At 43.5% G+C, this 72089-nt stretch overlaps 1 protein-coding gene across 1 annotated transcript; it reads right to left on the bottom strand.

Annotated features, from left to right (window-relative positions):
* Positions 1 to 5838: 5838 nt before the first annotated feature.
* On the bottom strand, positions 5839 to 34018 carry Nampt (nicotinamide phosphoribosyltransferase). The gene is made up of 11 exons (XM_041658319.1): positions 33797 to 34018; positions 24841 to 24997; positions 22789 to 22892; positions 21439 to 21567; positions 18158 to 18316; positions 17201 to 17337; positions 15179 to 15404; positions 13220 to 13339; positions 9974 to 10114; positions 8634 to 8768; positions 5839 to 7011 (listed from the first exon to the last, which is right to left on the bottom strand). The coding sequence occupies exons 1-11, from the start codon at positions 33851 to 33853 to the stop codon at positions 6901 to 6903; spliced, it is 1476 nt and encodes a 491-aa protein (XP_041514253.1). The 5' UTR covers positions 33854 to 34018; the 3' UTR covers positions 5839 to 6900.
* Positions 34019 to 72089: the final 38071 nt, after the last annotated feature.

A 72089-nucleotide genomic window follows, 5' to 3' on the forward strand; every position in this document is an offset into this window, starting at 1 on the left:
TGCCCTTGCTCCAAAGCTGTGGCCATCAACTGTCTTGAGATGTGATTTTAGCGAGACCAATCAAGCTTTCCTATTGCCTCCTCCCAGAACAGTCCAAGTCAGCAATCCAGGGAACTAAAAATAGCTGGAAATGCTTTGGCTGGTCTGTCTCCAGGGAGTGGGTCAGCTGAGGCTCCAGAAAAAGGAAACCCGGAGCCTGACAAACAAGAAACGTAATTGCCTGTTTCCTGCAAGCTGTGTGTGACGTCAGCAGAAGAGCAATGGGCACGCGCCCATCTGCACGTCTGTGTCTGTGTGAAAATATGCACTGTGCACAGTGGCCAGGCGTTGCACACTAGGGCAGAGCCAAAGTGACGTGTGCCGACAGGTTCACAAAGATGTGACAAGAGAACCAGTGAGATGCTCTAAGCGGACAGACACAGTGAGGAGGAAGCGGTTTGGACATGGTTGGTGAATACAGTCAGGACCACGAGAAGCAGGCTAGGGGCCAAACAACGCCCCCTGCAACAGGCTCTTCTAGAAACAAAAGGAGAAATGGTTGGTCTAAAATTTCCCACAAGATGCAGAGGACTCTGATGGGCTGACCAGTTGCTACTGATTAATTCTTTTCATCTTAAAAAGCACCAGTTTTGGCTTGATGAAATGAGGACTTGGGGTGCACTGAGCAGGAGTGGACAGAGAATCATGGCTTGACAGTGTTAGTGGGGAGGCACGCTGTGAGTCAGAGTTCTAGATGTGAGCCTTCCTGGGTTCGGGGTGCAGCGGCTGAGTGTGCTCTGGAGCCCAGCCTCACTGAGACCCTAGGGCAATGCTCTAATCTAATGGGCAGAACCAGCAAGGGCTTACCAAAGAAACCGTTCCAGCCAATGGGTTAAAAGTCTCACTCAGCAAGTTATTGTCACTTGGTTTAATGGCCCCGAAATCTTCAAATATTCACGGTGTCTCAGTGTATATATAGTTTCCCACAATTTTGTGTTTTTTTTTTCCTGTCCTTAATTTCAAAACTACTGAAGAGGAGAGGGATTAGCCTACACTCTCTTTCCCTCCCTGCTCCTGCATTCTCATACATACAAATGCTATGTTCAGTGGCTGTTTAGCTCGCTGCCCCCTCTCAGCCCCGGGGAATAGAAAGCTCTGCAGCAGCAGCAGCAGCAGCAATCAGAGACACCTCATCCCAAGATGCCCCAGTCTGGCACAACCAGCACTTGCAATGGTGTAATATTGTTTTCCTTGCCTGGTAATAAAAGCAGCTCTTTTATATATGATATAAAATAAAAGGAACTCAGAGAAACTTGGAATTTCTTATGCATGTAAATTTTATATGACCTCCTTAGGGCTATTGTGTGCAAAAGGCAGGAACGGATGTGTTTGGACAGGTCAGGAGATTTGCAATCTGGATGAGGTATGAGGTGTCTTTGTCAGCTAGGTTATTTGCTCTTTACTTCCTGTAGGAAAAACACGGTGACCTTCTCATCCCCGGCAGGTTAGGGTGCCGAGCCTTGATCCCTAAGAAGGAGTGAGAACACTACTAATGCAGGGTAGATGGCGGTAACGCATTGGTCCCAGGGGTAAGGTCTCGCACCAGTGCTTGGGAAGTGGTTTATGCAGAACAGTGGTTCTCAAGCAGAGATAATGGGTGGGTATCTACACAAGCCTCTCCCACGGTCAGATTCTGGCATTTACCAGATTTTAGGGGAGTACATGTGTGTGCTTTAGAAAAACCCACAGGTAGTCTGATCATTATCTCCCCCCCCCACCATCAATGAAAGGATAACTCACCAGAACAAGTGGAGAAAGGGATGTGTCAGAGAGACATCAGAAGCCCTAGACTGGGTGGGGGGGTGGGGGGGGGTGGGAGGAGGAACGACCAGAAGCGGCAGTTTCTCAGAACGCATCTTCCCCTGCACTGACTACCCAATGTTTCCAAACACGGCTCATCTGAGAAGAGTTTCATCCGTTTCCCCAGGGCTCGGTAAGTAAGCCACAGCCTGGTGCTGGAATGCTCCGTTCCTTCTTGGTGCCACACTTTGCTCACACACTGTTCTGGGGACCGGTGACGTCAGAAGCCCTGAACACACGCCTCATCTTGTTACAAGGAAAACTGCAGCTACGACGTCCCATCAATTGTTCCTCTAGACACCTCCAACCTTGCTTTAGAGGTGACGTTTTGTAAAAGTGGCAGGTAGATCAAGTTTCTATCTCTTGAATTTGTGTTAGGATATGTATGGCTCACTGTATGTACATACAGCTCACGATTAATTTTGCTTATTTTGCTAAATGTTCCACCTGCTTTTTTCATTTATTTCAAAAACCATATACATATTGGACCTTTTCCCGTTAGTCTGAAAGCAATATGCTTACTTCCACGTTGATTTGTTCATGTCTATCATGGTCTTAAGTTGACCAGTAGTGCTAGCCACTCTCCCGATTCAGAATCTTTCCAATTCTGCTCCTGTATGTGCTTTTGTGGTGTGAATCCTGCTTACTTTAAATCCTGGACACATAACTCTCCACTGTTTCATGGAGTCTGCATCTGCTGAGTTTAGTGTCTGCCCCTCCCTTATCCCTTAGATAAACTTTCTGAAATGGTGGCAAGCAAGTTTCAGTTTTTGGTATCATACAGAACCGTTTATCCTTTCTCTCAAACTTGTTTTAGCGGGAACAAGTTGTCTCAGTGCTGACTTTCCTTTTGGACACTGGAGTCCCCTGGTGCTGTTGAGGCAGTGCTCATCTTTCCTTGGGACATCACGGTTTGTTCTGGCTTTCCTCCATATTTCTATTAGTGCGTGTATGAAAAAGTGGGCTTACACATTTTTACGTATGCTAATAATTGCTTTGCTCAGATCTGTACTCGCTCAGCCTGTGTCCTCTGCTATCTCAGGCTCGCGGCTTCACCCGCCTGTCTGGATGTGGATTTATTTTGTTAAGGATTCACTGAGATTTGACTGATATAGGTTGCTTTCCCCAGTCCGGGTGAATCCCAAGGCCGTATGGAAAACGAGCATTTATTAGTTGTACAAAATAAGGACTTTCAAGACAGGGCCTCACTTCGTATCCCACGGTGGTGCAATCTGTGTCCTTCTACCTTGGCCTTCATTAAGACATTTCCACAGATGTATGCATGTACTCTGATCCTGTGCAACCGTTATTATCCACCTCCTGTTGGCCCCATTCCTCGTCCTAAACAGCCCCTCCTCTGCACTCACACCTTAAGAAAGATTCTGTAAGCAATAGCTTTCACTATCTGTCCTAGCCTGAGTAAGTACCTTACTTTACATGATGGTCTTCAGTCACTTCCATTTTCCTCAGAGGATGTTTGTTGTTCTTTACGGCTGAATCAAAGTTACTGTGGAAATATACCCCATTTGCTGTTGAGGGACACCCACGATAGTTCCATAACTGGGCTATTGTAAACAAAGCAATAGACTTGAGTGTGCCCTTCTGTAGACAACTTGGTATTTTCCAGGTAACTATCCACTCTCACGTAAACATCGCCAAGTCCCATGAACCTGGTACCCCGCCCCTCACTCTTAATAAATGATCCTGCCACCCAGAGCTGCTGAAGGTAGAAAACAGAAGCATCCTCCACACCCTCCTCTCATCCTCTCTCTGGAGCAATACCTAGAAGAGGCAGGTCTGGGAATGGCATTTATCTGACACACACAGCCAAATTTAACATTTCACTAACAGAACTAAACTTTATTTCCATGTTTATTACATGTTATCTTTGATGTTGAGTACATATTAGAATTGACTTAACATACAACTTGGGAGGAAGTCTGATATTCTCCACCAAATGGGTTAAAAAGGAATGTAAAGCTACAAAATACTAGCTTACGTGACTTCTAAGTCCCGGGAAACACAACAACGAATGCCCTGCTATTCTAATTTTCTAAGATGGATTTAACTATAAAAGCTCTCTTCATAACAGTTTATTCAAAGAAAGGAAGGGCTACCCATAAAAACGTTTTACTTTAAATATAGTGTACAAATAACACTTAACACAAAATCCTCAAGTTATGAATTGGGGCGGTGCTACTATCAACAGCAAATCTAGCGTCTTAAATCTGCATATGTTATCTGCTTTGTCAGGAAGGGTTAGGCCAATCCAAGGGTGACACACAGCGCAATCCTATTTGACATTTCTGTCAGCCATTTGGTACTCAGAAGGGCGATGGCCAAATGCTGCTTAGTGGCAGAAATTCAAATTTCATCAGTTTCAAGGGGACCGGAGCCAAGAGAAACTGCTCATTCCACTCCTGGGCCCATGAGCACAAATGCAGACTTCTAGTTTTTACTAAACATTTTAAGATAAAACTGGTGTGTGGAGCTGCTTGGTTTCATAGAACACGAGGCACTGCTCAGTACCACACCAACGACAGGTTCGTGCAGTTCTCTGAAAGCCTTGCAGCATTCTGTGTCACCTTGGGCAGAGACAAGGGTCTACACGGCTCAGGCTGGCTCTTCTGTGTATACCTCGGTACTGGGATTACCACTGCCTACACGATGCCTATCTAGGACAAGTCTTTTTAGTACTACTAACCTTAAGTACACTTTAATTTTCTTAGGGATGAAGAGGCTAGCCTGGAATCTGCTATGTAGTGAAAGCAGGCAGCCCAGGCTAGCCTGGAATCTGTTATGTAGTGGACACAGGTAGCCGAGGCTAGTCTGGAATCTGTTATATAGTGGAAGCAGGCAGCCGAGGCTAGCCTGGAATCTGTTATGTAGTGGAAGCAGGCAGCCGAGGCTAGCCTGGAATCTGTTATGTAGTGGAAGCAGGCAGCCGAGGCTAGCCTGGAATCTGCTATGTAGTGGAGGCAGGCAGCCCAGGCTAGCCTGGAATCTGCTATGTAGTGGAGGCAGGCAGCCCAGGCTAGCCTGGAATCTGTTATGTAGTAGATGCAAGTAGCCGAGGCTAGGCCTGGAATCTGCTATGTAGTGGACACAGGTAGCCGAGGCTAGGCCTGGAATCTGCTATGTAATGGACACAGCTGAGGCTAGGCCTGGAATCTGCTGTGTAGCCAAGGATGATGTTGATTTCTCATCCTTCCATCTCCACTTCGGTTCAGGGATTTCAGGCATGCACACCACACCATGCCCAGGCTGATTAAATTACATTTTATTTCTTTTAAAGTCAGTTTAAGATTTTTTCTTTTAACCATGTATTATAGGATAAGGATTACTAAAAGTAAGTAATGCTTTCTATTCTGTTAAGTTTTAGGATCACCTGCAAAAACCCGAACTTACTTCATTAGATCATAGGTATGCTCTCAGGTAACATTCATGACTTATGGCTTTTAAAACTTCATATTAAGGGCAAGCTAAATCGGGCTTCTAGTATCAGATAGTTAAATTAGAAAGAACAAGAGAAACTCCATAAAATCCAGCTTCTTCCTTCCCAGAAAAACCAACATCTCTCTTAAAATGCAAAGGCATGCTCCTTTTCTCAGAACACAGGCTAGCGAGCTTTCTGGGTTTGTGTTTAGTGAACAAAGCGTGAATTCCAGACTTGTGGACTGTGTGGTCTCTATTGTGGCTACTCCATTTCTGCCACGGAAGTGGGAGGCAGCCCTAGTACGTAATCAAAGAGGAGCCAAGGTGGCCTGCAGGGCCCTAGTGCTGACCCAGTGTCGGGCGTCACCCCGAAGAAGCCAGTGTCCTGTTTGCAGGGGCCGAATCAGGGTCTAGCAGTAAATCACGATCAATATTTTGACCTGGATATTTTTTTAAATTTAGCTACATCTCTGGTTAAGGAAGATTTCCATTGGGGATAACATCAAGAACTTGCTTAAGTATTAGTTACTGAGGATTTAATTTAAAATTAATAAATGATGTCCATACAGTTTAATATCCAATTTAATTTTTTAAAAACTTAATGAAAATATAACAGAATCAAAACATTTAAAATAAGTACACTCACTACTACCCACTCCAGCAATTTATTTAAGTCATACCAACTATAGAATATGAAAAATAAATTCAGAAGTGTAATTACTTTAAAATACACTACTTCCACTTTCAATATTTTACATTTATGTATATATTCTATAGTGGAAGCAGAAATTCTCTCTAAAAACATTATCTTCTTAAAATCTTGAGGTGCATATTAGAGCCACAGGCAATATCTGACATATAAAATTGCAGAACAGGCCTTTCGAATTTGGCATTTCACTGGTACAATACAATGACCAAGGTATAGGACTGTACAATGCCTAGACATTCGAGTAAGAACCATAATTCTCTTTGATGTAGAATGACTGATGCATAATCTACAAGGGCAGTGAGTTAGTAATTCTGTTGGGTATATGTCCTGACATAATTTCCAAATGTACAACAACACAAACAACTTTGTTAAGGCCATGTTTTATTTGCTGATTAATGGACAAAAGGCAATGTAATTTATTTTCAAGTATTTTCTTGAAAGTCTGTGCTCATAAAAATCATGAAAAGTTGGAAACAGACTGTTAAATCACTGAAACTTTAAATATATCTTACACAATCTCGTTTGTACAAAAATACAAGTTAAATATAAACATAAAGCAGTCATGGTAATTTATGCAAATCTGTTTGATGTGATCTGCAGTTATATATAAAAGTTTCTTGGTTCTGTGACTTGTGAAAAGGTCAACACAGACCGAGTTACTATCTCTAAGCAAAGGGCCCTAAAAAGCTCGCTTTAGCATTAATCTTGTACATGGTTACACGTGTTTCCTAATTTGAGATCATCTAAACATTGTGGGAAAAATAAAAGGGCAGTATGTCCATAAACCAACAAATAATCTGGCTGTAGTATATCATAAACACAAACGCACGCATCTGTACACTGGACATGTCCTCACATACACACAGGCACACACATAGTGCACGTATGTATACACATACCCGCACAAACACCCAGGCCTAGTGAGGGGCCACGTCCTGCTCGATATTCAGCTGCGCGTTTTTTCTGACTTCATCAAATGAATAGCTTTTTGTCACCTTTCCATTCTTGAAAACTGTATGGAGAAGATCCTGCAGAATGTAAATTAGGATCATCATTAGAAAGACCATTAAATATCTGAATTGTGCTTTGACCAATTTACCTAAGAGGTCAAACACAGAGCTGAGAGCTGCCACTGACACAGGGAGATTATGGTGAACATTCTCAGCCAGTTTCCTCAAAGGGAGCAAAACACCAGATGCCCTGCATACCTTTGCACCTCGGAAGAAACGTTTGCTCGGAAAACCTACCACTGTCCCTGCTAAATTCTTCCTCAATGCTGCTTAGATCAGTCAATCTAGACATTCAATAAATTTGTTAGCCATTAAATTTTGGCCTTAAAAAAAGGATAAAATCCAAAAACCAAAGCCAAGACAGAAACATAGAAAAACAGAAACTTTTTGTTCTTATTTATGGTGACCGAGACACAAAGATTGTAACTGCAAAGTCATGGATAAACATCAACAGAAGATGAGGACTGAATTAGTTTCTATATAAAAATCCACTGAAACTCATCTTTCTTCCTTACAGCACACATGACATTCACTGGCATATAATGTGCTCTAAATTGCACCTATATGCAGCACTTTCTTTTGTGAGTTTCAATATAAACCACCAGGGAGTGCTGGTGTTTAAAAGCCTCCACGACCACAGAGGTCACCACCATCATACTGACTGGACAGATGCTCGGGTACTTCTCAAGTCTGTGTTTCCTCTGACTTAGTCTCAACTGGCTTTGCTTCACTTGAGATGACCCAATTCAGCAAAACCCTGGTAGCTCCAGTTGTTATGTGAAATCTACTCAAAGAATTGCTGGTGGGCTACATAAAAAGATTTAATTCTAAAAACCTGATCTACAAGTTCACATCATTTTCACATAAAGATGGATTACTTTATTAATTCCAGCCGCAAACCTTAAAAGACAAGGAAATAAACTGTCGTAGGCCGTCATATTTGCACAGTGTCCTCACAGCACCAGCTGGGCACTCACGTCTGAAGAACATAAACACGCAAACTGCAGCCCCCTCCATCTAGTGGCTCGGAGATCGGCAATCTTTCCACACTGAGTACACTAACGTGTACTAACGTGTACACTAACATGTACTTACGCTGAAGACACAGATCACGTGCTATACGTTCTTTCCAGTCTGGTTACTAGATCAGAAAACTCAGTGATGGCTCTTCCTTGCTAGTTAGATAATATGAATCAGCCCACTCTCGTTCTATGTTACTAAGACAATTTGCTTTTCTTTTTTGTTTTAAGCTCATAATTCTATGAGAATTGAAAAAGACCAGAGAAAACCACCTGAAATGGTTATTAGGTTCTAAAGAAACAATTCCTTTCAAACGGGTTTGGAAATAGTCCATTTTAAAGTTCTATTTTACTTTAACACTGTCACGTGAAGTCAAAGAACAACATTTAAAAAGTCCTATTTGCTATGCTGCTTTAAAAACCATTCACTGATAGCTAACAGTAGGATTACGACCAAATATAAAAAAGTCTGTAAAAGCTATCAACGTCTATCACGTTTGCCACTATGTGAAAAAAATTATTTCAATGTCACAAAACTGTGAAAGCATAATACAAAAACTCCTCTTTCCCTTTGAAAAGGCAGTTCACTACCATTAAAATCTCTAGTCAACAGGTACTCACATGGCCATATTCCTCAAGGTCTCCTTTTCCTTCTTCAAGCGTGACGAAGTTCCCTGCTGGTGTCCTGTGTAAAGATAATCGGCCCTTTTTTGACCTTTTGTTGGGGTCAGCAACTGGGTCCTTAAAGACATTAACCTGAAATCGAAATCGAGAGAAATGATGAACCATCATCTAAACGTCTCTAAAAACACGTATCCCTTTGGCTGCCAGAGCTCTCACCTGCAGGCTGGCGGGATCCCTGGCTAGAACTGCTTTTTATTTTACTTACTAATCTATAGTGTCACAAGTATAACATCATTCCACAACTGACCCATTAACTAGCCTGTTTTCCTTCAAAATAGTCATGGTATAGAAACCCAAATCATGACTATCTTTTACAGAAGGATTTGGAGAAATTTACCATGTGGCCCTTATATTACAGACGATAAACACACATCTTTATACACCGTATAACAGAGAACTAGAGTATTTAAGACACGCTGTGCCACAACCTTTCCCTTTTGTTACTTCCTTTACTGCAGTTAAAAGGCAGGAGATACAATCAAGGCGGGGAGGGGATGCTGGCCTGACCTCGCACTAAGAGGCAGCAGCTGGAGAACCTACTGAGCATGGTGGCACACCCCTATAGGCCCAGCCCTCTGGAGCACAGACAGGGCCACACTGCAAAACCCTGACTCAGAACAGTGACAACAAGGGAAGACTTCTAGACTGAGGACAGTGCAATGTTATAGACATACAAATACAGACCCAGAGAGGCGGGAGACAAAGCACTAACAGATGGCAGTGGCATGGGAGAGCAACAGAGAAGACAGCTCTGGGTTCTCCAAAGAAAGGTGGAAGACGGTACACAGGCTTTCTTCAGGGCTTTCACCTATTTATATTTTCTTTTAAAAATTTATTTTAAATTTTAATTCATACTACATACCAATAACAGCCCCCCCATTCCTTGCTACCTACCCACCCCACCCACTCCTCAGAGAAGGTGAGGCCTCTCATGGGGAGTCAATAAAGCTTGGCATATCAAGTTGAGGCAGGACGAAGCCCCCTGCCCCACTTCTCATATCAGGTTGAGCAAGGTCTCCCACCACACCAAGCTACAGAGCTGTCGCCCACAATCAAGGGCCTAGTTCTGTCCCATGCAGGCTCCCCGGCCATCGGTCCAGAGTTGATGAGCTCCCACTAGCTCGGGTCAGCTGTCTCTATGGGTATCCCAGCTATACTATGGTTACTGAACGATTCCGGTATTAAAATCAGAAGCTCAAACCCCACCCTGATAATAGGATCTTGACAGTGATTACTGAGGATGTGATTGACAGGAGAAGAAAAGCAGAAGGACATACCCCAAGGCCGTTGGTTACAACATAGCTGCACTTGAAGGAGCAGTTCAAGAGGTCTCTTGTTAACTTCTGTAGTAAAGCTCCGCCAGAACCAAAGGAGACGTTTTCAATACTCCACTTTTTTTGTTTCATTCCCTCTACGATCTAGAAGATAAAAAACAAGCAAACGAATGATCTGGAAGACAATGGAAGTTACCTTCCAAGGGCGACACTGTGAGACCCCCACAGTTGTCTGTACCAGTCAGTACTTAGAGAAGCCTCGGCAGGTAAGAGCACACACTAGCTTCCTAAAGACCCACGCGGGTTGCAATGGATACTTAGAGAAGCCTCGGCAGGGATGAGCACACACTAGCTTCCTAAAGACCCACGCGAGTTGCAATGGATACTTAGAGAAGCCTCGGCAGGTAAGAGCACACACTAGCTTCTTAAAGACCCACGCGGGTTGCAATGGATACTTAGAGAAGCCTCGGCAGGGAAGAGCACACACTAGCTTCTTAAAGACCCACGCGGGTTGCAATGGATACTTAGAGAAGCCTCGGCAGGTAAGAGCACACACTAGCTTCTTAAAGACCCACGCGGGTTGCAATGGATACTTAGAGAAGCCTCGGCAGGGAAGAGCACACACCAGCTTCCTAAAGACCCACGCGGGTTGCAGTGGGTGTGTGGAAGGAGGGTTCACTTGTAGGTTTTCAGTGTACAGTAGTCAGTGCAGTCAGGCCGAGAGTGAAGGAGCAAGAACACTGGCTCTATGTATACCTAAGGCTCTATGTATACCTAAGGCTCTATGTATACCTAAGGCTCTATGTATACCTAAGGCTTCCTCAGCCCTCCCAGTCACCCCAAAGCTACTGCCCAATGCCGGCAACAAAAGCTGCAACGCTTGCCCCAGATGGCTAGACTCTAGGGGTTTCCACCCATCACAATACATCAGGGTGCACAGCGTTAGTACATGTAACAGTCACTGTATGTAAGGCACAGGTCAGTGGTTATGGATAGGAGCCCATAATATCCGCTTGTACCTAACAACGACACTGATGACTCACTTCAACTGCCTCGTGCGCCAGTGCATACACAAAATTATGCATGATACTTTAGATGTTATGATTTATGACTGGGTCACTGCAAAGGAATGATTATCTACAAGCTGGCTGGAGAGACAGCATGGCACACAGTTCTTCCAAGGGATGCAAGATTTAAAACTCCACTGAAGCCGTGGTATCAGCACATCTGTGTTTCTCTGCATGGGGCTTATTTACCAACCATGTACCTCTAATTTACAAACAAATCCCATCACTTTCATAATGAAACGGGAAGTGAAATTTATTAACCATTTTCTGAATTTCATGGAAAGTCATGTTCTGTTTAAAAGTCCAATTTAAAAAGAATTTTCAAAGTGATTAAGGCAGAGAGGCCAGTTATGGCTTTAAAACGAAATCATTTACATGTTCTCCCTGCACACTAAGTCTCAAATCGATCTTTGGATTTTCAACACTGTAAAAAGAAACAAACCCCAAACACCATCATGTGTTAATAATACAACCCTAAGAAATGCAATCATTTTAAAACTTAAAATTCTACCCATCTCTTTGTGTGTCTGTGTGTATTTATTCTTTTCTTTTTTAAACCAAAGTATGTTTTTCAATGGGAAGAATTGAGGTAAAGACCACAGCTTACTTCAAAGAGATTCCTAAAGGTTTTATACAAATCTTGATTTGTGCCTGAGAAAGGCATGGAGATTCTTGTGATCACACATGAGGACCAGGGGAACCAGGAATTAAACATACAGGATTGTCTCTTCAAACAGATACAGAACCTGGCCGGGACCAAAGCTTGCCAACCTACAGAACCTGTTTTTATGGAAGATGTCACAGGTTCTTTATAAAGAGTATCTTATTAAGCTTTATTGTACACACAGGATTGAGTTTTTATCATCAGAAAAAAATTTCTCCAAATTGTGCTGTGCTTAAATACACCTAAAATAAAGTGCTTGGGGCCAGAGTGTTGAAGTCTGAGTCAGCACTGGCTACCTAGTTGTGTTGAACCTGCTGCCCTTCTGCCCCCGTGGTGGTCACTTCCCAGGACAGTTTCACACCATGGCTGCCAGCTCAGTGTTCTCCACTCTGCAACATGCATGCCAAAGTCACTCACAAACAACCCGAAGGGAAAAATCAAGGTGGAAGTAAATGGACAAACTATCACTCTTACTACATAATCTGTTTTCGTATTTCATGCAGAGGTATTTAAGTTAGCTGAGGAGTCCTTAGGATTTAATTATCTGTTACTATCACCGACATGAATTGTGCTCCAGTGAGCAAGTGCTTTTCATGTATTATGTATTTATGTGGGTCAAAGAGCAATTTGTTCTTAACATTTACATCAATCAGTGTCTTCTAGCAAGCTTCTGATCAAAGTTGTAATTCACGGAAGAAACATGAGAGATGCAGACAGAAGGGCTTCAAGACAAGGGTGTAGGGCAGCTGACAGGAAGGAAAAGCTACCCTGGCCTGTTCGTAAGATTTTAAGAAAGGACAACTTGAGAATAAAAACTTTGGAAATCTGTTAGACTGCAAGGAAATCCTCTTTTTGTTAGATGAAGTAGTCCCCCACTGCCAAAGTTAGGAACACTAATTAACACATATAGAAGAAACTATTAAGAATAATTCCTTTTCCTATTTCTAAAACCACATATGACTAACTTTCAACATGAAAAATCAAGTACTGTCCTCTGGGTATGATGGGTTTCACATATGTCCCCAAACTGCTTTGCTTTGAGAACCAGTGTAAGATATTCTCCCTGTACCCGAGTGTCCAAAGAACGACTTGTCACATATGGTCAGCTTCAGCTGCCAGTCTGACACAGGTCTAGAGACACAGGGAGAGAAAGGCAGCAGAGTGTGGGGTCTGGAACCATTAGCCCCCCCACCCTGATCTAGATAATCCTTCACTGAGACTCTGTTCCCAAGTGACCCCAGATTGTGTCATCACCACACCTTATACATATTCTGGGCTCATCAAATAAAAAGGCTTTATTCTGTTTCTCTTCAGAATCACAACAGAAGGTGGCTACTGAGGCCTGGAGAAGTATGCGTTGGCTGCCATTTCTGTATTTTAAGCTACTATTATTTCTAAACACCAAAGGTTTTTACCATCTTAAATATTAAAAATAAGTTCACAATTGCATTTAAATTTGAATGGGCTACTTATGAATCAAAATAGCTGTGTCAAGATCATTCAAGTGGATCACACTACCTCTTGCAAGGTGTTGATATCCACGCCATCTCCCTGAATGACTCTCAGGTACGGGGGCAGCAGCTTGTAGCCCTTTGAGTTCTCAGTGACAGGAAACTTCTTACCTAAAATATCTAAGACCTGCATGAAAAAAACAGAACACAAGTAACTAAGAGAGGGAGGGAGGCTTCCCAAGCTAGGAATTATTTTTCTTTATTACACAATTTTGAGAATATAAAAGTTCAATGACTTAAACAATCTTAAACCACATATAAACCTTTATAAAATTTGGTTGCAATGACTTTTAACCACATTAGAAAAAGGTGTGAGCTTTCCTATTTCGTCAATTTGTATCATTAAATTAGCGCAACACAGGTTTTTCTTCACATCTTTCAAATTATACAGATTCAAGCAAGAAAATCTGTAACACTGAAACAATATTACAATGTATATATATAAAGGAAGCACGTAAGGTATAGCACAACAAACCCTAGTTATGCCTCTGATTTGGACTCGCTCTGCTTGTGGCCAACGGTTGTTTGGTTTACAATTTGTCTGATGCTGAGCCACAGAGCTGAGAATAAGACGGACACAAAGCGCATACAATGTGCAGTTTGTCCATAGCTCTTCGCTCTAGGAAAGCTGGCCTGCGTGATATGTGAGCTACTCCAAGCCATTCAGCATTTTATTACAGCGCAAACCCTTAAACACAGATTTGAAATTGATCAGGAAAACTTGGTCAGGGCCGGAGAAGACCTATCGGCTACACCCCTTCCACACAACCCCTGCCTTTCTTGACATAAACTGCTAATAAGAGATCCTAATGAAAGTTCCACGTAATGGCTTTCTTATTATAACCACCACGATGGAAACAGAAAAGCTAATGTTTAGTTGTCCAAAGTAAAACACTTCAGGCTAAGACACTGAGACTAGCTGTTTACAGAACTAAAAAGGTTTCATTAATCTATGCTCCCACTTCCTACGAGAGAGAGAGAAGCCATCTGCTCACTAGTCCAGAACAGTTGTACGGGAAGGCTCCAGATAGAAGGCCTACACTGTTTCCACGTTTCTCAACCTTGGTGGGTCATTTTCTCCTTACAACAGAGATGGTCAGAGCCAGCAGTGGGTTGTTTTTTTTTTTTTTTTGATGAGTTTAAAGGAAACTTTCTTTCTGGAGTCAAGCATCAACAGGAGTTCTCTGTAGAAGGCATCAGTCAACTCCTGCTGGGATGGACACTTTGTAAGACAGGTGAGTCAAACCCTGGACACTAACAGGCAGTTCTGCTCAGAGACAGTCCTAGTTCTAGTCAAGCAGCTCTGAATTGTGTGTGTTCTTCATTACCACAAACAGACGCCTTCTGTACTAACAACAGGTTGTAACAACAATTTCTAATGTAATAAACCACAAAGGATCCACAAAGTCGTTAATTAAAGCACAACCAGATTAAGATTAATCCTGAGGCACATAAGGAAGTATTCACTGGCCCTCAATCATCTACTTGACGATATGTAAATAAACTAACTTGTAGGTGAAGACTGTCGTTTCCCGGACGCCCAGAGCCGAATAATCACACAGAAACTATATTAATCACAACACTGGTTTGTCAATGGCTTATGCGTATTCCTAGCTAGCGCTTATATCTTAAATCAACCCATTTCTTTATTCTATGTATCACCACAAGGTTGTGGCTTACCAGGTAAAGTTCTGGCATCTGTCTCCTTCAGCAGCTACACAGCATCTCAACTCCACCTACCCTTTCCACATCTCTGTTCGGATTTCCTGCCTGGCTTTACTCTGTTAAGCCATTGGCCGAAACAGCTTTATTTATCAACCAATAAAAGCAACACATCTAAAGAAGGGCATCCCACCTCCTTTCACTACAATAACATGTGACCTCGGGCAAATCTACTGCTGTCTGTCTGAATTACAACTCAGTGAAGGAGCCGGTGCACAGGCTTCTCAACAATGCACAGACTTACCTTCAGTACAGTGTCCAGTGGGTTCCCAGAATCAGGTCTGATGATGAGTGGCGCCTCTGTACTTCTCGATACTATCAAATGTCTGAGGTCTTCACCCCATATTTTCTCACAAGCATTATAAATGTCATAGCTGTCGCTGACCACAGACACGGGCACTGATGAGAACTGTGTTACTATGTGTTCAAAAGCATCTTTCTCATGGTCTTTCCCCCACGCTGTTATGGTACTGGAAAACAAGTGAAAAATGCAGGTTAACTCAGGCAGACATGAGACCGATTTCTGAGGCGTCATTAACACAGTCTTCACTGTACCAGCCCATCAGTGTCACAGAGAAAGGGCTCAGTTAATAAGTGATTGTCGGAAGGCAAATGCAGGATCCGCGCTAAACCACCCCTGCCCAGTTTGCTTCCAGCACTACAAGTTAACAATACTCATCTTAGTAGTTACTGTCACTTAGCTCTCGGATCAACAGTTAACCAACTGGTTTGTTTCAGCCTCCTTCAACCTAATCAAAGTCAGCGAGCATACACAGCCTCCCACCTTCATGGCAGAATACTGGAAAGGGTGAATACATACTCCCATTTTCCCAGCAGTGTAAGCACTTGGTTCTTTTTGAAAATGCCTAATTAATAGTAAGTTACAGCTGAATAAATAATCACAGCACTTGGGAAATGGAGGCAGTGTAAGTTCAAAGACAGCTTGGATTGCATGAGGCGCTGTTACAAATCAAACAAGCCAGCATGGTGTGCAACCTTCATCCACCTTTTCAATCCACTTTTCATACATATCTATTTTAGTCTTTACTCCCCTAAAGCATGTATACATGTTATCATAATGTTTGGCAGATAGTAAAATATGAAAAAGTACTAGTCAAAAATGCTCAATCAAATTTGATTATTTCCTTAAGAAGTCAAGATCTCACATATTGTCTCTATAAAAGTTTTTCCAATCCTGTCAATGGATATGAACCTTCCTCGTTTGAGACTACTGTGAACACCTTAATTGTGCCTCTTTAAAGAAAAGTTCTTAGCAGAGCAGACAGTTCCTCGTGACTATTTTTTCTTGAGGGGTCAGCTGTGCACTGTTCTGTCCTTGCTGATCCGACGAAGATGAGTTAATGTGCACCAGATGACAAAGTTCAGCCTACTCTACACTGAAACACACAGGACTTCAGGCATTCTCTAATGACTGTATTAAATGAGGTTAAGAACCAGAAGCAAAGTTTGACATATACTTACTACACATTGTTCACTTTCTTTTCTTCTTTCTTTTTGTTTTTTGAGACACTGTTTCTCTTTGTAACAGCTCCAGCTGTCCTGGAATTCCCCTCCCTCTGTAGACCAGGCTGGCCTTGAACTCAGAGATCCACCTGCCTCTGCCTCCCAAGTGCTGGGATTAAAGGCATGCACCACCACTGCCAGGTTACAGTGTTTACCTTCAATAAGGGGAACTCTAGAACCAGAGGGGCTGCAACCTGGGTTATAATTTCCTAGTGTTCCTTGAGATAACACTAAGAGTAAGAAAGTAAACACAAGAGAATCGTGACACCTTCCTCCCCATTAAAATGGCTTACTTATCTAGAATTGAAAACACTGGTCCAGATGACAATTTCCTGGGCAAAGGTAGGGGAGATCACACAGAAAAGTGGGGAAAGAAATCAGTACTTTAACAGTGTTTCCAGATTTCAGCTAATAAAGAACATTGTATCTGCATATACAATGTAGCAAATATAAAAACCATTCCTTAAATGCACTTCAATCTGTTTACTAGAGTGGTTCAAAATCCCAGCCCTGCCGGATCCTCTCTCTATAAAAGTGAGTACTCATTTTGTTTTGTTTATTCCATGGAAGTTTATTTAGCGTCTGGCTCTGTTGTCAAATCAGGTGTTGCTGAGTCACACATAACAAATTCAAACCAAGCATTAGAAAGCAATTAGTTTACAGGGCCAGAGATAGGACCAGGGGCCTTGTGCATGCAAGGCAAGTGTTCAAATATTCAACACAAGAACAGACTTAATTTTACCTGTGCTCTGCCGCTGGAACAGAATAGCCCGGCACAGGATCTTTTGTTCCGTAGTATTTTTTAATCAGAGCGATTCCCGCCACTGTATCTGTTCCTTTGAAGTTGACCAAATGAGCAGAAGCCCCTATGCCAGCAGTCTGAAGATCAACCACAAACGAAAATTCAAAACAGGAGCTAACACCCATCAGCCTCGTCCCACTTCCCACCGCAATGTCTCTTCCCCATGCTTGTGCTCTGCACAGTGTTCACTGCGCCTGTCTGTCCCCCTCCACCTAATGTGTGAAGAGCTGGACCATGTATTTAGAGGTATGTTCTGTGTACTGAGACCCTCCACCTAATGCGTGAAGAACTGGACCATGTATTTAGAGGTATGTTCTGTGTACTGAGACCCTCCACCTAATGTGTGAAGAACTGGACCATGTATTTAGAGGTATGTTCTGTGTACTGAGACCCTCCATCTAATGTGTGAAGAACTGGACCATGTATTTAGAGGTATGTTCTATGTACTGAGACGACACACAGTAGTTAGTTATCTGTTGACTAAGCCTCCGGAGTTGCAAGAAATGGCCTACTTAAAGCAAGTTCATCCCCAGTGACATTCTGAGAAGCTGGCAGAGGCCTCTCATTTTGGTTTGGATGAGAATGCTCCCTACACATAGGCTCAGATATCAGAACACCTGGTCGCCAGCGGGTGGTGCTGTTCTGCGAGGCTTCAAGAGCTGGAAGCCCCATGACACTTCCAGTTTTCTCGCTCTGCTTCACGCTTGTTGTATTGTAAACTGTGAGCTCTCGGGTTCAGGTTCCTCCTGTTGCACCTCTGCCTCCCCACCATGAGCTCTCATAAACTTTCTGACATCTACTGCTTCTGGTAATGATGTTTTCTCGCAGCAACAGGAGTAGCTAATACAGTATTGACAACTCACACTGAATTCCCTGAGACCCGTTTTGGTTTCTTACCTCTTGTGAAGAGACTCCTCTGTAACCAAAATCATGTAACTTGTATTCCAGACCATCTAAGTTACCAGAAGTTTCTAACAAGTATTTGGCCAGTATTTTCTTCTGCTCTCTTGAATTTGTGGCCACTGTAATTGGATACCAGGACTGAACGAGAATAGTCTGTAACAACAAAATTAACCACATTATTAATATAAAATACTGGGTTCCTTCTGGGGAAATCACGGCTTACTTCTGGCCTTAGGAAGCCATCAGCTCCCAGGAAAAGCACGGTCGCTGCAGATGCAGCCACTGCTCGACTGCTGTAGCAGCAGAGACGTGAGCACTCTAAGCCTCAAGTAACTCCAAAGAAAAGTTTTGATTCAAATTGCAATTTGCCATGGACGGGCAGATTAACACTCAACGCCAAGCAAGGTCACACCATCCTAAGTTCCTCAGCGTATTCTTGATTCCTTGACTTGTGTGGGCCAGCACCCGATGGGCCCGTGACTGATGTAGAGTCTAGGGAGCAGTCAGGTCTCAGTCCTGTAAACTGACTTGGTCCTAGCAGTGCTGTGAGGTTAGAGACCCATGCCCGACACCCTTAGTCAGAAGGAAGCCATGGCAGGCGTTCACGTGGACGTGTGAGGACTGCTGGTTCTTATTCTACAAGAGTTACTCTTCAGTCTCACTTTTTTCTGGGCTGCCGGAAAACTCCAAATTCAGGCTGCTGCACAGCCCTGGAATCACACTAGTTTTTGTCTTGAACTTACTATTTTATTCTAGGATGATAAATTTCCATTTACTTTCTAAACCTGATAGTGTATTACCAGAACCAGCTTCCAATCTACTGTAGAAAAAGCTAAGACAGCATTACAAAACTGGTAGTGGTATCTGAGCTGGACCAAAAAGGGAGTTCATTTCTAATATAAATTTTATAAACTTACCAAACAGAAGCTAAGTGATCAGTAAACGAAACCAATGGAAAGAGATTACTGGATCTCAGACAAACAACTCATCTAAAAGGCAAACTTCTGTGGCTTTAGGTTCCTGTGGCTGAATCAATATGGTGCTCCAAGCGCCTCTCCTCATTGGAAGCTCTAGGCCTCATGCCTTGATTCTGGACTATTCTGTGAGCAATCATGTCTCTTTGGCTCTCTCTCTCTCACCAAAACATAGTAGCAGTCAGATCATGGGACTTCCTATTTCAGGACTCATTACTCACCTCGGGGACACCCACCTCGTCACAAGGAGGCAGGACTCACTGATGGACCACTCAGTCGTAAACTGAAAGTGACCAGTGTGCTTCTTGCTTGAGGCTTTGAAGAGAAAACGCTGTCTGAATGTACTAACTGACAGACAGTGTGGTTAAGAACCATCTGCTACAAGAAGGAGGATATAGCTCAGCCAACAAGTGCGTGTTTAGCTCATACAAGGCCCTGTGCCCTGGGTTCCATCTCCGGCACCACCAAAACAAAACCCTCCACACCCTTTACCGTTGTGCTTTTATATTATCCTTCCAATATCAAAATCTGCCAATCCAAAACTAAGATTTGTTGTCATTTACTTCAAGTTTTACAATACAGTACAGACCAATTAAAATTTACATTTTAGCCGACTGTACCTTCTTTCCTGGGCCTCTTTCAAGCCTCCTCTTAGTTGATTGCACTCAAAAGTCTAACAGCATTTTAAATTCTGTCGCCTTAGTAAAAGGGTTTCAAACATATTCTTGAGTCTTATTTTTCCAAAATCTTACTTTATGCAGTGTAATAATAAATTATTTTCGTCACTACTGAAATGCTGACGTTAGCCACATAAACAGCACCCAGCGACTTGGTCCCTTCCTCCACAGATGACCAGTGCAGCTTCCACCAGGAAGCTTGAGATTACATCATCATCATGAAAATTACTGGCACTGTGACAACATGGAGCCACTCAGAGATACACGTAAGGAAACCCAAAATACCTACTACATATGTGCCCTTCTTTTAGATTTAGAAATCAAACAGTAAGAACATAGAACTCTGTTTTTAGATTAGAAGCTGAAAAATTCATTGAAAGATCAGTGAATGAACTGGAACAGAATGCCTACCAGAAGTCTGCATGGTTAAAACGGAACTGGGCAACTTTTGCTCTAAGCTAGTATACACGGAGACTGCCAATGGGTCAGCTGGCCTGGGGCAGCAGCTGTTTGGGAGGCCAAGGCAGGAGGACAGACACTTCCAGACCTGTCTGGACAACTCGGTGAGACCTCGCCTCACGAATTTTCTTGAAAAAAGGGCTGGAGGTATAATTTAGTGGAAGGGTTGTCTAGTGTGCACTATGCCCTGGATTCTGGTCCCAGCAGTGCCAAAAGAAACAAAAGGAATTATAAGACCAATGTCAACGGAGCTCAGTCACTTGATTTATAGGCTCTCGTAAGATCACACTTCATCAGAAGGACAGTAAAGACAGTGTGTTCAAATATCACTCACTGATGAGGAAGCTGAGACAGGAGTGAGTGCAGATCACACAGCCTTACCAGTGACAGCAAGCTTCCAAGACCCAGTGGTCTTTATGCTCAATCACCACTTAAACAAGATTCCGAATAAAAGCCAAACCCAGACGAGATCGGGCGCGTTCAGGGTGGTATGGCCGTAGATGTACTCACTCATATTTGGTTTCTAGCCATAAACCAAGGACATTGAGCCTATAATTAGTGATCCTAGAGAAGCTAAATAAGGAGAACCCAAAGAAAAACATATAGGCATCCTCCTGAATATTAACCTTCATCAGGCGATGAAAGGAGACAGAGACAGAGACCCACATTGGAGCACAGGACTGAATTCTCAAGGTCCAAATCAGGAGCAGAAGGAGACGGAGCACGAGCAAGGAACTCAGGACCATGAGGGGTGCACCCACACACTGAGACAATGGGGATGTTCTATTGGGATCTCACCAAGGCCAGCTGGCCTAGGTCTGAAAAAGCATGGGATAAATCCGGACTCTCTGAACATAACAGACAATGAGGACTACTGAGAACTCAAGAACAATGGCCATGGGTTTCTGATCCTACTGCACGTACTGGCTTTGTGGGAGCCTAGGCAGTTTGGATGCTCAACTTACTAGACCTGGATGGAGGTGGGGGGTTCCTTGGACTTCCCACAGGACAGGGAACCCTGATTGCTTTTCAGGCTGAGGGGGGGGGGGACTTAATTAGGGGAGGGGGAGGGAAATGGGAGGCGGTGGCTGGGAAGAGACAGAAATCTTTAATAAATAAATAAATTAAAAAAAAATCAAAAAAAAAAAAAGCCAAACCCACTCACCTCAATCCAGTTGGTGAGCCAGTAGCACTCAGGGTCTGTGTTCTCCACAGTGAACAGCACATTCCCTCTGGGGATGACAGAGCCCTCAGGAACAGCCTTTACTTCAATTGGGAGATGACCATCGTATTTCTGGCAGGAGGCAACAGCAACAATATTCACTCATTCAACAGTTGCCTGTTATGCCAGTTTTTTATTTTTTTTTTTTTACATTTTATGGAAGCTAAATTTTTACCACTGCAGAAAGTATAGATGTCGTTAAATCATTAGCAATAATCTAGTTAGTCAGAGTATCCCACAGCTTCTAAAGTGAGTCAGAATGAGTAACTTAGGCACCAATCCAGCTCCTAAGTTCATGTTGTTACTGCTATGAACACCTACCACTTTGATCAACACTGATCAAAACAGCATTTCCCTGACTTGTTCAGAAAAAGGGAAATTTCATTCTACCATACTGTCTTACAACTTGTTCCACACAGGTCATTTTCATACATGAAAAAGAAAGAAAGATTAAAGGCTAGTGTGCAAGAACACACAAAGAAAAGGAGATCACTACAGAGGAATTTTAAGTAAGACTTATCTTTTTCCTGGCAAGTAGACATTTAAAGCCACGAAGACCCCGACATTCACTGCCCTGATAACCTCATGTGAACACGTGGTTCTCAGATGCTGGGACTGCTAGGGAATTTGTGTGCTCAGTACATGATAGTGGAGTGAAAAGCAAGGCTGAACTCACTCAAGGAGCTGCACCACACTATTCTACTTGCTGAGAGGAGGATCCCAGAATTATGTTGTGATAAACTCATAGCATCTACTTTCAACTTGAGGAAGTTAGAAATAACTTATGAAACTGCCAAGTAACGCTATCCTTTAAAAATTATTAGTGTCTCTCCATTTTAAGGTATATTTTCCAGAAATGTATTAAATTACCTCTCAAAAAGTGAGTTAAATTCTAAGTCACTTACTAGCATATTGCTCAGGACCACTATAAACTCTGTTAGTTTATTTTAGATTCTGTCACCTTAATAAAAGGTTTCAAAACATTTTCTTGGTTTTTTTCTAAAATCTTACTTTATGCAGTGTAACAAATTATTTTCATCAATGTTGAAATGCTGACGTTATCTATGTAAATGGCACCCGGTGACCTGCTGTTTTATTGCTGCTTGTTAGTGATTGACACTACAGAGGAAAAGCAAATGTTATCTAGTTTTTGTAAGAGTACCTTTAAAAATAACTATTATATTCAGATCATCAAAAAAAGCTTTATAGTTGAATTTTCTATTCAAATTCCACGGCAAGAAATTTTGATTTAAACAAAAACCAAAACAGGTAAGAAGTGACAGCCATTTGTACCTCAAGAATGTAGTTCCATCCCCTTTCATTAAAGACATCATCTTGGAAATGTTCTTTGTACACTTCTTTGGCCTCCTGGATTTTCTCTTTGGTCACTACCTTACCTGGAAGGACACACAGGTCTTGTTTACATTCTGTGACTTGCTGAGTCACCATAGCAACGCGGTCAGCTCTCACCCCTTACGATAGGAAAGTGGAGAGGATGAACGAGAGCAGATTCAGAAAGGAGCTCACCCTCACCATAATTGTTCATTATTTTCAAGCACAGGAGCAGCCAAACACAGCGGCTCACACTCATAAATCAAGGACTCGGGGAGCCAAAGCAGCCTGAATTACATGGTGAGGCTCTGTCTTCAAAAAGTAAAACAAGCAAGCAGCTAGAATAGAAAATCACTTGCACACCATCAAAACAAACAAAACCAAACGGCATAGTCTTTAAATCTCTTCTCTGTAAAATGAGGATAAGGGTACAGAACCTAGTTACAGGACAATACACAGCTATTTAGAAAACACGGCCTAGAGCAGTTTTGTAAACTACTGATAAGGACATATAATTTAGTGGGGTGGTTTTATAAAATTTTGGCAACAGTAAAAACTTCTGAATCTACAAGAGCCACAAGTTAATTCAAAACCAAACAGGTAATGAATTCAAGGTTTTTTTTTTTTTAAATTTTTATTTTTGGCAGTGTTCACCTGTATTGGATCATGCAACTTCATCCATCTGGGTCTGAACACACACATGTGCACTTTGCACTGTACACGGCATCACCATGTCAAGTCAACAAATGCTCTAAGTACTATAAAGTTATTTTTTTAAGTCAGAAAATGTTTGTATATCTATTTTTATATACTTATATACTCAGAATTGTGCAAAAAATCCCTCAAGAAGGGATTGCCAATGGCAATGGTTTAAGAAGCCACACACATACCCCTATAATAACTTACAAAGTTACAGAAATAAATATTCTCTACGTTCAGAAACCAGTATCAACTGCTGTATTTATCTCCTTCCATACAGCAGGACCTTTACACCTCACTGGGTTTTCAGTAATGCAGCAAGTCTGCTCTATGTGACCTTAAAATAGCTATCATTTGCGTAAAATTAAGCTTAACCTGTACTCAACTGAAATTGTTTTTGCTTTAAAAATTAAAAATTTCCAGAAGTGTAAGGTCTTTGGAACTGGTTTCCTGCGTAGAAACTTCATTACAAAATATACTATAAATGATCTCAGCAAACAGCCAATCCACCCCTGAAAATTACCAGGAGGATTTTCGTGTTTAAAATGCATTTTAAAATTAAACCCACTATTGTAAACAGTTTTGAAAAATAAAACTGTAAGATATATCTAAAGCAATATAAAAATATTCTAGTTAAATCTACCGTAATTCAAAATGATTTTCCAGATCAAAAACAAACCTCTTGCCCTGGGTCAATGGCTCAGTCTATCAGTAAATGAGAATGGCTTCTGAACATTACTGCCCTAAACTTTCTTTGGAAAATTATCAGTTTCAGAAAACCTTTCTTTAACTTAAAACATCCAACGCAAACACCAAATTCTAAGTCTTAGTGCATTCACAGAAACAGGTCATAATTTTTTTTTTTTTTTTCGAGACAGGGTTTCTCCGTAGCTTTTTGGTTCCTGTCCTGGAACTAGCTCTTGTAGACCAGGCTGGTCTCGAACTCACAGAGATCCGCCTGCCTCTGCCTCCAGAGTGCTGGGATTAAAGGCGTGTGCCACCACCGCCCAGCATAATTTTTATAAAAGGCAGCATAGTGGTAGTTCAACAATTATAAATACTTGGGAGGCTGGGGCAGAACTGCCATGATTTTGAAGACAGTCTGAGCAACTCCTTGTGTTTAAGGCCAGCCTAGGCTACAAAGTAAGGCCGTGTCTCAAACAAAAGAAAACAACTCCTAAAGTGGTGATCAAATATAATGAAATATCAAAATTAGGTTACCTGAAAAGTTACTTCAAAGAACAGAACATAATACAGAAAAAAATAGGAAGTCACATGAAAGCAGTGTTTTAAATGTACGAGGAAAAGCAATACCTTTTAAGTACTTATTAAGAATGTACTGCAACCCATAAAACACTGTTTCCTCGTATTTCACCTTCCTTACTTTGGAATTTTCTATCTTCTTTTCACGGCATTCAAAGTAGGAATAAACTTTGCTTGTGTTGGGAGGGTATTGTTTATAGTGAGTAACCTACAGAAAGAAAGACACCTTCATTAGGAAACACTAAGAGATTAAAGCACAACAGACAAGTCTTCAGTTTATCTCCAATCAGAGGGTTTCTTACTTGCTATTGATCAACCTACCCACCCTGGCCACACAGAACAAGAGACTATGATCCTGCTAATAATTCCTTATCTTACCATCAAAACAAAAGTGACCGAAGAGATTAGACCAAGTATGTTCCAAGCCATAGGGTTGAGCGGATCTCACTTGATCTTGGGGTGCAGCCCTTTGCAGTCTGAGACACACACCTTACCGAACACACCAAGGAAACAATTCAGGCAGGCTGTGTACGTACTTGTTTTTGCCTTGTGAAAGGTTGGAGACTAGTGGTACTTCAGACATGGGGTTCTAGAGTATGTGGCTGTATTTGTATTTTGGGGCCAGGACCTGTCTACCTGAGAGAAATACTTGCACCTTTTTTGTGTGTTTGTGTGGTCTGTGTGTATGTGCATGCATGCATATGTGATTTCAGTACTGCCTTTGTCATATCCGTTTTATTTTTGAGACAGGATCTCTCATCAAACCTAGAGTGCACCAGTTTGGCTAGACCAGCTGGCCAGCAGGCCCGGGGTCTTTGCAGCACTGCACTGGAAGCACGTGCCAACATGGCTGCTTTCACGTCAGGCGCTACAGATCAAGCTCAGGTCCTCGGGCCTGTGCAGCAGGCACATTACTGACTGGGCCATCTAGAATTCTGGCCCAGATTCTGACTGTGACTGGGTTTTGGAATTTTGCCCCTGTGACACCCATGCTCAAGAAGTCCTAATTTTGGATCAGGAATGCTCAGTCTATTCCACAGCTATCTAATGTGCCAAGCGTGGCCAGTCAACGTCTTCTTTAAGTAACTACGAGGGTGAGCTCTGCCATGGTGTCTACAGAAACCTGGACGAAAGCACAGCAGCAGCAAGTGAAACAGCAAACAGAAAGCCTGTTTTAGGTGCTGGGAGGGTTGACCTGAGATCAACCCTGGGACACACGTGGTAGGCGAGGACAGATTCCTCCAGGTCACTGACCTCCACAGGAGCACCATGTACACGTCCCTACACACAGATACAAAATGTAGTGAGACATTTAAAAACATAAACGTAACCTCCCATTTCATTATTTCTCAAACTGCCTCCTGACTGAATAGTATGTTCCTACTAGATCTTACATATGAGTTTAAAAACATGAATTTTTTATGTTTTTAAATTCAGCCTGAGGAACGTTCAGCATCCACTAGAGCTTCAGTTTTACTGTAGTGTTTTTGTCACTCTAAGGCGATTGTATAAATAAGGCATTTATTTTAAAATTTACAAATTTATTTATAAATAAACAACTAGGAGTAGTGTGTGTCTGTACAGTGTCAAGGACAGAAAAATGTTCAAATGTAAGGTACAGGGTAAATAACAGCCATGGTGGCCAAGTGTCACAGGTGTCGGGGTCCACACCGTGTCTCCTCATGTCAAGTTTAGGAAAGCCAGTGTTTCTCTGGCTGTAGAACGTCGATCTCAGAGAACTTGACTATATCTACAGAATCTTTGTAGCTTAGCATTAGCATTCTAAAATAAATGCATGTCCACTGCCACTTCTGAACGACCATTCTCTGTGTGTCGTTCCCAGCAAAGCAGGCTTGGAGCTCCCCTTCTGCAGCACACAGGCAAACGTGTGTGTGTGTATGTGTAAACCTCTAGAGTAACATGGGCTTTGAGGGCCTGAGTCCTGCAGAGGGCTGCAGCTTCTTGTTAGGCACAGATAAAAACAACAACAAAAACAAACCCTCTACAATAAAAGGCACAGGGCATCCTGAGTGAAACGCAGACACCCTGGACTTTAAAGGTTGGAGCCCAGGGACTGACTCATCACTGTCAGTTTAAGGAACACCACAAAAAAAACAAGGGAGAAAGCTAATACAGAACCCACAGTAATTAAAGCTATTAATCCACCACAATGCAAAAAAAAAGAAAAAAGAAAAAGAAAAAAAAGCACTGAAGTTAGGTACATTTATAAATATTTCAGTAATAGTTAAGCTTGCTAGGAAAAAAAAGATAACCGAACTTAAAATATATCCAAGATATGTAAAAACAATAGCATCAGACTTACAACGTAGGGATTCCAATTCTTTTAGGGAAACCTAGGCATTGAGGTGGGACAAAAATAAAACTGCACACAGGACTGGATGACACAGTGCAAAGTCCCTAGATCCGGGGTCACAGCTGTTTCTCACAGCACCCACCCTGACTCGAGTCCGTTCTGACCCACAGTTCACGTACTTCTGCGTCTTCTACCAGAATGGACCAGTCCGTAGGCTTTGGATGGGTCAGTGGACCCCCAGCACCCACCAAGTGCAGGCAGGTGTGGTGGCCCTACTGCAGCCCAGCACTGGGAGGTGCAGACAGGGTCCACAGAACACACCAGCTTGCTCGGACTAGCCAAGTCGTTGAGCTCTCTGTACAGGGGAGACCCAACCTCAATGTGCTATTCTGTAGAACAACTGAGGAAAATATCAGACATTAATATCTGGCCTACAGACAATACCTTACGAACAGAAAGCCCAGAAACATGCACGTGCGCACACACACACAGACACACAAACACACACACACCGCACACACACAAACACACACACGCACACACACCGCACGCACACACACACACACCGCACACACACACACCGCACACCACACACACACACACACACACACACCATAGGCATTTAACGACTGAAGCTTTTGTTTAGGATGCATCTCTAAAATGGTGCTTTAAAACCCACTTTTGCCTACATATACATAAAATACTACATACAGGAATGGTTCCTATGTTAAAAAAGATACAATTTAAAACATGAAGTCTCACAGGCTGCTGAATTAGAAATGAACCATATTCTACAATTTTAAGAGAAATTTTAAAATTATTTTAGAGAATACAGGTAAATAACTTAAATTGTCTATACAAATTCAAATTTGCAGGTAATTAATCATGGAAGAGAACACACCCAATAAGTTGTTTGTGGACTAATACATCAGTGTTCAGATTTAGAATATACATAGTGGTCAAGGGCACTATTTTTTAATTAATTAATTTTTTCGAGACAAGGTTTCTATGTAGCTTTTGGAGCCTGTCCTGGAACGAGCTCTTGTAGATCAGGCTGACCTCGACCTCACAGAGATCTGCCTGCCTCTGCCTCCCGAGTGCTGGGATCAAAGGCTTGTACCATCACTGCCAGGCAAGGGTACTATTTTTAAACATTTTCTGAGTAAATGTTACTCTAAGAACACAGTCCACAGGCACGAACTCCAGCTTTACCAGTTTATTTTTTGCTCCAGTGGCCACTGGCCCTTCCCATGGGCTACGACACAACCCCAGTCAGCTGACTCACAGACACATAACCTGTTTGTGCCATGTGCCAGGCTTACTGCTTCAGATGGTGAGGGGAGGAGGAGAACAGGCTGAGGTGGCCCCACTTCTTGTAGGGCTAACGAGAAAGTTAAGAAGAGAAAACATACTCAGACAAGGTAATGTCAGATTAAGATGGACAGAAAGAAGCGGGCAAGTGTCTTTAAAAGGAACTGGGGAGATGTGGCTGGGCGGCGACATGTGAATGGAGTCAAATGAAAAGACAGGAAGCTCTTTGACATGAGGGACGGAACAGAATAATGGCCAATGTAGTTGGTCCTTGGACCTGGCAAGGCTGGAACAGGTAGAATCATACGTAGGCACAGGTGCTGAGAGGAGCTCTCCTTGTATTAAGTGCTGTGGGAAGCCATCAGGTTTTAAGTTGGGGTAAATATAACCTGATTTCCATTTTTTTTTTTTTTTTTGGTGCTGGGAACTGAATATAGGCTCTTACAAACAGTAAGTAGATATTCTAACCCCGAGCAGCCTTTCTCACAACCTTAGGTGGAAGGGTGTGCCACATACACAAAATAATAAACAATTTGGCACAATAGGAACGTGCATTCCAGGGTGCTCAGAGCAGAGCCAGGAAGGAAGAAGCTTCTGAACACATGTAAGCCAGATGAGCAGACAGACACCTTCCTAGCACTTGTGGAGGTAAAGGAGAATTAGAATTGGATGCGGAGGAATGAGACGTTACAGATACCTCCTGGAGTCCGGCTTGAGCACCCTGGGTTATCAATGGCACCATTTAAGCCAGGGATAGTGAGAGGCACACACCTGTGATCACAGCACTCAGGCAAGGTAGGAAGACTGCCTTGGACCAAAGGCCAGCCTGGGCTACCTAGAGAATACCAGGCCAACCACAGGTACGCAGCAAACCCTATCTCAGCTCCTCCTCAAAGAAAGGGTTCTACTTACTGAATCAATGAAGACTATGGGAGGAATGAGTAGGAAAAAGCAAGAGCTCAGTGTGCAGCATCAAGCAACACTAGTAAGTTTCATATGCTCAGAATTAAGTGTATGAAAAGGAAGTTCTTGAATCCTGTTAATTTCTGCACTTTGATTTCTACTGCTAGAGAAAATGATAACACAATCCTTCACATTCCTAGACAACTGATTTCTGGACTGGCAGGGCCCTCCTTGGCTAAGGGAGCCCTGTGAGGTTCACAGGAGCCCATGAACAGGCTTTAACAGAACTTCATTCCACTAGCTTTCCTGGAAAACAGAGAAGGCTCTGCGGTCATGAGCACTGGAGTCTGGTTTCCAGCACCCACATGGCAGTGCACAACTGTCTGTAACTCCAGTTCCTGGGGATCCAAAGGCACCTAGCACACATGTGGTAGAGACACGCATGGAGACAACATATCCACATACATGAAAAAGCTTACAGGCTTCTAAAATGATTAGGTGCTAGACAGTAACTTCCAGTGCCTGGAACAGAAAGACTCTAGCCCCATGTTTTACGAGAATGTTTGTCAAACAACCGATCGATACATTCCACTTTCAAGGATCCGCCCTCAACCTACTACAACAGTGGGGCCCGGGATGGAGGCGTATTTAAGGTAAGCAGAATCCTCCTGCGGGAAATCAGGTATAATTTTCTCTTATTAGGTTGGTCTGATGGCTTCTCAAGATCTTGCCACATTGCCAAAGGCAACTGGGACCTGCCTACTTTTCCAGTCACACGTTTACAAGTGACACTATCTGTGTGATACCTACAGCACAAGAGAAGGATCCACTAGCCCCAACCATCCTGCCCTCTGCCTCACTACAGCAGGCACTATCTGCGAGCCCTACAGCACAAGACGATCCACTAGCCCCAATCATCCTGCCCTCTGCCTCACTACAGCAGGCACTATCTGCGAGCCCTACAGCACAAGAGGATCCACTAGCCCCAACCATCCTGCCCTCTGCCTCACTACAGCAGGCACTATCTGCGATACCTACAGCACAAGAGAAGGATCCCATTAGCCCCAATCATCCTGCCCTCTGCCTCACTACAGCAGGCACTATCTGCGATACCTACAGCACAAGAGAAGGATCCATTAGCCCCAATCATCCTGCCCTCTGCCTCACTACAGCAAATTTGAATCAGTTCTTCTGCTTTTCAGGAGTCTTTAAGGTGTGTGACGCTCTGGGAATTTGCTGCCACAGAAAATAACTTGTTGCTGTTTAGCCCTGGAGCCTAAACTACTCCATCAATACTTGCAGGCGTTGGGTTCTCTCTTTCCACGTGGATGCCCAGCTAATGTAAGCCACCAGGCTTGGTAGCAAGCATCCTTCTTTATCTGTGGCTGCCAGCCGCACTGTTTTATTTCTATTGCTCAAATTTCCTCCACAATTATATAAAGCTTACAAATGTCACCCTCTTGTTTGAGACAAGGTCTCATGTAGCCCAGGCTGGTCCAGACTTGCTGTGTAGCCCAGGCTGGCCTCCCACCCCTTCTTTCTCAGTGCTAAGATCACAGAGCTATGTCACTATGACTGACACATACATGTCTTTAAGGACACACCAGAAAAAGAATACAGAACCCCTCCTCCTTGACAAGCTCGGGGGGCCATGGGTCCACGTTCTTCATCCGTTAGTGCTCTCTAGGAAGCACTCGAGAGGCAAGTACAAAAGGTGGCGAGTCAGCGAGAGGGAAATACTGCAAGTTCCAGGCAGAACTCACTTCGTCATAGGATGCTCACTCTCCAAACCTCTTCTGCAATAATGCTCAACTTCCTGTGTTCATCACCATCGAAGAACACAAGAACTGACTGCTTCATTGCTACAAGGAAGTCAAGCAGTTCTCTGAAGAGCCAGTAAAGATAACCCTTCTCCACCCGGGACTGTAAGATGCTGTTGCTGCCTGCCGTGCCTCCACCATGTGTTGATGTGTGATTGATAAAGTGCTGAGTTCTAGACAGGCCAAGAAGGCCCCCAAGGGGGTAGCCAGGACCTGAACATCACTGAAGGACTACTTCTGTGCATCCCGTCTTTTCCAGACACAGCACAAATGACAATGTCTTCTGCTAATCTGCTGGAGATAAAATGTTGAAAAATGTTACAACTGTTCTCTGCCATAGGCACTTACAAACAAAATATGTACAGTTTTGTGGAATTTCTGTGTGGGACAGAAGAAAGGCATCTTTTAACTGCTTCCTGGCTATTTGGAAACTGACCATCCAGCAGTACGCTAAAAAAGAAAAGGCATGCCTCTCTGACAGGAAAGCCCTGGATGCAACCTAACTACTGACTAGATGGGCTCACATCCATCTTCCCGAGCTGGGTCAGTAAATGTCACTAGAGCTTAAGCTACTCTGAAAACACAAACGATTAAAGATGGAAAAGAGCTGCACCGCCTGTGCACTCCGCTCCTTACTGCACACGATGAAACACGAGATCACAGAAATGGAAGTGTGCTCCAGACCCGCCTCCACCGGCCCAGAGTGTTCTGTGCTTTCCTAAAGACACCCTGAAAATGGATCCTACATGTTGCTATAAGCTTGGCCACCACCTTATCTACTTTGTGTGGCTTAGGAAATGATTTTCCTTTTAGTTTTAGAAAAAAATCTCTTCATCAACATCCAGCCACTCTCCTCTAAACAGTCGAGAATTTTTAAGAACTGACAAGAATTTGTGATCTCCAAATCAAAGAATTTTCATTACCTGTAATCTCAAGTATTTTTTGCTACCTCTCTATCTAAGATAAAAAGGCAAAAAGGGGGGGGGGGAATGCCCAGTAAGAATGGGCAGAAATAAAAATTATACGCAAATTGTAATCATGCAGATAAGCATGACTTGCTAGGAGGTTAGAAAGCTTTTAGATTTTTCATCAAGTAAAAGCAGCTCCAAAACACTACAAAAAACTGCTGCTAAGCAGGGTTGCATCACTGGTATTTATACACCGCTCTTTTTGAGACACTATGTAGCTCTGGACGTTTACTGTTCACTGGATAAGCAGGCTAACCTGGAACTCAAGAAGCCTGCCTCTTGAAGATATGCTCTCCCAAGCCTGGCCCTTTAAAAGTTCACACTATCTGTTTATTCTTTCTATTAGATTCAGTCATTTCATCCAGAACTAGTTAAAATACCTGAAAATTATTTTGGGCTATTTCCTTAAATTTTATAAAATCACTAGTGAGCCTTTCCTAAAATCACTAAGGATGCCCAAAGCACCTCCCCCAAACTAAGTCAAATAGTCTTCAGAGTCTTAAGTACCACAGTAGAAATGGGAATGATTTTTCCACTGGAAGCCAGGCATGGTATAGGGCACACGCCTTTAATCCCAGCACTCAGAAGGCAGAGGCAGGTGGATCTCTGAGTTCCAGGCCAGCCTGGTCTACAAAGTGAGTTCCAGGACAGCCAGGGGCTTCACAGAGAAATCTGTCACGAAAAACCAAAATAAAATAAAAATTCCAATTGAAAGACCACCTGTTGATAAATTTTGTATCTATTTAAATAGATTACAAAGAAACAGACAAACTAGAATGTAAGTAAAATGGAACTCTCTGTAACATTCAGATTATAGGGTTAAAAAGTAAAAAGCGAAGAACCAAAACAAAGCCACAAGAGTACTACGTCTAATCAGTACACTCAAAACCATCACGGTGCTTGAGTAAATACTAAACTTGAAAGCTAAAATTTATTAAGTTTTAGTGGGGGTCCTAGTCTGATATTTTACCCTTAAGCGTTTTGGCTAACAAAATTTAGCTTAAGCTCACGTAATCGTGGGGGTATTTCCTCCTTACTCCTCCCTTTACTAAGGTGCATTTCAAGTGGAAATATTGCAAGAGTCAATTCAAAAGGCACCGTCAAGCATTGGGCCATTTCCCTCCCCCACAAGTCCTCCAGGGTTAAAACTCCAGTTCCTCTCTCTACCTCCCGGTCTTTCACTTTCCTTTTCACAGAAATCCCGTAGTGACCCCGAAGAGCCAGAGTACACCGGCCTCTGCAACCAGGGGCCGGGCGCGTGAACGACCCCTAGAGTCTGAAATGCAGCCCAGCGGAGTGGAGGGCTGAATCAGACGCGGTTCCCAGAGCCGGGTTTGTCCTCCACGCTGGGGGCCACCGGCTGGGTGCGGGGCTCGCCGCCAGGACCTCTCCCAGCGCTCCCCCGGGCAGGGACGTACCTGCCCGGCCCGGGGCTGTTACCTAACCAGCCCGATCGTCCGTCGGGAGGTCCCATCCAGTCCACCCCGCCGGGGCGCCCAGGCCGCCGGCAGCCGCAGCGTGCGCCCGTCCCGCCGAGCCTCCGGCCGCGCCCCCGCCGCGGCGCAGGCCCCGCCTCCGGCCCGCGCCTCCATCCTCCAGCCACCGCGCTGCGGCGGCTCCTCCACCTGCCCCATCCCGCTGCCCGAGCCCCCGTCAGCCCCCCGGCCCCGAGGCCCACGCCGCAGCTCCACCTTGTACGAGTCGGTGGCCAGCAGGATGTTGAACTCGGCTTCTGCCGCAGCATTCATCTCGGGCCGGAGCGGAGGCGCCGAGCGCGCCACGAGCTGCCCGGCGCGGCTGAGAGCGAGGAGGAAAAAAAAAAATGCGCTTCGCTGCGCTCCGTTGCTTAAGTCACCGCTCGCTCGCCCGGGGGGAGGGGAGAAGGGGGCGGGAGAGCCGGGAACGGAGCGAGCGCGGGGAGGGGCCCGGAGGGCGGGCGGGACCGTGACGCGGCGGCGGCGGCGGCGGAGGCTCGCGCGCTCCCCCAAGCCCAGCGCTCCCGCGGCTTCCCCGGCTGGGCTCCCGGGCCCCGCCCACCCCGGGGGACGAGGGGCGGGGCGCGGCCGCGCGTGCGCAGCGCGGGGGGCGGGGCCGCGGAGGACGTGAGGCACGCGCTCGGCTGCCGCGGCCCGCTACCCCCCCCCCCGCCCCCCCCCGCCCGAGGTCGCGGGTCAGCCCAGCGCGTGACCTGGGACTCCAGGGGCGTGGCCTGGTGTGGGGGCGGGGCCAGGGCGTTCCCAGCCACTCCCCTCCTGCCGGGAACCTCCGTCCCGCCTCGCCCCGCCCCGCCCCGCCCCGCCCCGCTCTGGACCGTGCTCTGCTCCTGCCCAGTGCCCCGCTCGTCCCGGGAGTCTGGTTGGAGTCACCCGGTCCCCGCACGCGCTGGAATACCTTTGTCTCCCGCTTGGAGGATGGATGGAGCCTTTGGTCCCATGTCTCTCGTCTGTCGTGATCATTTACAATCCGAGAGGCTGCGTGAGGTCTGGATTCGCATGGTTGTCTGGACTCGCTTTCCTCCCCGCTCTGTAGAGCTGTAGCTGGGCTCTTTGACCCTTTGAAAGCGGTTTGACTTTTTCTGAAGAAAATAGTTTGCATCTAAAGGTCTAAAGGAGAAGGTTAAATTCAGCCCTCTCCGACAATGCAGGGATAGGACCAAATTGAATCTAATATTGTTGGGAAATAAAAGGCAACCGGCCAAGTCTTTGATAGCTGATTTTTTTTTTTCTATCGTTAAATCCCGGGAAAAAGAGCTTGCAACCTCCCATAAAAGGGAAATGACGTTTGTTGACGTCATCCAACTTCCATGAAACCATCCTCTTGCTCAGTTTTCATGTACGCAGTTGCAATTTTTTTTTGTATAAAACTAAAATTCCCTTTGTATGTTTAATAGCATTTAAGAATTCTAAGATCTGGGTGTGATTTTTAGTTTGTTTTAGTAGAAAACAAGTAACAAGAGAAACTCAGTAAAACCTAAACCCGGCAAGGGCCCTTATAGACACCATCAAGTTAGTAGCTTCCTGGAATCCTTCCATTTACAACGGACAGCTGTTCTAGGCTGTTTCATGCAGAAAAATAATTAGGATTCTGATTACAAAGTAGCCTTTGTTTATGGTAGTGTTTTTAAAAGCAAAATCTGTACTTGCAATCTTTGCGTTTTCTTATACAAAATAAAAAGCCCAAAATGTAAGAACGCTAACATTGTATGTTACTGACATTGCTGGTTAAGTTCAAGAATGTCTGCAGAGTATTGTGGGCTCAATCCCAGGACAATCTTTAGAGGAAAAGATGGCAATGAAGTTGTTAGGGTTTTGATTTTAAATGTCCCTCGAAGACCTGTTTGCCAGCATCTGAGTGGTAGTGGGGAGCGGAACAACTTTAAGAGTTGGGGTCTGGCTGGAGGCACTTCTGTAACTGGGGAGATGGGAGGTTTGGAAGGTCTCATTCCCTTCTCTTTCTCTTCTGTGGGATGCACCATGCCACCACAACTGTGAACTGAATCTCTCTACTTTCAAAGATTTCCTCGGTGCTTTGTGGAAGTGATGAAAGCTGACTAACAGAAACAGGTTACCTATAGAACACCACCTTGCCAGAGGTGGAATTCAGCATACTCTCGTACAAGTGAGTGTTTAGACCAGATCCGCTTTGAATTAATTAGGGTTTGGAACTGTGATATGAACCTACCACCAAATACAAACCAAGTTCATTTTGAAATAATATATACTGAAGGATAACTTGAAAGCAGTATTTAGTTAGCACCTTTATTTAGTAGCAATGTAAGAAATCTGACAGACTGTTTCTCATGGATTATTGCAGCACAGATAATAAATACCCAGATTCAAATAGGTCCCTCTGCTTTTCCAAAGTCTCGGGTCATTCCTTCAGCATACAGTCAAGCACAGCAGATTGGGCATCAGGTTTTGCTGTGATCAAAATGATTCTAAGCCCCTCTAGTTCTTCAGGCAACCTCTGATACCATTTTGTATTTTAAGGTTGCTTCAGATACTCCAAACTGATGTAATTTCACCTCATTAAACAAACAAACAAACAAAAATCAAAACAGCAAACTGTGGAGAAGTAGATGTAGAACTCTCCCATCTCCAAATCCTGACAATGGCACCCTCCTCTCTCTCCATCCCCTCCAGATTCATCAGTTAGCCACAACAGTGCTATGGGACAATGGGCTGCACCCTGTCACTTGTATTTTAATATAATGCTGATTGGCCAGTAGCCAGGCAGGAAGTAGAGGTGGGCAACCAGAACAGGAGAATTCTGGGAAGAGGAAAGGTCAGTCTGCGGTCATCATCCAGACACAGAGGAAGCAAGATGAGAATGCCTCGCTGATAACAGGTACCAAGCCACATTGCCTTGGTCATGATGTTTTGTCAGAACAATAGAAAAGTAACCAAGACAATGGGAACATAGATAGCAAAGTTAAAATGTTTAGGTTCACCTTTAAGGGAATGGTAAACATAGACATGTTACAATTTTGTGTGTGGTTCAGTCATCATCTTTACTTAGAAATTTTCCTGATAGCTACTTAAGCATCAATAGTCCAAACCAATGGCTGAAAATAAAGCTGTTAGGGTTATTAGAGGATTTTTTTAATTAATTATTTTCATAAATGAGATGTGCTTACCTGATGGAGGAAGGTCATTGGCTAATAAAGGAACTGCCTTGGCCCATTTTATTGGTTAGAAGATAGGTGGGAGGAGTAAACAGAACAGAACGCTGGGAGGAACAGGAAGTGAGGTCAGTCTCGACAGCTCTCCTCTCGGGAGCAGACGCCTGGGAGAGACACCATGCCCCGCTCCCGGGCAGACACACACCATGAAGCTCCGACCCAGGATGGACTAGGCTAGAATCTCCCCGGTAAGCGCACCTTGGGGTACTACACACAGATGATTAGAAATGGGCTAAATTAATATGTGAGAATTAGCCTAGAAGAGAATGGGCCAAGCAGTGATTAAAAGAATACAGTTTGTGTGTTGTTATTTCGGAGCATAAGCTAGCCGAGCAGGCGGCCGGGTGCTGGGAACGCAGCCCCGCTGCCTTTATTACTACACTTACCACTGATACTGTAGGAGATGAACTTAATGGTATTCAAAGAGGCATTCTTAATTTTAATAATTATTTTAAGGCGTATTAGAATGTAACCAATAGACTCTGATTTTCTTTAGGTGTTTTTACTAGGGTGACTTGCAATGAGGGGTACTCAGATGTGAGACATTTTATCTTTGACCTTCTCTAGCCTGTATCTGACACATGAAGAATATTCCTGAAGAAACTGCAACGTGAAAGATTGCATCTTGTACAAATTCTATATGAAATACTAGAAAAAGGCAAAAATATGGGAAAGAGAGAAGGTTAGTGGCTGCACAGACTGAAGTTAAGGGAAGCAGATTCAGTGGACTCTACATTAATTTTGTGATTTATAAATAACTTTGATGTCCAAAACTGAACAAAGATGACCTTCCTCCTTGGAACAATTCTGACTTCTGCCTCAGCCTCTCCTGTCCTGCATTTTTATGTTTTCATTTTCATGTCTCATAGTTTTTATCTTGTTTGTATGATTAGGCAATGGATACTATTTTACCATGATTAGGTAAAGGATATCCTTCAATGTTTATAATATCCCGGTACCAAAAGAGCGGACATTCCTGTTAGCGAGCAGCAATCAGGACAAAGAACTAATCCGAATATGATCGACCCAAGAGGAAAGCATCAGCACCCAGTGCAGACATCACATTGTACTTGAAGCACTGAGGGCTTCAAAAGCAGACTGTCTATTATCATGACCTCTTTACCTTAGCAGCTACCAAGCAATTGGGATTGTCAGTGGAGGGAGACAGAATCGGAGGCAATTCACCGTCCTTAGTTAACTCAGCATTTGATTGCAAGATCAATATAAAATTGCAGGTAGACACAACCCTGCTCTCCAGGGACAACTTCTGAGGAACAGTTGAAGCTTGGGTGATGTTCATTTAGCTGGTTCCCATGCTCTCTGCTCTTCCAGATGGAGCACTTCCCAGCAGTGAAACCATAGCCTGCAGTAGTCTGGCTTTGGATCATTAAGTCCTTGGTTTGTACCACACTTACTCCCCTCCCTGTACACTAGTTTGTTGGGACCAGCCTTGACAAAAATACCACTTGCAAGAATAGGGGCATGGGGATCAGAAGTCCCCCTGCCTCTGACTCCCAAGTGCTGGGAGTAAAGGCGTGAGTTACCACTGCCCTTTGAAGAGAGTTCACCTTTAATTTTATGCTTTATACTTGACTAGCATAACGATCCATTAGTAAATCCTGCTTTTTTATTCAAGATTTATTTATGTATATATGCTCTGTCCTCATGTATGCCTGCAGGCCAGAAGAGGACATCAGATTCCCTTATAGATGATTGTAAACAACCATCTTACAAAGGAAAACATTTAATTAGGGTGGCTTACAGTTCAGAGGTTTAGTCCATTATAATGGTGGGACATAGCAGTATACAGACAGACATGGAGCTGCCACTGGAGACAGACGTGCTGAAACTTTGCTGGTAGGGCACGACCTCGTGGTGATGCACAGATTAATGGAGATGGATTAAATTATCTAGCCAATAAGAAGCTAGAGCTGATGGGCCAAGCAGTGATTTAAATAAAACAGATTCTTTGTGATTATTTCTGGTCTGAGCTGCCAGGTGGCCTATTATAACACTGATCCACCTAAAATCAGGTTAAGAAGATGGGAGGAATAAATATCCTCCCCAGACACCCAGCCCCCTATGTAGTGGCTGACAGAGTCACCACCAAGCAGCTCTGACAAGCCTGTGTTGTGGGATAATCTTTTTGTATATGGTGAAGATTTGTCTTTGCCTAAGGCGCCTTGTGATTGGTTTAATAAAGAGTTGAATGGCCAATAGTAAGACAGGAGAGGATAGGCGGGGCTTAAGGAGAGAGAGAGAGAGAGAGAGAGAGAGAGAGAGAGAGAGAGAGAAACTTGGGAAGAATCTGTGGCAGAAGGGATTTACCAGCCAGATTCAGAGTTGGATGTGCAGTAGGGAGAGAGGTCATGAGCCACATGGTAGAACATAGATTAATAGAAGCGGGCTGATTTAAATTATAAAAGCTATCTGGGAACAAGTCTAAGCTAAGGCCAAGCTCTCATCAATAATAAGAAGTCTTGTACTGTTATTTGGGAACTGGTAGCACAAAGGAAGTCCGACTACAAGCCTGCCTGTTTTTTCTGGGTTACTCAGAAAAGCTGAACCTTTCTTTTTTTCCTCTTTTTCTAACACATGGGCTTGCTTTTCTTGGTGCCCATGGGCCTTCTCACTTTTCTGTGAAGCTGCCCTGCCCTTTCACTATGTGGCTGCTTACAAAGGCACGGCTCTCTCTCTTTTCTCTGTTTCCTCCAACTGCCAAGATTTACAGGTTTCCCACACTGTGGTTTTTCTCTCAAACTCTAGTAAGTTCCCTTCAAACTTCCCTTTTGATTCTTGTTTTTATTAATAAGACTAAGAATCCACAAAATGGAGTCCCAGATTCCCCAGCAACATGATTTGTCCAACGTGGGATTCCCTAAAGTTTCTGATGACAACAGCAATGATCCTATTTCCCTATCATCAAAATTTTTTGGTGTTAGTCATTCATTGTTGCAAATATATTATATAGTAAATACCTCAAGCAACTTGAGGAATGAATCATCTTGACTCATTGTTTGAGAGTTTTCAGTCCATGGTCATTTGCTCTGATCCATGTTTCTTGGCCTTTATTATGGTTAAAAGGAAAGCTTGCCTCCCCATGAAAGATAGGGAGCAGAGAGAGGCATGAGGAAAGGGTTGGGGAAAAGGTACAGGGTAGGTATTAAAAAAACTTGCTAGTGGCCACATTTCATAGTTTCCAGGACCTCCCAAAACAGTTCCAGCAGCTGGGAATCAAATCATATAAACTTATGAGCACATTTACATTCAATGCACAATACCACCTAGCTTGGACTCTATTTACTACTGGTATCACCTCTGTCTAGTTTGGCTCAAAGCCCTCCAATCTTTAGACATTTACTGTTGAGCATTTTGAAGGAGCCAGGTTATTATGCATTGTGGAATATTCCTTTACACTGTGTGAATATGTATTACTAAATAGCTGAACAGAATAAAGTTAAGAGGGAAAGCCAAACTGAGAATGCTGGGAAGGAGAAGGGTGAACTCCAGAGCAGCAAGCAGATGCAGAGAGAAGCAAAATGGGCATGCTATACTAAGAAAAGGTACCAAGCCATGTGGCAAAATGTAGATTAAAGAGAAGGGTTAATTGAAAATGCAAGAGTTAGCTAGTAATAAGCCCGAGCTATTGGCTGAGCATTTATAATTAATATTAAGCCTCTGTGTGGTTATTTGGGAGCGAGCAGCTTGTGTGACAAAAACTTCCACTTACAATGCACTAATAGAGAACATGACATAATTATGAGCTTAGCATATTATGAGCTTAGCTTAGCAATTATGTTTAGGCCATCAGGTAGGAACTCCCTAGCCAATAATAACTATAGGAGCAGAGGTATACCTTATGAACATATCTGTTCCCAAAAAGAAGTGTAGTGCTAGACACATGTTAAGGGGTTAGTAAATATTTACTGAACCAACCAAGGTAGCCCTGTAGCATATGGTGCTATTCACTCAGATCTGAAGTCCCTTTTTAATTCCTGTGCTCATCCATATACACAGCCCCTCTTCTACATTCCCACTTTGCTGAGCTTAGTTTTGATCCTGTGAGTGGCCCAAGACAATGTGTGGGAGGAACATTATGAACTAGAGCGTGGTTTTCCATCTCTCTTTTCCTTGGACCACAGAGATTGTGGCATTCCAGACAGGGGCTGATGGAAACACCTAACTCCTGCCCCAGGAACAGCAAGAGATGAATTGGAGCCACTGACATAGGATATGCAGTGAAGGAAACAAGCCTTCCTTAGAAGCCATAGAGAATTCCAAGAGACTCCAAAACATTCCTTGTTACTCTAGGGAGAGAGAAAGAGAGAGAGAGAGAGAGAGAGAGAGAGAGAGAGAGATATTTAGTCCCAGGTTAATCTTCCTCCTTCACTTTACCTTCTTATCACCTCTTGTTGCCTCTTTTGTTTCAAATACCCTCTTAGAGTGAACTTCTTTTATATTTATTTATTTTAATGGGGGGATGTTGACAAAGTTTTTTTTTGTGTAAGAGCCTTGGCTGTTCTAGAACTTACTTTGTAGGCCAGGCTGGCCTGGAACTCATAGAGATCTGCCTGCCTCTGCCTTAGTCTTATGAGTTCTAGGATTATGGGCATGAGCCACTCTGCCTGTATACCTGAATAATTAAGTTTTAATCATTAGAGCTTCTGCTCAACAAGTTTAACAAGTTTTTATTGCCATCACCTGGAAGAATTCATTATGCACTTAGTTTCATTTACTACAATACTAGTGGACATGTAAACAAAGCAATGCAAAGTTTAATACTAAATATACAGATAGTAATTTATTAAAATATTAATAGTTATCACTGATGATAAGGGAGACCCATGCTTGAGCTGGGCTCACAGGGAAGGCTGCATCTCAGAAAGGTCTGCGTTCAATTACACTAATACTTAACATACTGCCATGGGTTAGATAAGTGTCCCCAGTGAACTGTGAGCTAAAGACTCAGTACCCAGCCTGTTGTTAGGAGATGGCATAATCTTTAAGAGATAAGGCTGGTAGAGGTCTTTAGGACATTGGGAGCATGACCTTAAAGAACCCTGTCCTCTCTTCTAGCCAGGAGTGCTTCCTCTCATACACTCCTACCATGGTTTCCTGCCTCACTACTGACCCACCCACAAGCCATAGACTTATTGAAATTTTGGGTTGAAATTTTTAGAACTATGAGCCAAGATAAAGCATTCTACTTCAAAAGTTTATTATCTCAGATATTTTGTTACAGTGGTCAAAGCTGACCAGTATGGCTTGTATGCTTAAGAACTCATTGGAAGCCGGGCGGTGGTGGCGCACGCCTTTAATCCCAGCACTCGGGAGGCAGAGGCAGGCGGATCTCTGTGAGTTCGAGACCAGCCTGGTCTACAAGAGCTAGTTCCAGGACAGGCTCCAAAAACCACAGAGAAACACTGTCTCCAAAAACCAAAACAAAACAAAACAAAAAAAAAAGAACTCATTGGAGCTGTACAAATGATATGGTAGACTCTATAGTTTCAAGGAACACATTCTCACATGGAGAAAACATACATATTACTTTAGAAGCAATTTCCTTCCTACAAACGGTCCATGACCCTGCAGAGGTTTGGAAACACTGTTCATCTTGCTGTTCCTAGCAGTTTAGGGGACACAGGCCACACCCCCCTCTGGTGAGAAGCACCATGACCACGAGATCCTTCAGAGAAGGCCAAGAAAGATGGAGTAGGCTTCTCCTTCCCTAAGGTCGCACTTCTCACCAGAGCATATCATCTCCCATAAAGTGTGTCTTTGGGTTCAACATTTTGGCTGCCACAAATCCCTTGATACAATGGCTAAAACAAAATTTAAATTAACTCATTTCTCTCAGGATAAGCCTTGCTGGGATGATGACATGGCTCAGTAATCCATGTTCTATCTGTCTTCTTGATTTGTCAATTATGACATGTGACTTTGGTGCTGTGCCCTAAAATGAATGCTATATTAGTTAATTTTCTGTCCTATGACCAACAGCAATTTATGGAGGAAAAAATTTATTTTGCCTTACAACTGTAAGAGGGCTCAGAAGCCATCACAGCAGGGTAGCTGGCCCATAAGCAGCTGGCCTTGTGGTAAGAGCAGGAAGCTGAGAGATCACATCTTTAGCAGCAAGCATGAAGCAGAGACTAAATAAGAAGCAGGATGAGAATATAAACATTCATTCCTCCAGCAAGGCTCCACCTCCCAAAGGTTTCACAGCCTTCCCAAACAATGCCACCAACTGGGAACATTTGGCTAAGCCTTTGGGGGCATTTCTCATGCAAACCACTATACAAGTTTTAAAAGTTGCTTCTCAACTTTGCACTAATGTGGTATGTGCAGAACAGAATGTGGATGTAAAAGAACAGACATGGGAAACAGTTCAGTGGTCACTGTAGTCTGTGTGGGAAATGATGCTGCCTGGGCAAGGTGGCGCAATTTGGAAACCGTGAAATGGGTGTCAGAGATAATCGGAACGGCACTTTGAGAGGGAAGATGCGTGTGGTGGAGGAACGGGAAATGTGTGAAGGGTGTTAGAGATATTCGGAATGGCACGTTGAGAAGGAAGATGTGTGTGGTGGAGGAACGGGAAATGTGTGAAGGGTGTCTGGAGGAAAGAAATGACTTTCAGGCTCTGGCTTTAAATATTGGGTGGTTCCCTTGGGAGAGTTATGGGCAACAGTATTGAGGAGTTAATCAGGAGTTTGATTTGTGCAGCGTAAGCTTAAAGTTTCTATTAGACAGTAGTGAGATTGCCTCCTGGCTTACTTGTTTTGGATTATTATCTGGATTTTGTCATTCTCTGCCTGATGTCTATATTGATAATTAGTAATAAATCTGTATTTCTTTCATTCTTCAGGTTCATTTCATAAATTGCACGGTCATTTGTTTTTTTAGTAGCATTTCTAACATTTGATTTCTCAAGCTCTTTTCTGTCTGTTGCTAACAACATGGTAGTTCCTTTCCATCCCAACCCACAGCTCCATGTTTCTGGAATCACAGGATGCCTTGGGACCTATACAAGTTCCAAGTCTATACAAATCAAGCTTTGGGGGACAGACCAATGAACTTCTTTCAGATGAATGACTATTTGGGGAAATTTGTCTCATGTAACTTTCTTTTTTTGCTATTGTACATTTATTGAAGAATTACGCACAGAAATAAAAAAATTTTGAAAATGACAAAACACTTAAGTAAATATTAAGCTAAATAGGACATAAATGACTGTGTTTTTCTATGCTGAAAATAGGGTAAGGATGTAGGTTAGTTTGTAGGGTACTTGCCTAGCATGTATAAAACCTTGAAATAGCCTGGCGGTGGTGGCGCACGCCTGTAATCCCAGCACTCGGGAGGCAGAGGCAGGCGGATCTCTGTGAGTTCGAGACCAGCTTGGTCTACAGAGCTAGTTCCAGGACAGGCTCCACAACCACAGAGAAACCTTGTCTTGAAAAAAACCAAAAAAAAAAAAAAAAACAAAAAACCTTGCAATATAATCCCAGCACTACACAAGTGCCTGTAACCCCAGAATTTGGGAGCCAGAAGCAGGGGTATCAGGAATTCAAGGCCATGTTTGGCTTCCTATAGAGTTCCAGGGCAGCCTGGGATATATAAAACCCTGCCCAGAAAAGAGATGGAGGAGGAGGAGAAAAAGGAGGAAGAAGAAGAGAGAAAAAAATAATACGTATGGGAAACAAAGACAGAAACCAAAGAGAAAAACCTGCTCTATTGTTCTTTATGTGAAGATAGTTCAAGAACATTTTATGGTCTTATGGCCAGTCCTCAGCATATCAAATCCAGAAATGATTCCATCAGGTCCCTCAAAATTGGTCTGGCTATGGAGGATTGAGAATCTCTATAAACAGACAATCAGCTGATTTAGTCTTTCTAACAGAAGACGTAGTAAAATAACAGTGTGAAGTAAACCCAAACTTGACGATGAGATATTGATATCTGCATAGCAGGTTTCCTCCACAACAAGTCTATAGGTCTCAGATTTGCTTCACAGGTGCAGAATAAGCCTTACCACACGAGATGTCCTACAAAGATATCTTTGTGAAGGTAAATCCGAGAAATTGGTTTTCTGTACTCCAGATAAGTTTCTGTCAAGGTTAGCCCCGTTGGTCTTCTAGAATCAAAGATGCCTCCTCTGCACACACCAGATAAACCCTGATGAATTCCAGAGATGCTGTTTCTGTGAATCACACAGTTGCAAAGCAATTAAATGGGAGGCTTTGCTTTAAGTGACATTTGACCCCTATCTTCTCTACACAAGTGTTGGGCAAGTCCCTACTGAATCAACAAATTTGTTAACTGTCTCTTCAATGTTTTTGTGCAATGATCATATTCATTCTGTTTTCACTCCCAGCAGATAATCTAGAATAGGCCAACAATTTCCCATGCCAACAATATTCAAGTTTCAAGAATGGTTTTAACCCTTCAAGTTGTGTGCCAGAACCATTAAATCTATGGAGAATCTTCAGCTTTTTCACAGTGAAATTATTCAAACTAATTAGAAAAGAAGCCACACTTAAAGGAGGAGGCAGTAGTAACTTCCTACTAGACTACATCTCTTCAAGGTCCATGGCCCCAACATTTCCATTATGTGGATGGAGCCTCTACTAGGAAGGACAAATATTTGATATCTATGACAGCACTACTCTTACTTCCTGAATTTCCCAGTATGCTGCTTGCTTCTTCAAAGCCAGCAAAAGCATTTCTGTCAAAATTGGTGGCTATCAATGTAATATAAGAAAATGCATGTCCTCGTTGCCATTTCACAACTATTTTTTTTGTGCGTGTGCACATGTGCTCATGTACTTGGGGTCCTCTAGTAATTTGAGAGCATTGACACTCTCCTTCCACATGTGGGTCCTGAGGACTGAGCTTGGGTCAAAAGGCTGGGCAGCAAGGACCTTCACCAGCTGTGCCATCGCCATGGCCCCTTATTCTATTGATCAGAAGCAAATCCTGGTTCCCCTTCAGTAAGCGATCAGATCATGCAAGGACACTTTGGTTTTCCTTCAATTCCTGGAACACATCAGGTTCTTCTCTTATTTAGGGCATTGACACAAATAAGTTTTCCCTATTTGCCCCTTGCTTCACCTTGATGTTTTCTGGTTAATTCCTGTTCCTTCACTAAGGAGCATCTTCAGGGAAGCAGTCGGGTCTACCAGCTCAAGCTTCAGCTACTTTCAGCTGTGATTGTACCACTTGTGTCTTTTACTCACACTGCTTGCTCTGGCCTGCAGTTCAACAACGGATGGATTTCCATTTCCTTTTAGATGCTCCCCCTGCGACACAGCATCCCCATCACACCTACTGTGGCACTTGACACACATCAAATGCTGAATAAATAATAAGCCTGTGATGGTTTTACTGTCCGAGGAGACCCACAGAAGTGAAGGGCAGTATTTATTCAGTGTCTCAGTCAGTAAGTATAAAGGGGCTCAGAGACAGAAAAAAAATCAATAAGAATAAAATGTCTGGTGATGTATTTATGAACATTTTAGGAACTAAACCAAAAGGTGTTTTGATTCTGTGCTGGATCCTCTGTGTTGTCAGTTCCCCAAACACAAAATTCCAGGAAAATGCATACAGCAGAGAGAGTCCAGGAAAACTGGGGGGAACAGAATAAAAACACAGGGTCCACTCGTACAAAACAATATAATACTTTAGATTAAATTGTTAGGTCTCATTAAGGAGATTTTCTAGGTTCCCAATTCAAACACTTAGAAAAATGTATGAAAATAATGAAGCATAACAGAACAAAACCCATGTTTGAGCAGACGGAGAACAGAAAGTGGAAAACCATGACTTGTGACATGAACAAGAAAATCTACCTTAATCATACAAACAACTTCAAAGACAGCTTATGCTTAGTAGTGCAGAACACTGTGTATTAAGGGATGTGTAGTAAATCTGTAGCTGGGGTTGACGCTGAACTTCTGATCCTCTAGCTTGTGTCTCAGCTATGTGCCATACTGGAAGAGTTTCAGAGACTTCTAATGAGATGAAGTGGAGTTCTTGAGTTAGATATGTGCTCTTGTGGTAATTGGATGTCTCAGAGGATGTAATTTACAACTAGATTGAAAGGGTTAAGCCAAGTTTCAAAAGCACGTAAGAAAATGTGAACTTGCTTACTTGTTTCTTTTAAAGAGTTTCCTTAAGTAAATGAAAGGTCTTTAGGTATTCAAGAAGGTGCATTTTTGAGGGTTCCAAAGGAGGAGAGAGGTAAACTCAAGATCACACACACATCTTGGCCTTAAGCATGGTTCATTTGCTGTTTTAACACTCTTGCAATCTCTCTCAAAGGGAGATTATCATCTCCATACCAGCCATTTCAATTCTATCAGTTGTGTTGAAATTCTTGACCATCTGCCAGAAAAGCACAAAACAGTTCCCCATGGGCAGGGAACTCTCACTTTTTCCCATGGCTCTGCTGTTTTCCTATCAGTTCTTCATGGACAGGAAACTCCTCTTTCTTCCAATGGATGCTTCCTCCCAATCTTCAGGTTGGGTCTTCAGCTTCAGACTGGGTTGCAGGAAGCCCTACACCCTTAAAATGAAGGAATGTTCCAAACGTTTTCTTTTTCCTTCACAAGCTTGGCTGAATGCTGATTTCTCATTTAACAAGACTTTCCTGGGCTGTTGTCTTCCAATGTGCTGTGCAGCCAGGCGAAGCTCCCTGGCATTCCGACTCTCATGCTCCTCTAAGTAGTCTATCCTTTTGCTCCGAAACTTTTAGGATTTTCTTCGAATCTTCAGAAGAAATCAAAAGGCCAACAAGAAAGAATAGTAAGTGAGAATCGTGAAAGGAAAATGCCAGGATGTGAGCCAATAATATGAATGAATAAGGGTCCATCTTAGAAAGCGAGTTTTACAAAAGAATGCCTTTTATACTAGACATACCTGAATCAAAATGACCAGATAAATTCAAGTGAAGTTTTGGAAGATACCCAGGATAAATTCTAATAGAAAGAAAGTAAATATGACATACATTTCACTTGTGATAAGATTCAAAATGGTAAATCATCGACTATAATATTGATGAAAGACGCAATCTTTGAAAAAGGATAAAGAGAGGACTTAGGAATAATTCTTAAAATGAGCCTCTCCACTGATGCAAATAATTCCAATCAGACCAAATAAGACTGAATAAAAGATGCCCACACTTAATGCAGCACTCCCGGGTGGCCCAGGAGCATGGCAAGGGGAAGAGAGAGGGGAGACCACACCAAACCTGAGACCACATGTTCCTTTTCTGGGTGGCAGCCTAAATAGGCTGTAGGAGTGGTCCCGACCCTCCCTGTGGAGGGTTCAGCACTTGGTGGGCTTTCCGGGAGGTGGAATTTGGACCAAGGCAACTCTTAGGAGAGGGAACTTGAAATGGAGCTTTCTGCTCCATTCCTGCTCCAAGGATGGGTGCCAGGGGCTGGGGTGGCACTTTAAGCCAAACAAGAGGTGCCAGAAAGATGGTTCAGCAGTTAAAAGCACTGGCTGCTCTTCCAGAAGACCCAGGTTCCAATCCCAGTGCCCACATGACAGCTTACAACTGTCTATAATACCAGTTCCAGGGGATCCGATTACCTCTCTGGCTATCAAGGGCACCATACACACAAGTGCAGAACATACATACAGGTAAAACACACATATACATAAAATAAAAATGAAATAAATTTAAAAATGAAACAAAATAGTTAAAACAACTTTCACTTAAAGTATAACATCTAAAATATGAAGCTGAAAATGTTATTAACACAAAAAGAAATGTACAGTTCTGTAAACATGTATGGAAGACTTTTACAGAGAGCTCCCAAGGCTGACAGAGCAAGCGAATGGCACTTAAGAATATAGAGAATTCAAGAGGAAGAGGTGAGTGTCTGAGCTCCTGGGTGGACAGCCCTGCTCTCCATGCCCTAAACCCTGTGGGCATATGCTCTTCTGTGACCCACAACAACCCCAGTGACCAGGCTAACAGAATGGGTAGGAAAACAAGATTCATCATTCTGCTACATACAAGAAACACACCTCAGCCTCAAAGAAAGTTATCTCCTCAGAGTATATGGTTGGGAAGAGATTTTCCAATCAAATGAACCTAAGAAACAAGCTGGTGTAGCTATCCTAATAACTAACAAAATAGACTTCAAACTAAAATTAATCAATATATTAATTAAATACTTTAATTTATTAATTAAATAAATGGAGGACATTTCATATTCATCACAGGAAAAAAATCCATCAAGATGAAGTCTCAATTCTGAATATCTATGCCCCAAATACAAGGGCACCCTCATTTGTAAAAGAAACATTACTAAAGTTTAAATCACACATCAAACCCCACACACTAATAACGGGAGACTTCAACACCCCACTCTCACCAATGGACAGGTTTGTTAGACAGAAAATTAATGGAGAAATAAGGAAACTAGCAGATGTTATGATTTAAACGGATTTAACAGACCTATATAGAACATTGAATCTAAACACAAAAGAATATACCTTCTTCTCAGCTCCTCAAGGAACCTTCCCTAAAATTGACATACTCAGTAACAAAGCAAACCTCAATAGATTAAAAAAAATGGATTAAGTCCCTGTCTCTTATCAGATCACCATGGTTTAAAGTTAGAATTTAACAGCAACACTAATTGCAGAAAGTCTACAAACTCATGGAAACTGAACCATGCTCCACTGAACCTCCCCTGGGTCAAGGAAGAAATAAAAAAGAAATTAAAGACTTCCTAGATTTCGATGAAAATGAATGCACACCATACCCAAACCTGAACTCCACAAAACTGAAAAATTTAAAAGAAACGGACAATTTTCTGGATAGGTTCCACATACCAAAGTTAAATCAAGACCAGATAAACATTTTAGATAGACCTATATCCCCTAAGGAAATAGGTCATCAAAAGTCTCCCAACCAAAAAAAGCCCAGAGATGGTTTCACTACAGAATTCTACCAGGATTTCAAAGAAGACCTAATATCAATACTCAAATTGTTCCACACAATAGAAACAGAAGGAACATTGCCAAATTCCTTTTACAAGGCTACAGCTACCCTAATACCCAAACCACACAAAGACATTGCTAAGAAAGAGAATTGCAGACCAATCTCCTTTATGACCATAGATGCAAAAATACTGGCAAACTGATCCCATGAACATATAAAAGTTGTAGTGATATTTCATTTGTATTTTAATAAATAAAGCTTGCCTGAAGATCAGAGAGTAAAACAGCCACACTGCTCAGCCATACAGACCAGGCAGTGGTGACACACACCTTTAATCCCAGTAGCCACGCTAGTTAGCTATAGAGGCCGCGTGGTTCTTCTAATGGGAGGGCTGTCAGTGTATAAACACCTCATTTGCAAAAAGTTGAAACACTATAACCACAGCTCAAAGCTCAGCTATTTGAGCTGAAGCCAGTTCTGTTTGTACTACATGTCCTTCACCATTAACCACATATGCAGCTCCCCCACTAGAAGAACCCTCTGTAAAAATTAACATAGCATCCTTTAAGGGATCTTTTGCTACAACTTTAGGGAAAATAAAGAGATGCAGTTGCACAGATTGCAGCAAAGGGTCATCTGGAAAAAGATTATTAATTTGACCTTTAAATTGAGCAAACACAATTGCCCAATAATCACTATTTTGAAATAACCAATCAATTTGTTGCTTAGTATAAGGAACATCCACTATAGCAGGTTCTCTGCCAGAGAATCTCCAAGATTCCATCCTGCTCTTCTGTTCTAAGCAAACTACTGCTTCAAAATAAGGGTTTAATACTTAACTGGTGAAATGGGAAGGTGTAGCCATAAATGGGCCATTTTGCAATAACACTACTGTAGGAGTAAGTTTTTTAGGTAATATACTTGCTCGCTAAGACTGATCCTAATTAATATAATGTACTTGCTGTTTCTGTTTAGCATACTCTACCTGGGTGAATACCTGTCTAGCAGCTTCTGTAAGCTGTCCATTGGAACTTGGATCATTGTTCCCTTTGAGAATTTTACTTAGTGGCTCAAGGTCTCCTGTAGGGTATTTTAAATAAGGTTTTCACCATTGGATATTGTATTAAAAATTTGTAAGCTATCTTTCTAATCCAAGTTGCAAGTCTGTCTAGCTGACAGGCTTAACTTTCTTATTTACATTTTCACAGACACTTGACTGGCCTGAAGCGCAGTTCCCCGAGGCTACTTTTTAGCAGTTTGGCTGTCAGGCTCAGGAACCTAGGATCTGGACTGACAGCTCAAGCTGGGTTGCACTGCTGGGCACAAGCCATGCTCTTTGCTTGGCAGTGTTCTACCTGTACTTGAGACTAGGAGGTGCCAGTCTCTCATTGCCTTCTCTGCCTGGTCACAGGTCTTGCCTTTTACGTTTAGTAGTACTAACAGAGGCCAGTGTTTACAAATTTACAGGCTCTCAAGTGTCTGTCATTGTAGAGGCTCTGAGACTGCTGCGTGAGATCACAAACTTAGGTGGGTATAGCCACGCCGATTTTTACTATCCTTGCTTTTTTATTTTACATCTTGTAATCACAAAACTGGAGAATTTCTGAATCCTCTTAGATTTATCCATTATAGGTTCCTTGGCTCATGGGCCAAATAGCCTCCAGGCATTTCCACCGACCAACTCTGTGCACTGGCTGTGGGAGCAGAGCCCTTTAAACTCTCCTGTCTGCCTTTCCTGCTTCCACTGCACAGTGTGAGCCAGACTCAGCTGGCTACAGCGTGTACGTGTGGACTGCCATGATCTCAGTGGTAACCCAGGCCATTGCCAGGCCAAAGACTGCATTCCCTTCATTCTTCCCACCCTCAGTAGCAGCAGAGCCTGTGGCTAGGTGACCAAAGCACTGCCCACTGCATGGGTGAAGGTGAGGCCTCACTGTGGCCTCTCTGAGCTGGAGCAGCCTGAAGGCACCTGCAGGGATGCCGCCAGTGTGGGGGGTGGGAGCATAATATCCACAGACTCTAAAAATCTCTGCTTTTGTTTTTGCTCTATTTCAGCTTTTCTAACTATCAAAATACATCTAAGCGACTGTACAGATAGCTGAATACTATTTCCTTGTCCCATACTTACAAATATTTACAGTTTTACTTTCAATTTTTTGCCCTGCCTTTCTTGTTCCTTTTTTATTATCTACTATTTATTTCTGAGTGCTCATTAATTACCTCTCCACCTGTGGGTGCAATTTTCTTGCAGGGTTCCTCACGTACTTCCTTGTACACCTGGCCACACTTCAGTGCATTTTGGGGTTCACCTTTTGCCCCACGTTGGGGGCCATTTGTCAGGGACTTCCCCACATTGGGCGCCATATGTCATGGATCAACCTCAACAAAAACACTTCTTACCAGGGTGGGGGTGTTGGGAATTGGAAATATAAGTAAAGAATATGAAGAAACATGAAAATAATAAAACCAGAAACCATAGGAACTGCGGGCATTCCAGTGAATACTTAAATCACCTGTGCTTATTTTTCCCATATGCTTTTATACCCAATACAAAAGGGAGGAGAGTGTAACACAAGACTTTATTAGCAAGATACAAAAGGCAATTCAAATAGTAAATCACTTTAACACTTTGAGACATCAAATCATTTGCATTCTGTTGTTTAGGCAGTGAAGCTACCCTAGATCACACATCCTTACGGAGGCCACTCCTCGGGTGACCTCATAATTACAAAACAAGGAACAGAAGTATGCTTGCATGTCCTGACCATCTGTCAGGATGCAACGGATCTACTTGTATGAACCATCTTAATGTCAAAAGAACCAGGTAATCACATCCTGAGTTGGAATGTGCAGCTACGCTTGTCAAGTATTTTGAGCAACCTCCAAACTCTCTGACTGTCAGACAAGGTGGAAATAGGCTCATATTTTCGGGCCTCCACACAGTGATCCTTAGTCAAGCACTGGGCTGAGCTACTAGACTTCAGTTGAAGAGGGGGAGGAGGGATCATATGCACAAAGTGGATATCAAACTTGTGGGGAAAACCACAGCAATAGCTGACTCAAGCTAGTGGGATGGGAGCTCATGGACTCTGGACTGTCAGCTGGGTAACCTGCATGGGACCAAACTAGGCCCTCTGAATGAGGATGACTGTTATGTGGCTTGATCTGTTTGGGGAGTCCTAGCAATGGAATGAGGACTTATCCTAGGTGCATGAACTATCTTTTTGGAGCCCATTCCCTATGGTGGGATACCTTGCTCAGCCTTGATGCAGGAAGTGGGGGCTTGGACCTGCCTTAACTTGGTATGCCAGACTTTGTTGACTCCCCAAACGAGTCCTTATCCCCTCTGAGGAGTTGACAGAGGATGGGAGAGGTTTGGATGGAGGAAGGTAGGGAGGTGGGAGAAGGGGTGTGGGAAGGGCAATTGGGATTGTTATGTAAAATGAAAAGTAAAATTTTTAAAGAAAAAAAGAAAATGGATAATTCAAATAATATAAAGTAAAACTTAAGAATAATGTAAAATTTTGAACAATACAATTGGTAAATTTGTTCTTATAGATCTCCATTTATCTATCTAGTATGTATGCATGCATGTATGTATGTATGTATGTATGTATGTATCTATCTATCTATCTCTCTATCTATCGATTTATCATCTATTTATCCATTTATACGTAAGTTCTCTAACCCAGGCTGGCCTCAAATTCCCTATGTAGTAAAGGATAACTTTCAATTTCTGATCTTCCTGCCTCCACCTCTTGAGTGCTGGTATTATAGTGTTACCATTATATTCTCACATCCACGCATCGAGAGGTAAAGGGAGTCTCCACAGAGACAGGGAATCCAAAGGATTTTCTTTTCTTTTTGTGTTTTCTTCTTCTCTTTCTTTTCCTCTATTTCCCTAACCCCTTAATCCTTCTCCTTTTGATTCATCATCATCATCATCATCATCATCATCATCATCATCATCATCACTAATACAGGGTCTTGGTGAATAACCCAGGTTGGCCTGGAACTCACTGTGTAGCTCACGGTGGCCTCCAGCTCACCCTCTTCCAGCCCTGGCCTTGTTGTCCAAGTTTCTGTCCTGCCTGGTTCCTGCAGTCGTTAGGTCCCAAAGAAATCACATAGAGGTCTACATTAGTTGCAAACTGATTGGCCCATTAGCTCAGGCTTCTTATTAACTCTTATAACTTATTTTAGCCCATTATTCTTGTCTATGCTAGCCACATGGCTTGGTACCTTTTTCAGCAAGGCAGTCACATCTTGCTTCCTCTGTGGCAGGCTCAAACTGCTGAAAAGAGCTTCCTTCTTCCCAGAATACTCCTGTTCACATTGACCTGCCTTTACTTCCTGTCTGGTTGTCCTATCTATACTTCCTGCCTGAGTATATCACAAAACTTAGCAGAACTGATTAGAGAGCCTCACACGAGGTCCAGGTATGTGCACACCCGGACCAGAACTCTGGAGATTAGAGAGAAGGCTGAAGTGATCAGGCATTGCCTCAGTTACCTGTCTATGGCTATGATGAGATACCTTGACCATGGCAACTTGCAAAAGAAAAAGTTTATGTATGGCTCATGGTTTCAAAGTATTAGGGTACTCCCTTCCCAATGATACACCTACTACTACAATCCTTCCAAAACAGTTCCACCAACTGAAGGTCAAGTATTCAAACATATAAGCCTATGAAGGTCATTCTTACTCAGAAGACCACAGGAGCTTAAAGCCAACCAGGGCTACCTGAGACCCTGTCTCCCCCCTGCCCCCAAGAGTAAAGCAAAAAAAGAATGTGGGCTATACAGACTATAGACCAACTAAGCAGAGAGGAATGTTGTAATTGCCAGGGAAGAGCAGAGTGTGTGGGCAGAGGAAGGCAAGGCCACATTTGGAGCCTTGGTTTAGGAAATGCAAAACAGTTCAGATCAGTGTCACCTGCAGGCAGAGGATACAGAACAGACTTGGGGAGCAAGAAGATTTGACATCTCTGTACTGTAGCAAGGAGGAAATAGCCAGAGGGACATGACGTTTGAGCTGTACTGAAGGCCCAGGCAAATCCTCAATTATACACTGTAGTGATATCCATGTCTCTGCTCTGAGAATTTCTCTAGAAGCACTCTTGGCTCAGTATAAGCTTTGGAAGGTGAAAGTAACCGACTATGATCTGAGAGTCCCCTTCATTTTGTCTGTATCTGGAAGCCCTTACAGTAAGGCTGGGTCTAGAGTGGGAACTAGTAAATATTGGTTAACTAGCTCCCTGTGACACTCTTGACACAGACCTGGTAACCTCTCTAGCTGACTCTTCATTCCTTCTTAAAAAGCACTTTCTCATGCTCACAATGTCGCTCTACTTTATAATTTCTTCTGAAACCTCTTCCAGGAGGATGTGTGTTGACCACAGCGTTTTGTTTATTGGCTTTGGCCCAGCCAATGGACGTGAGATGGAGCAGGAGCATTTAAGTCATTTGCTCTTGGCATTATTATACTAACATGAGCCCGTGGCCCTTTTCTTTCGAAAACACATTTGTGGCATGTGCGTTTTAGGGGATGAAGATCTTTTATCAAGGACTGTTTTATATCTCCCTTAGCTCTCTTTGTGGGTTTCGGTGTTTGGCTGATGTCAGGTTCAGGTTTCAGATAAGTGCGGAAGAGGAGGTACAGGCAGTTCCCACTTTTTCGTCACTGTGACTCTCATCTGGCACTACCAGTACCCCAGTGGCTGCTGCACCGGTCCAAACGGAAGCGGGCAGCCTATCAGAGGGTGGAATCGTCCTCCTCTGAGAGAGTGTCTTCTTCGTGGTGAAGACTTGGTTTTCAGAGTCCATCTAGAGATGGATTAATGAGCTACTGGAGATTGGTTCCATATCTTCATCAGCAAATGGGACCAGCTGAGGGACTATTTCATGTTAATCACATAAGATTCCCTAGAATGAAAGTAGAAAGATTTAGTATGTTGAAAGACATCATTGCTACTTTTTAAATTTTCTCGGCGAAATATATCTTAACTAAGATAAAAGTGCCCAGGAAGAGACAATACAGAGTCAATGAGAAGACTGAAGCATACCAATCGTGCAATCATCTACAGAAGAAAGCTCAGTGCAGCATTTGTTCAGCAGGCGTGGAAGGCGAAAAGTCCAAATTAAAACGGAGAAGTCAACATTCTTCAAGAAGAGCAACGGGATGAACCCCTTGTGATAGCTATCACAAGGAGAGGGGCTGGACTCCATTACAAAAATTTTGGCAACCAAGAATCAGAATCCAAATGTGCAATTTAAAATGTGTAGTAGTGTCCATCAATGATCAGTGCCGAGTGAGAAACAGGGATGCTTTGGATCTTGACCCCAGAGCGCTTTTCGTGGCACAGGGACTGAGAAGTTCATACTACATAGAAGAAAGTCATCTCTGGAACTCTGTTTCTGCTGTAACTTCTGGTGCTGGGGTGTCTGACCACTGTGAGTGAATGGCAGCGCCTTGTTGATCTCCTTAACTCTGCGCACACATGTACAAACACTCCTTCACCAACCCCTGTCTCCTTCACCTTCTGAGAGTAGCTCCTAGTGCTCTGGATAAAGAGAAGGAGCTGATTCAGTGCCCACGGTAGGCTGGGAGGTCCCACGGGAGGCAACCGGAACAAGTATCTTATCCTCTTCCACCAGGCTCAATCCCCATGACCATGGGCTTCTCCTGGCAGGTTCACCGTGCCAAGTAACTCTCCTGCGTTTGCACGTCTTTTAGATACAACAGATCCTGAATGTAAGCACATTGTGTTAGAGAAACACCAATCCGTTCCAGTGGCTGCTGGATGCATTTGGACGGGGAGAGGGGGTGAATGAAGAGCTCCTCTCCTCCATTTTGATTAGCAGGCATGCCCAGTCGATCCCCACTCTGCACCAATCCGGAATCCCTGTGCTGGCAGGGCTTGCTCTCCACTCTTTCTTGGAATGGGCTTGGCTTCTGTGCATTGGAGGAAGCATTGCTTGTGTTGGTTTTGAGATTTCTTTCTCTCTCTGCCCTGTGTGTGTGCGTGTGTGTGTGTATTCTTGGGCATCACCCCTCAGGAGTCATTAGCCTTGCTTTTCGAGATGTGGTCTCTCATTGGCCGAGAGCTCACTGATAAAGTCAGGCCAGCTGATTCCAGGGGTCCTCTTTGTTGTTCTCTTGCGACACTACAACTCCCAGCGTTCCCCTGGGGACACATTTCCCAGAAGCTTTTGCATTCCCCGTTAAAAAGCAGGGGCCGCCACGAGCCCCCCCTCTCTTTCTCTCTCTCCCCCCCTTCTCTTCCCCGCCTTTCCTACCGTGTCTGCACCCCCTTCCTGTTTGTTGCCCCTCCTCCATTAAAAGTGCACCCACGTGGGACCGCCGCGTGTCTGTGTCTTTTCCTTGCGTAACCGTTGTCTAACCCGCAGGAATTAAGAACAATATTTGGTGCCGTCCTTGACTCGGATACCTCTTCATCCCGGCGCCCGAGGCTTTTGCCTCTGGGTTTCACCGGCACAAGGTCTAAACGAACCGACTGCCTGCATTCATCTCCACCTGTTTGCCACGGCCACTCTCCACTGCCTCATCCTGATCCGTGAGTTAACCTGAGTTGGCTTCCTTCCCCCTGGGGCGTTCAAAGACTGTCCGGCCGGCTTTCTTTGCGCAACCCTGGACTAGGTCGCCAACCCCCCTCCCCAGGCTTTTTGCCCTTGGCCGAAGCCTGCCTCAGTCCGCACGCCCAGGAGTTCAGTGCTCCGGGCTTCTTTCTTTCTTTTTTTCTAACCTTTTCCTGTCCTCTTCCGGCCCGCTCGAGCAGTGCCTTTGGGCCGTACGCAGGCCCTGAAAAGCTTAATTGTCTCCTCCCAGCCGGGGCTTTTTCTCCTCGTACGGTAGCTGGGTTCAGGCCAGTTAAGAGTTAGCACACCCCCAAAACACTCGGATGCCTGTGTTTTTTGGCTTGCCGTGTTCGCGGTACTCTAGTGGTACCTTTTTTGCAGGTGGGATGTGCTTCGACTATGGGCTTTAAGCATTTAAAACCAATCCCCCCATCTTCCCCTCTCGGCCAGCTTCTGAAAGCTACCCTCTGCTCCCGCCGCCGCTATGGATCCCGCGGACAAACCTCAACCCCCCTGCCTCCACACCCCCTCCCCACCGCGCCTCGAGGGGCTACTCGCTCTCGCTCCGCCCAGTTGAGCGACAGTGACGGCTCACCCATTACCGTTCCCTCTCCGAACCAGCCTCACCCCACTTCTCCCGCAACAGGTCGTGCGTGTCTTCGGATTCTTCCCTGTCTCCTCTCCACCACAGGCCACACAGGCGGCTTAAAGCGTCTCCTCCCTATCCTATGCCTCCCCCTCGATCTTCCAAAGCCCCTCTAGGCTCCCGCTGTCACTAACCACCACTCTCCCGTTGTTACACCTAAGGATATCAGGCTCCAAAAAGCTACAGCAGCCTCCTGTCAGAAAGTCACACTCTCCCGTTGTTAAAGTCAGATCCCAGGACCAAATATTCACTTAACTGTTTATCTCCACAGCTCAAGATAATCCTTCATATACGGTAACTCAGACGGGAGCTTGTCCTCTTAAGTTCCAAAGGACGCCGGATTCAGTTCCCTCTACTATAGTCTAAGGAAAACAGGAGTCCCCATCCGTCACTGTGTTAACACACCCTCCCTTCTTTAAATTCGTAAATAACCATCTAGCTGTCGTTACAGGTACCCCCATCAAATACGGAGTCAAGTGGTAAGCAGATTCTCCTCTACAAAGCTCTTTAACATAACAGGCCAGCTGCTGACTGCAGCAGTGGCCCCTGAAATGTTAAGAAATGTATGGTTAGAATCTATTTCTTTTAAGACAGTTTCCTTAAGCTCCAGGATGCCAGCCCAACCCATCTAAACGAATCAAACACAAACGGAATAATGGAATAAGTATCACTTAATTTTTTATTATTCTTAACCCCGGACATCCTAAGACTCCCTCACCTGGATCTCCTCTCCCTCCCCTCACCCCAGCTCCCCCCCAATCCCCCTCCTCACCCCAGCTCCCCTCCCCCCAAAATCCCCCCCTTCTTTTAATTTTTTTTCTTTTACTAATGCAACTTTTGCCTTCCAGCATCTTAATGATGACCCAGCTACTCAGGAAAAGCCACACAGATTTCTTCAATCAGCCGCCTCAGATGACAGCCAGGACTTCAAATGCCAGTGACCAACTGCATCAGCGACTGCAAACGCCAATGGGACATTGCCAAAATAATCGGACATTTCCTGGACCCCTCAATGCCCAAAGCCAGCAGGAAGCAGCCATGAGAGACCGGACTACGCCCCCATTCCCTACCCTTTAAGGTCCCCCAATTTTTTTTTAATCAAACCAAAAGGGTGAAATGTTGTTCTCTTGCGACACTACAACTCCCAGCGTTCCCCTGGGGACACATTTCCCAGAAGCTTTTGCATTACCCGTTAAAAAGCGGGGGCCGCCACGAGCCCCCTCTCTCTCTCTCTCTCTTTCTCTCTCTCCCCCCCTTCTCTTCCCTGCCTTTCCTACCGTGTCTGCACCCCCTTCCTGTTTGTTGCCCCTCCTCCATTAAAAGTGCACCCACGTGGGACTGCCGCGTGTCTGTGTCTTTTCCTTGTGTAACCGTCGTCTAACCCGCAGGAATTAAGAACAATACTCTTGTCTCTGTCTCCCCAGTGCTGGGATTACCAGACTGTGCCTCTGTGCTGGGCTTTTCTGTGTATGCGATCAAGTGGTTGCATTCATTCTCACGCCAGGCTAGCACGCCAGCAGGGGAGGAGCCTGCCTAGACCCTCAGTACTTTCTGAGGAACGAAATGCTTCCCACACTGGGCAATGCTGTTCTTCTCTTCCAGTTTCTCTTTCTGCCACGTTCCCCTTCTTATCAGGTCTTGAACTGGTCTCTTTGTTCTGCTTTTCTGCTGCTTCTCAACTCTTTCTTCACTTCCTCAGAAGTAGATGATTAAAGGGTTCCCCATCCCTTCCTTATTCCTGGAAACATCAAGTCATGTCTCTCATCCAAGTGTCCATGTCTTCCTAGAGAAAGCTACCTGTTTTCTTTTCCTTCTAGCATTCTTTGTATTTCACACCATCAAATGCAGTTTTTTGTGTCTTTCCCTTCCCAACTCCTAGTGTTCTCTTTGTCCTTTAATTACTTCTTTCCATTTGATGGACAAGGCTGGGTAGCCAGCCCCCTTACGCTTCTTATCTCTTGTTTGATTCAATTATTATCTTTTAAAGCCCAATAACTTTTTTCGCTTTTCCTTCTTCCTCAACCCCTGAGGCTGAAGAGGATGAGACTCTAACACAGACAGATGACACAAAATTTTAGAAAATATTCCATCCTCAAAGTTACTGTAACACTGGAATTTTTTTTTGGTATAAACAAGGTCAAATGCATTTAGTTATTGTAGATAACTAATCCACAGCAAGCAGCCTGAAAGTGGAGACTATAGTTTGCATAGATCCTTGGTGTATATAATCAAATAACCACTAAGTTTTTGTATGTGTGTCTGTCTGTGTGAGTCTATGTGTATGTTTGTGTGTCTATGTGTGTATCTGCATGAGTCTCTGTGTGTTGTTCTTTGCGTGTCTCTGTGTGTGTATGTCTATGTGAATCCACGTGTATATGTGTTTTTCTGTATATATGTGTCTCTGTGTGTGCATCCCTGTATGTGTGTCTATGTGTTTGTGTGTGTCTCTTTGTGTGCCTCTATATGTGTGTATGTATCTGTTGTGTGTATGTCTATGTAAGGCCGTGTGTCTGTGTGTTTGTGTCTCTCTATGTGTGTCTTTGTATGTATGTTTATATGTGTGTCTTTTTGTGTATCTGAGTCTGTGTGGTTTTGTGTGTAAGTATCTCTGTGTTGTATTTGTCTGTGTCTTATGTATATGTGTATGCATGTGTGTATGTCTGCCTGCATCTGTGTCTTTGTGTGTATCTATTTCTCTGTGTGCCTGTATGTATCTATGTGAGTTCTGAGTGTATTTGTTTTTCTCTCTGTGTGTTTTTCTGTGTGTGTCTCTGTGTATGTCTTTGCATGTGTCTGTATGAGTGTATGTGTCTTGTGTGTGTAAGTCTGTGTGTGTCTTTATGAATGTGTGCATGCGTTTCTTGTGTGTGTGTGTCTGTGTGTATTTGCATATATCTATGTGTCTTTGTATTTGTGTCTGAATGTGTCTATGGCTCTGTGTGTGTTTGTATGTGATTTTGTGTATGTGTCTGTATGCTTGGGTGACTTTGTGTGTGTGTATATATATATGCATTATATATATGCATTATATTGCATATATATATGCATTATCTTTCAGAATAGGTGTCTCTTGAGGGAGTCAGAGAGATCACAATAAATTCTTCTTTCTGTTTGACAGCCTAGGGAACTGAGGCAGGAAGAAGCGAGGAGCCTGTTTGCAGTGTTCTCTTCAAATGCAAAGTATAAAATATAAACATCTGATTGTAAATGGTGAGAATTGAGTTCATTTCTGGTGACATAATTGATCCAGGCTGGACTACAGAGACTGATTCTGTATCTCTCTGGCGTTTCTGTGCAGCTGAAGGGAGGCCTGATGAACAAGTTTAGAACAGATGGGTAGGAGACAGGAGGAGCAGGCTCTGTTTGCGTCGCGTGCAGAGCATCTGCTGACAGAATCACCTCTGTTGTCGCTGAGTCTAATTTCTCTAACAGATCAATACCAGCAGTAGATGGTAGGGGCTGAGTAAACCAGGCTTGGGGTATGAAGGCATCAACTCGATTTGCTACCTTCAGTCTGTTGATGGTGGTAATTTCTAATAAAAAATATTTACAGGAAGCTTAGAAAATTGATGATGACCCATCAGTGCAAATGCTCTCAGAATTAAGATCAATATGGAACTATCTCCCAAATTCCTTCCCAGAAAGGTAAAATACTTTCTTTTAAAAAGAATTTATTATTATTAGGAGATTTATTTTATTTAATCATGGGTATGAGTGTTTGCCTACAACGGTGTCCATGAATGCAAGTGTCTGCAGAAGTCCGAGGCGTAGGCTTCTCTAGAGCTAGAGTTAGAGAGTTGTGAGCCACCCAGCACAGGTGTTGGGAATCAAACCTGAGTCCTCCGCCGATCAGAATGCACTTTAACTGCTGAACCATCACTCTCGCCCTTCATTTATTATCTTCATGTGTGTGTGCTTCTATGAGGGTATATGCAACACATGTGTGTGGGAGCCTGCAGAGGCCAGAAGAGGGTGCTGGAGTTGTACTTACAGGAGGTTGTGAGAGGCTCTCTTGCAATTGTCATTACAGGAGGTTGTAAATTGCCTTGTCCAACCCAGTTCTGTGCAAGGGCAACAGGTATTCTTAACCACTGAGCTGTTTCTCCTGCTCCTCAGAACATTTTCTTACATTGACCCTTGGATATTGAGTCACCAAGGCAGAGGATACAAAACCCACGACTTCAAATCTGCCATATTTCTTTCCAGAAACAGATTGCTTAATTCACTTAATCACTTATATATTGAAAATAACTTATTGACTACACTCCATGGGAGCATGGGTTGTGCAGTGGTGTGGGAAGTCCTTCTGCATATGTGTTGCTTTTATTGGTTGATAAATAAAGCTGTTTCAGCCAGTGGCTTAGCAGGATAGGGCTACGCTGTAAAACTAAACTGAATGCTGGGAGAAAGAAGGTGGAGTCAATGTAGTTATTTTGGGTCTGAGCAGCCGGGAAGGAACTAACAGTCTCTGCCAACAGTTCAGTACTGTGGTACAGCTTCCTTTATCTAGATATTAATATCTAGAGATATTAAATCCTCCTGGGAACTCTTCAGTGACACTATTTCACAAAGCATCCTTTGACCTTTCCTTTCTATTCTCTTTGATCTCTGAAGGACCACGCCTTAGTTGTATTACTCAATTAAGTAAACATTTGACCTAAGGCTTTCACACGACTGTGGCTGGGTCTGGTACATACATTAAAGCTATTGAATTTCCCCCTGGGGCCAGAGGTGGCTACAGAAAGATGCTTTGTCAGAAAGTGGAGTGAGTGCCACAGTTCTTCAGAAGTCGCCCTGAAAATTAGGAACAAGCCAGCGATAGTCCCCGTTTCTCTTTATAATTTGTTATCGACTCATTACCTGCCCACAAATCCTTAGATTTTTACGCATGATTTCTAGTTTGGTTTTGAGACAGGGTCTTTTTACACAGGCCAAAGCTGGTCTTGAACGCAATACTCTCCAGACTCAGGCTCCCAAGTGCTAAGATTAGAGGTGGGGGCTGCCAAGCCTGGCTTCTCCTCAGAATTTCTTTGGGGTCCTAGATATTTCTCAAACATTTTAGCTTGAAATGAGCCACTTAAGCTATTAAAACAATTTTTAAAATTTGTCAATTTTCACATTTTCTGTTTTGTTTTGAAACAGGGTTTTCTGTTGCAGCTCAAGTCCCTTAAACTCAGAACTGTTCTGCTTCAGTCTCCTGAGGGCTGGGTTACAGGTCCCAGCACATATGATCCCCAGTCTCCTGAGGGCCGGGATACAGGTCCCAGCACATGATCTCAGTCTCCTGAGTGCTGGGTTACAGTCCCAGCACACATAATCCTCAATCTCCTGAGTGCTGGGTTACAGGTCCCAGCACACATGATCCCCACTCTCCTGAGGTTGGGTTACAGGTCCCAGTACACATGATCCTCAATCTCCTGAGTGCTGGGTTACAGGTCCCAGTACACATGATCCCCAGTCTCCTGGGTGCTGGGTTACAGATCCCAGCACACGTGATCTCAGTCTCCTGAGTGCTGGGTTACAGGTCTCAGCACACAAGGTTCAACTGGAGAAGTTGCTAAGATTTCAGAGCTATTTCTTCCTGTTTCTAATATTTCAGGAGCTTTCAAACAAACCCATACTTTCTTCATTGCTAATTTTTGTACTTGTCTGATGTTCTGTGCTTGCTTTCATCTTTCTCTGGGGAGCCCTAGACTTAGGGCATGCATGCATTCTTGCATCTACCTCCCCCCTGCATTGTTCACTTCCCACTCGAACGTTGTGTATACTGTTTTAAATGTGCCAAATAAAGATCGTTCTTCTAAGGTGTCAACCCTGACGCATGGTTGTATTTCAACCTGAGCTGGAATTGTAAATATTGGCAGATTAGTTATGTAATACACCAGAATCAGACACCAAGGGGCCCAACATCTAAAGAAGCAGAGGTCTTTGACCTAAAGTTACCTTTTGTAATGCCATGGAAGAATGGTTGTTTTCATGGTGCTTAGATTTCATAGTTTTTTGTTGTTGTTTTCATTTTGTCTACAAAGAGCACTACACGAAGATCTTACAGAGCTCTGAAATTCTGAGACATTAGCGAGAATTTGGCTAAGTTTGAAGATGCTGCCTCCTGGGGGTCCTACTCTGTCCCCCTTTCTGTGATGCTTCCCATCTATTCTTGCTACTGATGTAGGCAGTACTCGTAACTACCAGCCACCCTCCCAGTGTATGCTGAGTGAAAGGGTCCCAGCCGCTGTTTGGTAACATGGCACAAACCTTGCATGGGCTACAGCTGGCCAACCCTGCTTGCTACATCCTCAGCTAGGTAAGGAGGGTAACCTGGGCTACAACATGAGCCCCTGTCTCAAAACAAAACAATAAGAAGTTAAAAACATCCTTATAAAAGTAATGAAATACTATATACACAGATTCTATATGAAGAGAAAATGTCCTTTAAGAAGGAAGATAAAAATTTCAGACAACAGCAGCAGCAACAACAACGCAATTGAAAGTTGCCAGAAATTACTGCCAGAATGCCAATGGACATTCCTGAGGCCGGAGGAGAGAGATACCAGACAATGGTCATGTCTCCACAAAAGCCAGTGTAAGAGAATATTTTTCATTGACATGTCTTCTTAATTCTTTTATATGAATTATAACTCTAAAAGGATGGTTATATCTCGTATGACATAACAAAGGCAGATGGAGTACACACAACAATAGGTAGAGTGATACGGTTCATAAAGAGGGCTTCGGGGCTTCTGTATTTTCACGAGTGATGCAGTATTAAATGTAAGTAGACTGTGAAAAACTAAGGATTTATAATGCACTCCTACTGCAATGACTATAATATAACACAAAATAATACAAACAATTTTAGCAAGATGGAGGAACAGAGTCTGTCTGGTTGTATCTTCTCTTAAACAACTAGAAGCAAAAATAAATGAATATCAAGTTCTTATCAAGGGCCGAGTAATGAAGGATGCGGGGACGGATGAGCTAAGATGTACAGCTGCCCCAGATTGCTGTCCAGAGTCCTCAGGTGTTGGTTTAGGAAAGCGGAAGCCAGACAGAGTCCCGCTGCCCACCTGAACTGAGGCCTCAAAGCTGAGAGAATGGAGAGGGTGAAGAGGCTAGGACAGGAATGTCCAGAGAGAGACCTCTACCTGCCACAATGGGTTGCTGAGTCTTTAATTGAGCACCAGTAGGTACATGTTAGAGGAAATTATCAAAAGTTGGGGGAAAGAACTAGCTGGGCAATTACAGGACTCAGCATATCCTCAGGAGCTGCTTGTCCCAGTAGCCAGGGGAAAAGCAACATCCTAGGCTGTACCTAAGAAAGCTTAACAGCAACCTGTAAAAGATTAAACTGTCACCAATAACTCAGCTGTGCTAAGAGAAAATCATACTTTTAAAAATGTAAATAAGCCAGTTGACTATATATATATAATTAACTCTTAATTAACTATTAGCAGGCATATAATTAACTATTCCCAAGAGAAGTCACTTTCTGTTTCTGCTTAATTAATTGTACCAATATGGACTGGGTGCTTTTGTTCCCCCAATTTATATGTTGGAATCTTAACCCCACTGCTTGGAGGTGGAACTGTGTTATTTACTTCATTGTTGGTATGAGAAAATACCTGATAAAAGAAGCTTAAGGAAGCATTTATTTTGACTCACAGTTTGAGAAGCTCATAGTTTGAGAGGCTCACAGTTTGAGGGACCCACAGTTTGAGGGGCTCACAGTTTGAGGGACCCACAGTTTGAGGGGCTCACAGTTTGAGGGGCTCACAGTTTGAGGGACCCACAGTTTGAGGGGCTCACAGTTTGAGGGACCCACAGTTTGAGGGGCTCACAGTTTGAGGGGCTCACAGTTTGAGTTCCAGCCCATCATGACACAGAAGTCACAGTGGCAGGACCATGAGGCAACTGGGCACACTGCTATCTCTAAAGAGACAGAAGCTGGGGCTTTTTTTTTAAATGTCAATCAGAACCTCAGTTTATGGAATCCTGTCACCAATATGGAGGGTGGGTCTTCCCATCTCAATAAACCCAGTATAGAAATACCCAAATAGACACTCAGAGAGCCTTTGGTAATTCCTAGGAGATTCTGGGTCCCATCAAATTGACAATGTCAATCGTCATAAGGAATCTTCAGTGGGTGATTAGATTGTGAAAATAATTAATATCTGTCAAAAAGAACCCCAGTGCTTTGTCCCTCTCATTCTACCATGTGAAAATATGATTGGAAGTTGGAAATCTGTAAACAGGAAGACAGCTTCACAAAATCTTATCCAAGAAGATCCCCTGACCTTTGGCCTCCTGCCTCTAGATCAGTTTGTGTAGTTTGTAGGCTGCCTGGTCTCTGATAGTTTGTTACAGAAGGCCCAAACTGTCTAAGAATGTAGTTTAAGGGAACGAACATAATTATTCTGTAGGCCAAAAGTCCAATAAGGTCCAATTATCTTCCCTCCTGATGATCTCATAGGGTTGGAATCAAGGTGATAGTTGGGGCTGCCATCCCATCTGAGCATTAGGGTCCTTTAGAAGGTCATGGGATTTTTGGAAGGACTCATTTCCTTGCCTCTAGACCTTCTGGAGGCAGTGTCTTCTTCACATCCCTCTGATTTCTCTGTCCTCGCCAACTAGCCTACACAGCAAAAATATCATATGACTACACCCTCACACCAAGGGCAATTTCCTCTATTGAGTAATTCAATTAATAAGAGACTTTAATTTCATTTCCCCATAGACAGCTGATGGAATATAATTATGAAAATGATAGCCTCTCATGAAGGTCAGGGAATTATAAAATAGTATAAGTATTTAGGATGTTTTAAAACTTTCCCAACCACGCTTAGCACAGTGGTATGTGCCTTGAACACCAGCATTCAAAAAGCAGAGGCAGGAGGATCTCTGTGAATTCAAAGTGAGTATCTGATTGGCCAGGGCTACACAGTGAAACTGTGTCTCAAAATCTTTTTTTCTCAGCTATATTAGACATGTAAAATAGCAGAGGAATATGCCTTATGTTTTAGGAACATAATGAACAACATAACTGGATAGAAACCAAACTATAATGGCAGATGAAAGAATTAATAAGAGGGATATTAAAACTATCTCTGTATGCTCTGCATGTAAGGAACTAGAGGAAAGTCTCACAGGTTTGGTAGTGATCGGGAGACCACAGAAAGACACAGTGGCTAAAAGACACAAAGAGACACAGATGTGTCTAACAGGTTGAAATGGTAATATATGAGATTAAAAAATGCCCTGGATGGGATTAAAATCAGATTAATTACTGCAGAAGAGCAGGGTATCTCGAAGATTCATTTATCTAAATTATCCAAATAAAACAGAAGGCTACAAACAATAAACAGTGGCATACGGCATTCTAGGAGGATAGGGAATCAAGTTTAGACTTCCAAATTATCTAGGCACATAGAATAGAAAGAGTATTTAAGGAAATAAGGCCACTCACTATCAAATTTTGATGAAAACTAAATAAACCCATGAATACAACAGACTCTATGATCATCAGTCATAGAATATGAAGAAACTTGCATCAAGGATCTTTAGAAATCAAACTTTTAAATCTAGCGATTGAGAGGAAAGTTAGAAGCATTCAAATGAAAAGTTTACAGAACACGGTAAGGAGAGGCTGTAGCTCAATGGTACAGCATTTGCCTTCTTTACATAGACCCTGCATGTAATCCACAATAACAACCAAGACAAAAAACACAAGACAAGGCGAAGCCAAACAACACCCCCATGAAACCCCTATAGAACGTTAACAACTCATGGTCTCACTGACCTTTAATCTACACACTAACCAACAACACACACATGTATGCACCACACTAAAAGCCCTCCTAGGTTTCAGAAAAGTATATACTATGATGCTAGAAGCAATAGGTGAGAGATGAACAGAATTGTCTCTGGGAAACCCCCAAACATTAGAAAACTACTTAATGAGACAAAAATGAAGTCCCCAAGGGAAATTACCAAGTTGTTTGAACTGAGTCAAAGGGAAAATACAACATGCTAAGATGTGTGGGTAGCAAGACTCCAAATAAGACTTACGGATATACTCGCACCAGAGGGAAGAAAGCGCCCGTGCTTTATGGCATTGGAAACGAGGAGAAAACTCAGCTGGAAGGGACCAGGATCAAAGAAACAACCAACTTACTGACAGTAGAAAATGAACAGAGACAGCAAACCGAAAGACAGTCCGGGCAACAGGACAAACAACCCACAGTTCACGGGAGCCTTACAGCCAGTGGGAGGATTTCATGACTGATTCTGCTGTACAGGAAGCCCACACTGGGAAAGAGACCCATTTTCTCCATCCTGATGTTTCAGACAGCTGTAGTCTGACACCATCTCGGGGAGACTATTGCTTGATATCGGGCTGCTCTGGGGACTTGAAATCAAGAAATAAATATACCTCAAGGGGCTGGAGGTCGTTCAGTCATGTGTGTGTGTAGAAGACAGCAGTTCCAGAGAGGACAAGATGAGCCGAGAAGCTTACACAGCAGGAAGGTAGTCAAGGAGAGAAAGGTGGTAAGGAATGGGGACGCCAGTGGATACTGAGAGCCCTCAGCTCAGCCAGTGAACCGTTCATTCTCCAGAGCAGCCTCCCGAAGTGAATAATTTACTGCTATCCAGGACGTTGACCATGGAGTCCCAGTATGGTATAACAGCTGGTCGGTACAGCCTTTCCCTCCAGCAGGGTGCTACGGTACTGGCCACAGTCTAAAAGCACCAAGAGCAGAAGGCAGAGTGCTGGGTTCCCCGAATTCTCCCCATCTGGCTCAGATCTTGGTGCTGTTTGCTGAATTGGGGAGACACCTCTCAGCTTGGGCAGTTGGTACCCCCAGGTTAAACTGGTGACTTCTGGAATAAGTAGGAAACTTCCTGGCCCATCAGCCAGAAACCTCAGTGCTGTAAGCTATTGCTCATGGAATGCAAAGAGGGAACACAGAACTGCCGAGACCGAGCATTAAGCCTTGGCTACACTGGTCTTCAGCCTGCACACATCACCAGCCTGAATGGCTAGTTTTGGTGGTGTTGTCTTCTCCCCTCTGAGTGGTTCTGGGGACTGAGGCCTTAAATGAAGATTAAGAAGACCCCCTCCCAAATAACATCAGAAGAGATACACATGCCAAAGGATGCACAAAACATAGCATAGAAACATAAAAGTAAGAAAACATGATCTCTAAAATGTTTACAAGTACTCAATAACTAAGTCCGAAGATACTGAGGTCATTGAAATGTAGGAGAAACAGCTTAAAGATAGAAGATGAAATAAAGAAGTCAGTCAAGATCTGAACAAGCAAGCCAACGACATGGATGAGAAATTCATTAAGAAAACTGATCGTCCAAAACAAAAGAACAAATGGAAAATTAGAAATGAAAACCTCAACGAATCAATGAAAGGCAAGGTGGGCTTTATCACCAATATACTAGATAAAGCAGAAGGAATGATATTTGGGTGTAGAGGTTGGCAGACGGCCCCGTTGCTAAAGTCCCAGCTGTGCAAGCACAGAGTTCAGATTCCCAGCACCCACGGAAAAGCTGGGTGTGGTGGTGCATGTCTGTAGCTCTAGCCCTGGGTGCGAAAGGGTGGACTCCTAGAACTCAACGGCCAGTCAGGTTAGCCATCCGATGAACTCTCAGTTCAGTGAAAGATGCTGTCTCAAACAGTAAGATAGATGGGGAGGGGAAACTGTAATCTGAATATAGTATAGGAAAAAACTATTTTCAATAAAAAGGTGGAGAAAGACAGAGGAAGACCCCTGCTTCCAACCTATGACTTTTGCACACACACACACACACACACACACACACACACACACACACACACCTATGGAATTCCAGATAAGATGGTAAACTAGAATTCATGTTAGAGCAAGTGACTTATTACGGTCTGGGAAATAAAGGAAATGGGAATATTTTATCACCCCGTCAGATACTTAGTGAGTTCCCAACTCAACTTAGTCAGTGACCCCCAGGAAACTTCTTCTAATGCTAGATTCATGAATGTTCTCTGCCACCCAACTGGATTTACTGTTGAGATTGTAGCCAGTGTATCCTCTGCCATAGCTGTGTTTTACTCCTGCAAATTGAATTTAAAGAAGACTCCTATCAGTAAATCTACAAAAGCTGTGCCATTAAGGCCCAGCATCAGCAACCCATGGGGGAAAGCAAAGTGATGGGAGCTAAGAATAATCTCTAAACAGTGCTTTGGTCCACTTCAAACTCCAGGCGTCCGAGGACTGTGAGTGCCATGTACCTCATTGTCTTTCTGAATACACACTCAGCTCCCCAAGATCTCCTGTCCCCATCCTACAGTTAGCCAGAACTGACTCAAGGTAGAGACTTGGGGAACCACACCAAAGACAGCAAAGGAAAGGACCAGCAAGGGGTGTACTGATTCTTGGATGGCTCCAGCCTACAATAGCAGACTCTCAAGAGACTAGGAACAGAATCTGGACCTTAATCACTAGTCCCACAAAAGAAAATAATCTCTCCTGTAACTTAATATTTTCTGAACATTGTGCACACTTACACTAAATGGTGGGTATAGCGCGAATAATAAAAACCCAGAGACAGACACTGGGGTTCAACCTGAAGATCAGAAAAGCAGAACAGCCAAGCCACTAGAGAACTCATACCTCTAAGAAATCCTCAGAATGAAAGAGCATAAGTTCCTGTCTCATCCGGCTTTGTATTCCTCTCTAGTGTTGGGATTAAAGGTGTGTGACTTCCTAGTATTGGGATTGAAGGTATGAGCCACCACACCTGGATTTGTTTCTGCACTGATTTTGTATAGTTCAGGGTGGCCTTGAACTCCTGGAGTTCCATCTGCCTGTGTCTCCCAAATCCTGGGATTAGAGGTGTGTGACACCACTGTCTGGCCTTTCGTGGCTTTGTTTTACTTTCTGGTCTTCAGGAAAGCTGTATTTATAAAGCATAAATAAAATATCATTATAGGTGGGAGACAAAGATGGCTGGAAGAAGCCGGGCGGTGGTGGTGCACGCCTTTAATCCCAGCACTCGGGAGGCAGAGGCAAGCGGATCTCTGTAGGTTCGAGACCAGCCTGGTCTACAAGAGCTAGTTCCAGGACAGGCTCCAAAACCACAGAGAAACCCTGTCTCGAAAAACCAAAAAAAAAAAAAAAAAAAAAAAAGATGGCTAGAAGATTCTGCACTTTCCTCAAGAACATCTGGATGCACTCCGACCAGGGAAACAGGAAGGCTAACTTCAGATCTTCACCTCTCCTGCTCCTCCAAATCCAACCCCCAGTCTCACACCAGCTCTACAACAGAACACCTGCTGTGATCTCCCTTCCCTTCTCCTGCCCCCTTCTTCAGTGGATCACACAGGTCTTCTCCCAACCTTCTTTTCTCTACTCATGGCTTTAATTCCTACCACCATCTCAAGCAGACATCCTCTGGGAACCCCCAGGCCACTGTGACCTGGGAAACAGGCTGATTGCATAGCTTCATCTCTCTCTCTTTCTCATCCCCAGCCTTGTAATAGACCTTCCGCCACGGTCCTTCTTTACTCTCTGCTCCAATTCCTAGAGGACTAAGCAGATCCCCGTGGAACACCCTGCTTTCTTCCCTCCTGTGACCCCTCAATCCTAGCCTATCCCTATTCCTAAGTGTCAACTCCCAATACCCAGGAACACATTTTACCTGGAACCCCCAGTGGTCAAACCTAACAGGACCCCAGAAGAAACTCCTACCAGGAAACACAGTCACCACACTCTCCTAAGAACTAGAGAGGGCAACAGAAAGCAGGAAACAAAACACTCACCCAACAAGACAAGACGTCAGCATCTAGAATTGCAACCTTCCTAATTCCAGATGCCTGGATGCAAATATAAAGCCACAATCAATGACAGCTGGGACAGTCTGTCTCCACTAGAGCCCAGCAACCCTACCACAGCAGGGCCTTGAGTATTACAGCATAGCTGATGTACAAGGAAAAGACCTTAAAATAGCCTTTATGAACACCATAGAGGCCCTAAAGAGGAAAAAAATCAATACCTTAAGGAAGTCCATGAAAGCACAAAACAGTGAAAAGAAATTAATAAAATGATTCAAAACCCCA

The sequence above is a fragment of the Microtus oregoni genome, unplaced genomic scaffold (genome assembly GCF_018167655.1).
Source record: "Microtus oregoni isolate MIOR12 unplaced genomic scaffold, Mior012 000009F_ref0000495, whole genome shotgun sequence".
NCBI classification, from domain to species: domain Eukaryota; kingdom Metazoa; phylum Chordata; class Mammalia; order Rodentia; family Cricetidae; genus Microtus; species Microtus oregoni.

Bases quoted from the DNA above. Each gene is read 5' to 3' on its own strand.
- Nampt (XM_041658319.1), bottom strand. From the start codon at position 33,853: ATGAATGCTGCGGCAGAAGCCGAGTTCAACATCCTGCTGGCCACCGAC. The intron at 15,405-17,200 runs GTAAAATTAAGT...CTTGTTTTCCAG, and splicing joins GTTCCAGCGGCAGAGCACAG to TACCATAACAGCGTGGGGGA. The intron at 10,115-13,219 runs GTAGTGTGATCC...TTTATCTTCTAG, and splicing joins ATATCAACACCTTGCAAGAG to ATCGTAGAGGGAATGAAACA.